The 70535-nt window shown below is 35.5% G+C and overlaps 8 protein-coding genes, 1 long non-coding RNA gene and 1 pseudogene across 10 annotated transcripts; 3 read left to right on the top strand and 7 right to left on the bottom strand.

The window, feature by feature from the left end:
* The first annotated feature begins 11797 nt into the window (after window positions 1-11797).
* On the top strand, window positions 11798-13486 carry LOC110786642 (cysteine protease XCP1-like). The gene is made up of 4 exons (XM_021991203.2): window positions 11798-12365; window positions 12464-12696; window positions 12834-12974; window positions 13109-13486. The coding sequence occupies exons 1-4, from the start codon at window positions 11906-11908 to the stop codon at window positions 13310-13312; spliced, it is 1038 nt and encodes a 345-aa protein (XP_021846895.1). The 5' UTR covers window positions 11798-11905; the 3' UTR covers window positions 13313-13486.
* LOC110786641 (damage-control phosphatase At2g17340) lies at window positions 13421-21063 on the bottom strand. Its single transcript, XM_021991202.2, has 12 exons — window positions 20643-21063; window positions 19522-19587; window positions 19080-19146; window positions 18901-18969; window positions 18605-18745; window positions 18164-18292; window positions 17971-18057; window positions 16658-16732; window positions 16483-16560; window positions 16314-16391; window positions 13949-14011; window positions 13421-13842 (listed from the first exon to the last, which is right to left on the bottom strand). Exons 1-12 carry the CDS (start codon window positions 20801-20803, stop codon window positions 13762-13764), a joined length of 1095 nt encoding a protein of 364 aa, XP_021846894.1. The 5' UTR covers window positions 20804-21063; the 3' UTR covers window positions 13421-13761.
* A 1420-nt stretch (window positions 21064-22483) lies between these two features.
* On the bottom strand, window positions 22484-25234 carry LOC110786596 (exopolygalacturonase). Of its 2 annotated transcripts, none has more exons than XM_056842887.1 (6): window positions 24773-25234; window positions 24527-24667; window positions 24265-24441; window positions 23355-23644; window positions 23034-23262; window positions 22484-22958 (listed from the first exon to the last, which is right to left on the bottom strand). In XM_056842887.1, exons 1-6 carry the CDS (start codon window positions 24902-24904, stop codon window positions 22728-22730), a joined length of 1200 nt encoding a protein of 399 aa, XP_056698865.1. In that variant the 5' UTR covers window positions 24905-25234; the 3' UTR covers window positions 22484-22727. The 2 variants fall into 2 exon arrangements, with proteins under 2 accessions (XP_056698865.1, XP_021846839.2); XM_021991147.2 differs by having other exon boundaries at window positions 22484-22955; window positions 24773-25231.
* A 1195-nt stretch (window positions 25235-26429) lies between these two features.
* Window positions 26430-30868, bottom strand: LOC110786603 (uncharacterized). The gene is made up of 2 exons (XM_021991153.2): window positions 30375-30868; window positions 26430-27050 (listed from the first exon to the last, which is right to left on the bottom strand). Exons 1-2 carry the CDS (start codon window positions 30552-30554, stop codon window positions 26877-26879), a joined length of 354 nt encoding a protein of 117 aa, XP_021846845.1. The 5' UTR covers window positions 30555-30868; the 3' UTR covers window positions 26430-26876.
* Window positions 30869-34808: 3940 nt separating this feature from the next.
* LOC110786602 (uncharacterized) lies at window positions 34809-35684 on the top strand. Its single transcript, XM_021991152.2, has one exon. It carries the CDS (start codon window positions 35021-35023, stop codon window positions 35498-35500), a length of 480 nt encoding a protein of 159 aa, XP_021846844.1. The 5' UTR covers window positions 34809-35020; the 3' UTR covers window positions 35501-35684.
* A 7160-nt stretch (window positions 35685-42844) lies between these two features.
* LOC130472292 (uncharacterized) lies at window positions 42845-45762 on the bottom strand. The gene is made up of 3 exons (XR_008932364.1): window positions 45201-45762; window positions 44912-44972; window positions 42845-44813 (listed from the first exon to the last, which is right to left on the bottom strand). It is a non-coding gene; the product is annotated as an uncharacterized lncRNA (long non-coding RNA).
* A 5661-nt stretch (window positions 45763-51423) lies between these two features.
* Window positions 51424-53907, top strand: LOC110786637 (pentatricopeptide repeat-containing protein At2g03880, mitochondrial). Its single transcript, XM_021991197.2, has one exon. It carries the CDS (start codon window positions 51658-51660, stop codon window positions 53575-53577), a length of 1920 nt encoding a protein of 639 aa, XP_021846889.1. The 5' UTR covers window positions 51424-51657; the 3' UTR covers window positions 53578-53907.
* On the bottom strand, window positions 53877-57318 carry LOC110786639 (uncharacterized). The gene is made up of 5 exons (XM_021991200.2): window positions 56640-57318; window positions 55705-56157; window positions 55448-55585; window positions 54787-55026; window positions 53877-54262 (listed from the first exon to the last, which is right to left on the bottom strand). The coding sequence occupies exons 1-5, from the start codon at window positions 57039-57041 to the stop codon at window positions 54149-54151; spliced, it is 1347 nt and encodes a 448-aa protein (XP_021846892.1). The 5' UTR covers window positions 57042-57318; the 3' UTR covers window positions 53877-54148.
* Window positions 57319-57455: 137 nt separating this feature from the next.
* LOC110786640 (uncharacterized) lies at window positions 57456-62555 on the bottom strand (annotated as a pseudogene).
* Window positions 62556-62977: 422 nt separating this feature from the next.
* LOC110786638 (uncharacterized) lies at window positions 62978-68256 on the bottom strand. Its single transcript, XM_021991199.2, has 6 exons — window positions 67663-68256; window positions 66898-67350; window positions 66647-66784; window positions 65189-65428; window positions 63496-63623; window positions 62978-63388 (listed from the first exon to the last, which is right to left on the bottom strand). Exons 1-5 carry the CDS (start codon window positions 68077-68079, stop codon window positions 63510-63512), a joined length of 1362 nt encoding a protein of 453 aa, XP_021846891.1. The 5' UTR covers window positions 68080-68256; the 3' UTR covers window positions 62978-63388; window positions 63496-63509.
* Between the last annotated feature and the right edge of the window lie 2279 nt (window positions 68257-70535).

Below are 70535 nucleotides of genomic sequence, written 5' to 3'. Positions count from 1 at the left end.
TCAAACCCTCTTCAAGAATTCACGTGAACTCTTACACCCTTTGCTTCAGCCACCACCACCACACAACTCTGCTTCAGCCACCATCGTCGACCAACCACGCCCCTGGCTGCACCGCTGCCGTCAACCAGTCGGCGCCCTCCCTTACTCTCTTCCTCTTTCAATTCGCGTGGAGTTCCCTCCTCCTCTACGTGCTTCTCTCACCACCACCGACAGCAATCCCAGCAACCACCAAGCTCTCGACTGCCGGCAACCAATCACCAGACCACCGGTCGCCCTTCGCCGTACCCTCTGTATCGCCGCCGCCGAAAGGACCAGCCACCGCCCTCCTTCATCTCTCCACTTGTTGCTTCTCTGTTTCTTGCTCAGCCACGTGCAACCACCACCGCGACCACCTGCAGCCACCTGCTGCGTCGCCTAGCTCCGCGACCGCCCAGCTCCCTCCGCCGCTCAACTCCCTCGCTGCCGCCGCCCCTGCCGCCGGCCAGCTCTCTCTCTCTTCTCTTTTTGGTTATTTCTTAAACCCTAAGTAGCTAATTATTTTAATTTTGTTTATTAAATTAATTTATGTTTCTTGAATTAAATTTATGATTTTTATGATTAAGTTATGAAATTTCATATTATATGTTGTTGAAACTAATTTAATTATTTTCAGATTTGTTAATTACGTTAAGTTAGGGTTTTAATGGAGTTTTAATAATTTAATTCATGTTTCTTGAATATAAATTATAAGCTTTTATGATTAAGTTAGATTTTCAGATTATATACTATGCTTAATTAATAATTTAATTTTCAGATTACATAATTGAATTGAAATAAGAGTTTTTAATTATTAAAGTGTGAATTTTTAAGGTTTTTAATGATTAAATCATAATAGAATGACTATATATTATTAAAGCTATTATTTTTACGATTTTAAGAACGTTGATTATGTTTTGTGGACGTTTGAAATTATTCTATATTGCTGGAAATTTTAAAAGGGATGTTTTATTGGAGTTTAGAACGTTTTGGGATCATTAGTTTAATAGTTATTATGCTTGGAGATTATTTAATTAAGTTTCGATATTGGGGAATGTTCTAAATAGGTTTAGGATGTATTTAGAATACGTTAGTGTTGCTGTAAATTATTAGGAATTGATTTGGGTACGTTTCTTGATTATTTTAGGCGGAGAATTCTTTGTGGGCGACTTTTGAATTCGTTAAAGTGGCCTATCAGTTTGTTTACACAAGGTACGTACATACCTGTGTGCTTGGAATGTGTGTGATTTGTGGAAACCATGTTGAAATGATTCATGAACTTCGTTATGTTGAAATGATTAAGGAACTTGGTTATGTTGAAATTGTTGATGAACTAGATTATGTTGAAAGTGCATGTTTAATATTGTTGGATGGACATGTTAAGCATATATATTTCGTTATGAGAATTATAGCATGTTGGTATGGATGATTGATGCGAACATGCTGGTTGGGAACATTAAATTATTATATATGTTGATTCAGATCGATTGTTCATTGTTCCCTTTTAGCTTTTCACTACTTTATAAGGGCCGAGGACCTTGTTTAGTAAGTTGAAACCTTATACCCATATAGAGGGGTTTATCAGTATTAAAGGAAAGGTTGAATTAATTGGAATAAGTCTTGTGTGACGTCTCTGTGATCACTTGTTTAATTCAAAGATAAAAGAAGTTGCGTTTACTTGTTGAATATAATATTTATGTTTGATGAGTCATAACCAAGTATTAAAAGTTAAGTCATGTAAAGTGAAAATGAGTAGCAATAGCTTTAGACTGTGCACGTCTAAAGTGTCGGACAATCAGGAGTTGGGGTCATGGGTCGCCTATGGCTTTTTCTGGGGCCGGATTGATCACCGGTTCTATTTTATTCAAAAGTCCCTCGATATCGCAGGTCATTGGGGTTTACGGAGTCGCGCCCGTACCTCGTCTTCCTTAGTGAAGAAGAAGAAGTTTTTAGTAGACAACTCAGTCCATTGACTATTTCAATTAAAATAATGTTAATGATACAAAGGTCTAGTTCAGTCAAATATAGTTTTCAAGTCAATATATCTTGATTATCCTTGCTTATGTTTTATTTAGTACCATGTTAGGATTGTTCGTTTAATAGAATCATGTTAGGATTATTATTGATTTAGTATGTAGTACTCAGCTTTGCTGATTACGTGCTTTTGCTTGTGCATGTTGATCATGGCTATGCCTTATTGATCCTGTGATGACCCAATCTTTGGTGAGCAGTCTCTAAGGATCAATAAGCATTGTCCATCTGCAGGTTTGAAGATGTTGCATCATTGGGATCGGGAATAGAGAGCTTGTATTTAGTTTTGATTTGCTAAGTTAACTTGGGTTTGTTAATTGGGACTTTAAACTTGTCGTACTAGTTATATTTCCTTATTTTCGTTGGATGATTTTTGGGGACTAAATCTGTAATAGATTATTTATAAACCTAAAGTTAGTTTTATGTTTTCCGCTGCAAAATTCTGAATAAGCCGTTACGTTTTCACACGGGCGATAATGCCTTGATAATTCTCTACGTTTTATATTAAAAGATTATTTTAGAAAAGAGAGAATTGTCGGGGTGTTACAAAGTGGTATCTAGAAGCTAAGGTTTTACTTTAATAAATTTTAGGCGACTAACTATCTGATTATTTAAAATCAATTTCTTAAAAATCGAGCTTCTACGGATTATAGTGTTCAAAAATTGGTACTTTTTTTTGGGGGGCCGATTTCCTTTTATCCTGTTTGAAAGTATATAATATTTCTTATTTAAGTTCGAAATCAAATTATTATTAAAGTTAAAGTGATACTTTCGACATTTATATTTTTCTTATTATTTATTATTCAAAAAAAAAAAAAAAAAAAAAAAAAAAAATGAGTACGTTTTTTTTAAAAGAAGTTCAATTTTTTTTTTAGTTGTTTCAAGAGTTAGAATTCGTTATTAGAAAATATAAATCTTTTTCGAATTAATAACTTTATTTTCTAATTTATTCGCTACGCATTTCCTTAATTTATTTTACTTTATTTATTTTATATTTTTATTTATGTTATTATTCTATGTTATAATTTTCTTATATTAGCGTCCTTTTACCTTGTTATTTAAATTATTCCAATGCTTTAGCTTATGAGAGATGGGTAGTATAAGAAGGGCATATAAGATAGAATTATATGTGCATTAGTGGCTAGTCAACGCTAACATTAGAAATTGATTGTTATGTACGTGCGTGTGCTAATTGTTTAAGTGTTACATTTACATGTGCATAAAGAATTGTTTGATTCCACCAAACTTATTGATCATTGAACCTTGTTTATGTTTTGGCTGGAAAATCGTTAGTGAGACCTTGAATTGTTTATTTCAGGAATAAAATGTTTCTTTCCAAGTATACCAACATAGGATCCTTCGAGAAACTTGATATAGAAACCCCAGATATTTACGTGAAGAAAATCATGTTTGGATGTGAATATTATGCTAAAGTTCAAGGGCAACCTATCTTAATGAGAAAGGATATCATAGCAGCCACTATCATTAATTGCTTACCTAACAAATTTCCATACCTAGAACTCAAGAAAAAGTTTAAAGACATGCATTCTGATAATGGAACTCCAAACTTGGCTAAGTATGGAACTTGGGATGGTAGATGGAAATATGATTCAGAAATTCTGACCACCGTTATTGAAGCGGCAGAAAGTGGGTTTAGAGACGGTAAAATCGTAGGAAGTCATGTTGGGGATTCAGCTACAGAAGAACCTATGGGAATAAGTGTAAATAATGACCTAGAGGAAAATGATGTAGCTGTGGAGAATGAGAATGTAGGTGTTGAGGCAGAGAATCCTAACCTAGTGGCCCATGAGCCAATCATTGAAATTTCTAGTGATTCAGATGCAGAGCTCGAAAGTGAACAGGAGATGGCAAGTGAGCCTAATCAAGATGAAGACATGGGTGAAGATGCAAACCCTGAGGAAGACCCCGATGAAGACCCTGAAGAAGAGTTCGATAATCTTGAGATCTAAATTTCACTCCGCAAGTTTCAAGGGCAATGGATAGGCAAGAGGCCACAAATATTTTGAAGTCATAAATAGTTAATTAGCTCCTTTATGTTTTAAAGAATAAGTAGCAAAGCTACAACTGTGTAAGGTTTAAGTTTATTGAAGTATGAAATATTCTTTATTATTTTCAAGGATGTAATAAACCTCTATGGAATTAGCAATAAAAGTTAAAGTTTTCAAGGAATTGTTCTTTATTCTATTTTGAGGATTCCATAATACCCCAACCTCTAGGTAGTACGTCGTGGATTAATCTTCCTATTGGTTGCATACTCAGTGTGAATTGTGGATCAATTCAATTGCCACAAAAATATTAAATGATTTGAGTACATAAAGGAAGTGAGGGTCAATCTAGATCCTCATGACCAATATGATTCAAAATGATATGCCTTATGTGTAGTGTGTAAATGTCTTTCGTGAATTATTGAGGATTATTATTTTCCAATGATTATTGCATCTTGTAGACGATCGTTGCACCTTCGTAAACGATTGTCGTGCCTTCGTAAATGATGTGTATTAACGTGAACATTGTTGGTTGAGGCGATCTTTATGGTCAAGTATTAAATTGTATGGGATAATGTATAAGTGGTGTCTCAAACCTAAAATAGAGTATACTAATTGCAGGTCGCGTTCTAGAATGGCCAACAACAATGATCTAGCTGCTGCGATTCGCCTCTTGGCGGAAAAGCTAACCCAGGAGAGAACTGAGCGCCCCGATTCTGCAGGGGAAATGTTTGAAAGACTTTCTAAGGTTAAGCCACCGTATTTCAAGGGACAAGCAGACCCTACCTTCCTGGAAAACTGGATTAGGGAGTTTGAGAAACTATTTGAGGCTGTGAGTTGCCCTGGGAGTATGAGAGTAAGTCAAGCTGTCCTATATCTAAAAGATGAAGCCGATTTATGGTGGAAAGAAAATGGAACTAGACTAAGTGCTGTCGAGGGATTCAATTGGGATTCATTTATTGTTGCCTTGAGGGGGAAGTTTTATCCTCCTTTTATGAGAAAACAGAAAGCGCAGGAGTTCATCAACCTTAGGATGGGGAATATGACTATTGCTGAATACTATAGCAAGTTTATAGCTTTGTCGAGGTTTGCACCTGAGGTGGTAGCTACTGAGGAGCTAAAAGCTCAAAGGTTTGAGCAGGGGCTGACTGATGAAATTCAACTGGGATTAGGTGGAGAAACTTTTACATCCTTAGACATAGTATATGGGAGAGCTGCTCATATTTATGGTCTGCAGTCTAGAAAGGACAAGAAAACCTTGGTAATTGGGGAAAAGAGAAAAGATTTTGATGCTGGGGGTAACCAGGAAAACTTTAAAAGGAATAGAAACGGAAATGGGAATGGAAATGGAAATTCCCAAGGAGGAAACAATCAGGGGCACTACAACAACTCGAACCAATCTAAGAGAGTGCATCATTGCAAAATGTGCAGTAACAATCACCCTGGTAAGAACTGCAAAGGAGAATTAGTGACCTGCAACTATTGTCAGAGAAGGGGGCATAGGGAGTATGAGTGCTTCACTAAGCACAGAAAGGAACAAAATAGTAATGGAAGTGGAAACCAAGTGAGGTTTAACCAGTCTGGAGGTCAAAATTCAAAGCCTGGAGGGGCACAAAACAATCAAGAATACTATAATAAGCCTGCAAATGATAACAACAACCCGAATAAGGCTCCAGGAAAGTTGTACATGATGAATCAGAATGAGGATGAACGATCTACCGATATAGATTCTGGTACTTTTTCTATTTACTCCGCACAAGTTAAGCATTATTTAGTTCGTGGGTGACTTGTTCTTTTGTTTCGTCATCTGTTGTGAAAAGTCTAAAGTTAGTAGTTTTAATGAAATAGGAATTTTGAGAATAGAATTCGTCGAAAGAGAATTTTGGTTAGCTATTCCCTGATGTGAGTTACGAGGGCGTAACTCGTTTTCTTTAAGGGGGGTAGAATGCGATAGAAATTCGCGCTTTTTACCTATTTTTATGGTATTTTTATGCATTTTATGCGTATTTTAGCAAATTTTACAAGTTTAGGCAAAACAAATAGACTCTCCGCATGAGAAAAGGTGTTCATGAGTAACACAAACAGCTTTGAGTTGGCAAAAGAGTGCACATAGGTGGCACGAGTACTTCTCTATTAAGAATGAGTTAAAAGCTTTTGGGGGAAAATGTGGGAAATTTCGTGTCAAGTTTCGGGACGAAACTTCTTTTAAGAGGGGTAGATTGTAATCCCCCGTAAATTTATAAATTTTATTAATATATTTTAACGTACATTATTTATATTTAAATAGAATTTATGAATTTTAAGTAATAAATATATAATTAACGTATATTTATTTTATTTTAAGTACGTTCTAAATATTTAACGATTTTAGAACTTTATTATATATTTAATGTATATTTAATTTTATTTAAGTATATTCTAAATATTTTAACGGTTTGTGCAATAAAGAATAATTTTAGAATTTTAAGTTAAAAAGAATTTAAATTACGAAAATCGATTGAATTTAGAAACCAATCTTAAGCGGTGTTGAATTCAAATACCAAACTTAATTCTAATCCTAGCCCAAGTTAGCAAAGCCCAAAATAAGTAAACCCACATCCCTTACCCATATTCCAAATTCATGTAAAACTCTCAATCCTCTCCTCTCCTTCACGTGAAAAGAAAAGCAGAAAAACCCTCAAACCCTCTTCAAGAATTCACGTGAACTCTTACACCCTTTGCTTCAGCCACCACCACCACACAACTCTGCTTCAGCCACCATCGTCGACCAACCACGCCCCTGGCTGCACCGCTGCCGTCAACCAGTCGGCGCCCTCCCTTACTCTCTTCCTCTTTCAATTCGCGTGGAGTTCCCTCCTCCTCTACGTGCTTCTCTCACCACCACCGACAGCAATCCCAGCAACCACCAAGCTCTCGACTGCCGGCAACCAATCACCAGACCACCGGTCGCCCTTCGCCGTACCCTCTGTATCGCCGCCGCCGAAAGGACCAGCCACCGCCCTCCTTCATCTCTCCACTTGTTGCTTCTCTGTTTCTTGCTCAGCCACGTGCAACCACCACCGCGACCACCTGCAGCCACCTGCTGCGTCGCCTAGCTCCGCGACCGCCCAGCTCCCTCCGCCGCTCAACTCCCTCGCTGCCGCCGCCCCTGCCGCCGGCCAGCTCTCTCTCTCTTCTCTTTTTGGTTATTTCTTAAACCCTAAGTAGCTAATTATTTTAATTTTGTTTATTAAATTAATTTATGTTTCTTGAATTAAATTTATGATTTTTATGATTAAGTTATGAAATTTCATATTATATGTTGTTGAAACTAATTTAATTATTTTCAGATTTGTTAATTACGTTAAGTTAGGGTTTTAATGGAGTTTTAATAATTTAATTCATGTTTCTTGAATATAAATTATAAGCTTTTATGATTAAGTTAGATTTTCAGATTATATACTATGCTTAATTAATAATTTAATTTTCAGATTACATAATTGAATTGAAATAAGAGTTTTTAATTATTAAAGTGTGAATTTTTAAGGTTTTTAATGATTAAATCATAATAGAATGACTATATATTATTAAAGCTATTATTTTTACGATTTTAAGAACGTTGATTATGTTTTGTGGACGTTTGAAATTATTCTATATTGCTGGAAATTTTAAAAGGGATGTTTTATTGGAGTTTAGAACGTTTTGGGATCATTAGTTTAATAGTTATTATGCTTGGAGATTATTTAATTAAGTTTCGATATTGGGGAATGTTCTAAATAGGTTTAGGATGTATTTAGAATACGTTAGTGTTGCTGTAAATTATTAGGAATTGATTTGGGTACGTTTCTTGATTATTTTAGGCGGAGAATTCTTTGTGGGCGACTTTTGAATTCGTTAAAGTGGCCTATCAGTTTGTTTACACAAGGTACGTACATACCTGTGTGCTTGGAATGTGTGTGATTTGTGGAAACCATGTTGAAATGATTCATGAACTTCGTTATGTTGAAATGATTAAGGAACTTGGTTATGTTGAAATTGTTGATGAACTAGATTATGTTGAAAGTGCATGTTTAATATTGTTGGATGGACATGTTAAGCATATATATTTCGTTATGAGAATTATAGCATGTTGGTATGGATGATTGATGCGAACATGCTGGTTGGGAACATTAAATTATTATATATGTTGATTCAGATCGATTGTTCATTGTTCCCTTTTAGCTTTTCACTACTTTATAAGGGCCGAGGACCTTGTTTAGTAAGTTGAAACCTTATACCCATATAGAGGGGTTTATCAGTATTAAAGGAAAGGTTGAATTAATTGGAATAAGTCTTGTGTGACGTCTCTGTGATCACTTGTTTAATTCAAAGATAAAAGAAGTTGCGTTTACTTGTTGAATATAATATTTATGTTTGATGAGTCATAACCAAGTATTAAAAGTTAAGTCATGTAAAGTGAAAATGAGTAGCAATAGCTTTAGACTGTGCACGTCTAAAGTGTCGGACAATCAGGAGTTGGGGTCATGGGTCGCCTATGGCTTTTTCTGGGGCCGGATTGATCACCGGTTCTATTTTATTCAAAAGTCCCTCGATATCGCAGGTCATTGGGGTTTACGGAGTCGCGCCCGTACCTCGTCTTCCTTAGTGAAGAAGAAGAAGTTTTTAGTAGACAACTCAGTCCATTGACTATTTCAATTAAAATAATGTTAATGATACAAAGGTCTAGTTCAGTCAAATATAGTTTTCAAGTCAATATATCTTGATTATCCTTGCTTATGTTTTATTTAGTACCATGTTAGGATTGTTCGTTTAATAGAATCATGTTAGGATTATTATTGATTTAGTATGTAGTACTCAGCTTTGCTGATTACGTGCTTTTGCTTGTGCATGTTGATCATGGCTATGCCTTATTGATCCTGTGATGACCCAATCTTTGGTGAGCAGTCTCTAAGGATCAATAAGCATTGTCCATCTGCAGGTTTGAAGATGTTGCATCATTGGGATCGGGAATAGAGAGCTTGTATTTAGTTTTGATTTGCTAAGTTAACTTGGGTTTGTTAATTGGGACTTTAAACTTGTCGTACTAGTTATATTTCCTTATTTTCGTTGGATGATTTTTGGGGACTAAATCTGTAATAGATTATTTATAAACCTAAAGTTAGTTTTATGTTTTCCGCTGCAAAATTCTGAATAAGCCGTTACGTTTTCACACGGGCGATAATGCCTTGATAATTCTCTACGTTTTATATTAAAAGATTATTTTAGAAAAGAGAGAATTGTCGGGGTGTTACAATAAATATGTGGTTCATGATCACAATTTATAATGTAATTCAAAAAGTATTCTAATACATTAAGTTCAAGAGAGAATTTAATATTTGCCTAACTTTATTGTGAGTTTCCCGAGTGCACATAATACCTTAGAGAATATTCTAGTTGGTTGAATCTAAGGCGGATCCGAACGTGCTGTGGACTATCTACGGAGGGGCGACATTTGGAGTCCTAAACTTGTTCTTCTTCGGTTCGGGAGCAGCTAGGGAAGGCACGCATCACATTGTATGTATCCTAATTATGCTAATTGACTATGTGGCAATTAATTTGGATTCATGGCTTTATGGTTTTTCCGCATGAAATATACTATTTATATTTGTCATAACCTAAGAGTTTTCACCTACCGTTGGCAATCTCGTCAAAAATTGACTCCATGATAGCTCGATTTTTTTGGGCTAACAAAGATAGGAAGGGCTTACATTGGGCCGTTCGTTCGATAATTCAGCTACCTAAAGGAATGGGGGGCCTAGGGATTAGGTCAATGTGGGTGGTGAATAAAGCTTTGTTCGTGAAAAGTGTGGCGTATTCACAATAATCCACAGTCCTTACTGGCTAGGGTCTACACCAACAAATTCCCCTCTCCTCTCTTAACAGGGAAGCCAACCAGAATCATTAATTGTGCTTTTTCTTGGGGGATGAGAAGGTTAGCTAAGGCTGGGAATATTCTGCTCAGAGGCTGTAATTGGAAAGTCGGGGATGGATGTTCTATTGTGGGTGGCAGGGATCGTTGGGTTAATGGTAGAATTCCTGAATTCAAATCTTCTATCACCCTAAGCGAGGCAAGGACATGGAAAGTGAGTCGCTTTATCATGCCAACAGGGAGAGAATGGGATAATGGGAAAGTTAATAGGTGTTTCGAGTTCAACGATGCTAAACAAATTGTTGGGATGGAGTTGCCGCATAATCATGCCAAGGATTACCTATACTAGAAGTATCATAAGGGAGGTAAATTAACGGTTAAGACGGCTTATGCTATGATTCTTGGGGAAGAATCGGATCACACTAATGGGATCGATTTTGAAGGTTTTTTCCCTTCGTTATGGTCTTTTCGTATGGCCCCGAAGTGGAAATTATTTATTTGGAAAATTCTTAGGAATGGAATTGCGACAAAGATTAATCTTAATAATAGGGGAATAAACATCCCATCTGATTGTGAGTTATGCTTCAACGGGGAAGAGGATGTCCAACACTTATTTCGCTTTTGCGAAATAGAAAAACAAACTTGGAGGAGTGGGACCTTAGGTATTCACTCAGAATGGCGCGGCGACATTCCATTTGCGGAATGGATGCTTTGTTATATCCGGCTTTTTCAATGCCATGATGTTCACTCGAGTACTAGAACCATATACTTCATTAGCACTTTATGGAGCATATGGGTGGCTAGGAATAACAAAATTTTCAGAGATGCGAATGCGGATCTACCAATGGTAATGGAACTAATCACAAAAGGTTTGAAGCAACATGACATTACTACAAGTACTAGCTCCGGAGCTCTTAGGTATTTGCATCCACCAGAACAACATATTCCCCCCCCCCCCCCCGGCTTCTTCAGGGCAATCCTCTGTGACAACAGGGGGACTGCCACTCATATCACCCTTCTGGTCGACGGAGCTTGGAATAAATCGTCAAAAAAATCGGGAATGGCATGGGTTGTGGAAAGTAACGGGACGGGTGCAGGCAATCCTCTGTGACAACAGGGGGACTGCCACTCATATCACCCTTCTGGTCGACGGAGCTTGGAATAAATCGTCAAAAAAATCGGGAATGGCATGGGTTGTGGAAAGTAACGGGACGGGTGCAGGAACTGCACAAGGTGGGGCCACCTATGGCTATGCGGAATCTGCAATTCAGGCTGAAGCTCAGGCGTGCCTTGCTGGAATTAGATGGGCTATTCGGTGCGACATTAAGTATATTTGAATTTTGACTGACTCTTATTGTCTTGTGGACATGCTCCGGGGAGGAGGGTGTGGTGATCTGCAGGTTAAGTGGACATTGGCTGAAATAGTGGCAACGGCTAAGGATTTGGACTACTGCTCCATCAACAAGGTCGACAGGGATAGGATTCATCCGGCTCACGTTCTTGTCACGGGAGCAGCTAGATCCCTTATTGCTTTTTCTAATGATGTTTAGTTTGTTTTCTTTAAGCTGCTGTCAAAAAAAAAAAAAAAAAATTTATATGTTACATGAAAATAAAATCTTAATTTGCATATCATCTGAGAGACTGAGACCGAGAAAGCTGTTGCAAGAAGTCAAGAATAACAAGCTCAAAGATTAGTAGAAAAAGTGAACAATTTTGATTTATGATATTATACTATGGCTGCCAACAAACAATGGAATACCTTGCAATTAAAGTATATCATAAAGATCCATCCTTAAAGTCTTAGTTATCTTAGATAGTAGTATTAATCTATACTTTACTTCAAAGCAACACACCATAATCCTATAAACCATAGCATATAAATATCCTTAATTCCAACCTCTGCTTTGCTCATCTCAAAACCAAGCCAATCTCACACATTAATACTTCTTCTTCTTCCTAATCAACAATGTCTCGTCCACTGCAGACAATCTTCTACTTGACCTTGATTGCATTTCTAGCAGCGTATCCTGCTTTCGCTCGTGACTTCTCGATTATCGGTTACTCCCCCGATGACTTGAGTTCAGAAGAGAAACTTCATGATCTATTTGTATCATGGATGTCAAAGCACCTGAAAATTTACAACAGCCTTGAAGAAAAGCTGATCAGATTCGAGGCCTTTAAAGATAACTTGAAACATATTGATGAGAGGAATAAGCGCGTAAGCAGTTATTGGCTTGGGTTGAATGAATTTGCAGATTTGACTCATAAAGAGTTCAAGAACAAATACTTAGGCTTGAAAGTTGCAGAAAACAGAAATGTGGATTCTTCAGAAGATTTCACCTACAGAGATGTGACAAATATACCAAAGTCTGTAGATTGGAGAAAGAAAGGAGCTGTTGCACCAGTCAAGAACCAGGGCGCATGCGGTAAGAAGAAAATGTGTCTCATTATCTTAAAATCAAATCATTACAGTGATAGAGCTTGAAGTTTCACATGAGCATGATTTTGGTTTTCAATACTGTAGGAAGTTGCTGGGCATTTTCAACTGTTGCTGCAGTTGAGGGCATAAATCAGATTGTCACAGGAAACCTATCTTCTTTGTCTGAGCAACAGCTAGTAGACTGTGATATCAGCAACAACGGCTGCAGCGGTGGGCTCATGGATAATGCATTCAAGTTCATAGTCACTAATGGTGGACTTCATAAAGAGGAGGACTACCCTTATCTTATGGAGGAAGGAACTTGTGAAACAAAAAAGGTAAACAAACTAGATTACAGATAACAGAGTTAACAAACCATATCTCTATTATATAAGCCAGCTCCTGAGGTCATTTTTGTAAAATGACTTTTCGTGTCCCCCATTAAATTTTCTAATATAATGTATCATGTTCACAGGAACAAATGGAAGTAGTGACCATTAATGGTCATCGAGATGTTCCACAGAATGATGAAGCAAGTCTACTGAAGGCACTCGCTCACCAGCCTATTAGTGTTGGGATTCAGGCTTCTGGAAGAGACTTCCAATTTTACAGTGGGGTAAGTCCTTCTACACAGATCTCTAGTTCAGCATCACACACTGTTTAAAGCCAAGAAAGACTAAAAGAAAACAAGACAACAGGAAGAAGGGTTACACCTAACCATGTACATGACTGGTATCAATTTTTGTGCAGGGAGTTTTTGACGGGCCTTGTGGAACTATGTTAGACCATGGAGTAGCAGCTGTAGGGTACGGATCAGATTACATCATTGTGAGAAACTCATGGGGACCAAAATGGGGAGAACAAGGATACATAAGAATGAAGAGGAACACTAGACACCGTGAGGGACTGTGTGGTATCAACAAGATGGCTTCTTATCCAATCAAAAACAAATGACGGTATTGACACAAGTTTCTATCCTCAATCACCCTCCTTCCTGCCTTTGCAATCCAAGCAACAATCAATAATAAGTGTATATGTCTATACAAAATTTATCATCAAATATGACAGAAAGCATTCTGTATATTTCTCATAAAAATTATGGAAATTCAAAGCATTTTCTTCTTGGTCCTCACATTTGCAATTATTAGTTATTAGTACAGTAAAAGGAATGGAAAAGTATTTATGTTCCCACAGCTAGAGCATTTGCATGCCGATAAACAGGGGCTTAAAAAATGACAGATGCAGTAAAATTGGCATTAGGCATGAGTGATTAAGCCTCTGGTTTAACTCAGTCATGCAGAATATTCAAGGAAATACTAATAAAATGCAACAGATGTCACCAGGACCTGATACTGTAAATCTGGATGCTTAAAAGAGAGTAAAGGGTCATTCTTTTTTGGGAATTAATTGGAAACCTCCTTGTATTTGAAGACACAATCGTAAAGCCTTCCTCCTAGAAATTGGGCAACTTCTGGATGCTTAACCTGAATAAAATCACCAGTAGGACAAGGGATGAATAAGTTCCTCTGTGCAAGTGAAACTTTCCTGAAAAGAAAACACAGAAAACAGTGACATAAACCAAATATATACCATCCCAATCTTGATGGAATCACACTTGAACTGAGCATAAAGATTTGTCTCTATTCCACGCCCCTGCAAAAGAAATGAGGAATTTAGTATCAGCATTAGCTGACATATCCACTTCGTAAGTTTTAACAAGATATGAATAACATAGGATTGGTTGCACAAATAAGAATATCAATGCTGCCCGTCTAGGAAAACAGAGGTATTTGATCACAGATGAGTTTCCCACCCCACTAGCAACATGAGAGCTAGATACATTATCCAATACCTAATCTCTAAAAGAAAATTTCTGTTGGTGAGCGGATCTATCAGCAAAACTGGCAATCTAAGTTGCAATAATAAAAAAAAGAACAAGCACTAACAAAATATCAAGAACTGTGTTCGATATCATATTATCACCCCAGTTTTTTATTCTAAGATATCAAATTTTGCAAGACATAAGTTGTATTTAAAAAACTTAAAAATAGCCATATTCACACTAGTCACATTTTTTTTTTCAAACAGACAACAGATAATTGGGAACTACCTTTTCTGGTTCAAAATTTTGTTTAAAACCAAAACTTACAATGACCAAACAAGCCCTAAGCTTCCGAGAATAAACCAAAACTTACGATGAAAAAAAAAAAAAAATTAATTTTTTTCCTTGGTTGGGTTTGTCAGGGTAGAAAACAATTGTCCCAGGGGGAGAAAATAACTTTTCAAGGGTGGAAAACATTTTCCTTTTGTAAAGAAGGCCTTGAAAAACATTTTCCTTTTGTAAAGAAGGATGCCACATTTTCTTCCCTACTCTTTACCTCTATTTTTCTCTCCTCTCATCCATCCCCTCCCTTCTACTTCCATTTTTCTTTTTCTCCGACTTTTCTTTTAAGGAACCAAACAAGGGACAACTATTTTACAATTGTTTTTCCCTTTAAAAAATATTACCACGGTGATTTACCATGAAAATTGTTTACCTTCAAACCAAACGGAGCCTTAAAGTAAACTCTTTACGAGGAAGGTGAAGAATTTCAATGATATATTAATAAGGAGATGTATGAGCTGAAATTTAAAAGCCAGAATGATGATCTCTCCACACAAGGTTAAAGCACTACAAACAAATATGTCATTCATTCACTTAATTCTCAATAAAAATTGCTTAAAAGTTAGAACTTGCTTTTAAATAGACTTACAGACCCCCTTATTGGAACTTCTGTTACTAAACATCCGACAACATTATAGTGTAATGTATCGAAGTTGGTCAAATGGGCATTCAAGGTCACATGTATAAAAAAATATATCATTAATCATAATGTACTACTCCTTCGGTCCCTTTTTATTCTTTACGTATTCCCTTTTGGGCGTCCCCTTCTTTTCTTTACGTTTGGAATATTTCCTTTCAATATTCTACAAAGATGTGCCCAAATTTAACAAAATACTCAAACATTGAATTCATCTCACCATTCCTCATTCCTCATTCCTCATTCCTTCACTCCATTCACCTCATTTAATTAATGACGAAACCAAATATTTTATTATTTTACTAGAAAAACAAAGGAAACAAAGCTCTTTTTTCTTGCGCTTAAATTCGTGTGCATGATACCAAATGTAAATAATAAAAAGGGACTGGGGGAGTAATATATAATCCTCTTAAGCAAAGATAATATGAGAAGATGGGTGGGAAATCATAGTCCATGAACTTATTGGTAGAAAATCTTATTCATGACACATGACTACACGAGTAAAGGTTTGAAACCCTAGGTCAAGGGTCCTCCATTTGAAAATTCAAACCCAACTTATGAACATGGCCCTGCAATGGATATTCAAAGTAAAAATGTGAAGGAAAAAAAAAACACAACTACCCCCTAAAACCCTGACAACTCTATGCAGAGTACTCTTACTGAATCCAATCACCAACAGCACTGATAGAGACATCTAGTATCTACAAAAATGCAGGTGTTATGAACTACTTCCTTCGATCATAAATATTCGCAACGTTTGTCATTTTCATGCATGCCAATGCATAATTTAGATCGTCAATATCTTAAATTCTCTTCAAGCAAAAATTATAAAAAGTTGATGTTTTGAAAATACGTATTGAGACGAATCTAACAAGATCCCACATGACTATGTTTTATTTGACATATAATGATATAAATCACCAACAATAATCAAAGTGGAATATGTGAATAGTGTAAAAAGACCAAACGTTGCAAGTATTTATGAACAGAGGAAGTATGAGTTATGTGATTCAGTATGACTTGATATTTGATTATTTAGTGAAAACTGAAAAATAGACCATCTGGCTCATTTTGCACATTCTGTTGCAGGATGGATGCATGCTTTAAGGTATAGAGACAGATTAAATCATCAGAAGCACGGCAAATTTACATACCATTCCTTCCAAAACAACTAGGTCTGCATCACTAGCTACATATCCAAGCTCTTGTGACACACTTGTTAGATCAATTACCTGTAAGCGAGTTAAGATGAAGGACAATCATCATATAAAAGTTTATAATTCCAGAAGAAACACTTTGACACTTTTGACACTTTTCACTGACCGGCAAATCATTGCCAGAATTGGCAATCAAGAGTTTGGAAGTATCAACACCCATAAGCTGTCCACTTTCATCCTTCAACTGATAGAGAAAACAGATGTATCAGCAAGCCCAATAAGAGGCATGATGAATGGACAAATTTTTAGACAGATAAACAAAGTGTAAAATGCAACAATACCTGTGATACAATATCAAACAATTCTGTATATGTAACATCGTTAATAGAAGGCAACTCATTGGCTGCCAAAATAACCTGCATCAAAATGTTTAAAATGTAGCATTACAACATGTTGAAATTAAGATAATGCAGTAAAATCTGTCTGTTTGACAATAATAATGGAAACCGTAATCTCAAAGCAGATCATTAGGAAAGTTACAGCTAACCAGACATCAATAGCTTCCAGCCAACCAGCCGAAAAGAAGATGAAATAGTGGAAGTACAAACAATAATGGAATTTAGGTAGCATCAGGAGGAGCCATGGTCTTTATATGAGTTACATGTAATTGATATAATTGCAAATAATTGTAAAATTCGGAAAGGGAAGAAGAACCCAAGCATGATTTCAATATAAATGTATATAATGGTCCAGGACAATGAAAGGCTAAGTAGCTGTTATTGAGTGCAGGTTCGAGTCTTGTTCTGTTGGTTTCAAAGTATAGTTTTCCTTTAGTAAAATAAGCATACCTCTTCTTACCCTTTACTTGTATCATCCTCCTTGTCATCAATTTTATGAGATTTTTAGTTTTTGAGCGTATTGTTCACACTTCTTAGCCTTCTGTTTTCCATATCTTTTTTGTTTGTGCTTAAAGCTCAAAGAGATTGTTTCTAAATCCAAGTATAAGTCAGTGCAATCCATAGCCATTATTGTTATAAAGAAAACACATTTTCACCAATTGCTACAGTTGAAGTTTTATCTAATTTTTGAATCCTATTCTTCAGAAGGTCAAAATAGGTGTCCAGAAAGCCTTAATCCCTTTTCTTTTCTAATTTCTTCTCGTCTTAGAACCATTACTTTCTTTGAGACAGCTTCTCCATTCACCCAAGCAGTATACATTAATTATTGCACTTTGTTGACTGACTAAAAAGACTGTCTTATTAAACACTAACAAGATTGATTTACAAGAATATGGTGCATTAAAAGGAATAAATGTAATAATGTATCTATGAACTCAACCACACATAGTCTGTCATGCACCATTCTCAGATTGCAAGAGGCCCAACTTTCCAAACATATTCCTTGACAAAGATAAAGCAGACAGATCTGCAAGATAACTGTAACAGGAATCTGGTGCATTCAAAAAGATAATGCCACAGTTTCTGTATGCCAAATAAATGGTCAGAGGCCCAAGTTCATCTGATTTTGTTTCGGTAAGTGATGTGGAAGGCTTCAGCTTCTGGAGGACCGCAATCCTCCAAATAAGTGTGATTGTGCAGATGTGTGTGTACCAGAATGTTAAGTAGCATTGTGTGCAAATCTTGCAAAAACAAACCTGTGTACCACGGCGCAGTAACTCCCTGGCAAATGGTAAAATTCCCAAGATGATATCTGCACCAGAGTTATCAACAAAAATCACAGCCTGTTATAAGGAAGTAAACAGAACGATAGTCAGCGCAAGAATAATGAGTTAGATAGGACAAATATGAATTCAACCTTACAATCTAATTAGCCACAAAAGAACTCGCCTTTCCCCAAGACTTCTTAATCCAGTTAACTTTGAAGGTATCAAGATCATCAACTACCCATGGTCGAGGGAGCAGGTTCTGACAACTGGCCAAAAAGGACATCCCATCCTTCGAAAATACCTCTGCAAGCTACACACGCAATATACAGAACAAAAAAGGTCAGCATGCCAGTATCATATTTTGACAACAGAGGGGAAGAAAAAAATTCATAGTAACTCGTAATCCTTTATTTAATAAACTAACATTCAGAAAGACCCAATTAGATCTATAAAGATCTAATGGTAATTTTGTAATCTACTACTTATGGATCATTTTAATTTTTAAGATGAATGGAAGAAGTAATCAAATCAATTATCCATTTCTCATATAGATAAATAAATATACTACTGCACCAAAAAGCTCTGATTTGTAACTAAAGTTCACAACACAAAGTAGGGGTACCTCTGCAGAGCCAAGGTCGAATATGTTTCCAGCAAACATTCCTTTAACCAGATTCTCCAAACGTTTTACTGGATCCTCAATAGCATCATTAAGACTCACCACATTGCAAAATAAAGATATAGCCTTTGCATTCTCGTCATCCTTCAAATATAAAAACAATAAAATCAGTAGTTTAGACCAGGTGCAACCTTGCAACGGCACAAGTATCTAATCCATCTAATAAGTTTCTACATGCAGAATTCGTGTCATCTATTTACTGAAAGAACAAAAAATATGTCAGCAACAAATACTATTACCTTAACTTTTTTAAATATATCTCTGAATCCTAATTCCCGAAGCACTTGCTCCCGAAGCCTGCAAAGCAGCTACATTGTAGAAGAAAGGGATGAGATAGTGAGAACATTGCCAGAATCACATACATAAATCACACAGTAAGCTTCACCAGGACTTCTGTAAAACTACTAATATCTCTTACAATGCAGTCAGGTGGGCCACCATGACTTTCTGGGTCTTTCTTCAAATCTTCAAGTATCTCACCAAACCTTCATAAATACGGAGAGTGTCAACTAATATTATTCAGATTAAAATTTTATACACAACCATGCACTTCAATTCTTACTCAAACACTCAACATGTAAACTTTAGAGTATTGGTTAAAACACAAAGTTAGTACTTTGCCAAACCCTAATAAGGAGTACAAGTTTTATTTCTTCACACATCTTTAAGCTAGTCTGTCCTTAGGCCAAATACTAAAATCAGAAACGAAAACAATATCAACCATATATTTGCGACAATACTACTGTGCAATCTCACAAGCAACCTGAATAAACTACCAGTCCAAGACTCTTCTTGAGATATTTGCATAAACTTCGGCAGAGAAAGCTTCTGTAACATAAAGAAACATGAACAATGCATACCTTTCTGCAAACTTTTCAGCTCTAACTTTAGCATCCGGCACTGTGTCATCACTCTCTGCCCGTTCTCTGAAATAGAACCAAGAAAAACAAGCAGCTCAGAACTTCAACGTTGCATTGAACATCATTGTATAACATACTTGGCCAAAAGACACTAGCCCCACATTACCTTCCCCCCCCCCCCCCCCCCCCCCCGACAACATCACAACAGCATCAGCAAACAACTAGTTCTTATAAGAGACAACATTGTCAACTGTCAAGCACCAATCTTTCCCTTTCAAGATCATGAGTGTAATTTAGATGAGTTCATTTACATTTAAAAGTAAGTTCTAATACATAAGAGTAAGTTCATATAAGGGTAAATGACTTCAGATACGTTCTAATACTTAATAGAACCTTAATATCTATAAATATTTTATTTTTTTCCATTTCCATTAGACTTCCATAGAGGATCATATGTTTTATCAGTCATCAGTTCTACATTAATATCTAAAAAGCTGTGTCCCAACCCTCGAGAATGAAAAACAGTCAATTATACTTAAATTTAAGCTGCATAGACATAAACTGCTCCTCTAGAAAACCACTTGGATCATATTCTTTTCAGCTTTCACCCTAAAAAATAAAACCTGAGGTCCAGCAAATTCACATCATTAATTCTGGTGACCAGTGAGTTCAAAAGACACAAAACGCAATAAGTTCAGATAAGGCCCAATAAATTCGAGTAGAAAAGAGCTAGCTTTATTCAACAATAATACCTTCACCCAGCCATTTTCCCCAGAACAACAACCAATCGACCTGCCAAAAATCAAAATCTCCACAATCTTACTCCGAACCAATCAATACTAACCAATCCCTACTCCCCCCCTCGAATAAAACACCATAAAACTATAATGATCACATTGCTTGAATTCTCCATACTTGATGAAACAATAGCAGCTAATCAGCGAAGACAATTGCACTAATAGAATCTGATAATTGAGAAAGTAGATGAAAAATTGAAAATCCAAATACAACATTTGGCAGTCAATCCAATCAAAAAGTTGGAAAAATATCAAATTCGCAACGAAAGTAAGAAAACATGAAAATGATAGAAAAATTGACGAAGAGAGAATGTAAGGAAGTACTTGAAAGAAGGAATGGAATTGGCGAAGAGGTTGATCCAAGAGATTTCAGTGGGAGTGGGTTTTTTAGGGTTATCGTTCGGAAATCGGTAAGGAATGGTGCATGCTCTGTAATTTGATTCGATTAGTAGCGGAAATGCCGCCAATTCCGATGCGCTCTCCATTGATGCTTCTCGCTCTGTAGTAGTGGTGTTGAATTTGGGTGTATGTAGGAGAGAGAATACGAGTAAAGAAGGAGACTGACGACGGAGAATATGGGGAGAGGAGAGAGAAAGGTGCTCAGATTCTTGGACAAGCAACCGTGGGTGGGTGGTGGTAATGATCCAGGGCAGTGGGAGTGGGACTCACAAGATGCAACCGTGCGCTCTTGTTTTATTCGCTCGTAATCATTTGTTCTCTCCCAAATTTGCAAAGCATTCTTCTTGTGGTAGGAAACTGGTCTAAAGAAGGTTAACCTTTTTGAATGACCATGCTCTTTTTTTTTTTTTTTTTTTTGTGGGTGTTAGCATCCGGTTCACCCTTACGGGTAATTTAGATTCGGGACGAGTTCTGGGTGGTTAGATTCCAGTCCCCTCCCAATTGTTGTTGCGGGAGATCGAACACAGGTTCTCCATACCAAGTTCACCCTCAATCACCACTAAACCAACAAACAATTGGTAATAACCATGCATTTTTAAAAGGGTCAATCTAACTCATCTTTTCTAGTGACAAGCGAGAGTGAATGATCAAATGAAGAGAAACATAACGACAAAGTAGAGCAAAGCTCCATTTGCCCGCGATGAAATTGTTTTCCCTTTGACAAAACAAACAAACAAAAAATATAAAATATTTTTCATCAAAAATAATTTTCGTCAAAATAGAAGGAGTGTTAATGATATGGAATATTTTCGGCACACTATTAAGGTACATACTATTCACCTATTTTTTACTTATTTTTCTGAAATAAGAAGAAATGAGATGAACAAAAAAAGATCTTGTTCCATATAAGGACATTATACTCTAAGGTCATAACTCATAAGGACAACTTCTTCAAGAGTTAAAGACAATACTCAAGTGTAGGGGTAATTACTTTTTCAAAGCAAACGCATCAATCTAGACGGTTGTATTTAGTTTGAGAGGGCTAGGTGTAAGAGATATTCCCATGGCCTAATTTAAGTGCAAGAATATCATACTAATATACTATAGAATAATAGGGCTGAAATGCAAAAGGCTCAATGCTCAAATCCAAAGACATAATATTCCACAACTAAAATGATAAAGCGTAACAAACGACCTTTAAACTGTGTCACAATGATGACATGCATGCTTATGTTTCATGAACATAATTGGAAACTAAAATATTTACCTTATATAACATATTATATATGTTACAAAAAAGGTAGGGAAATCTTAATATTCTGATTTATTATAAATATAATAAATATTTGTTACTTCTTTGTATCGACTACCTTATTTACATATTTTCATAGCAAAAAATTTGCATTGTTAGTAGAAATATTTTGATAACGCATGACTTACGTGGCGCCTATATGTACCATTTAGAATCCGACACGTAGGGTTATGACAACTAAATGTTGTCGCAACTTGCAACCTTTATCATCACTCGTTCCTCAAACCGCTACAAATACTCATTTATGATGCAACACAAGGTAAAAGGGAATTTCCTCTGCTCTCACTCTCTCTCTCTACTTCCTCCCTCAGTCCCTCTATATGATATATGAGACACTAATTTAATCTCGTCCCCACGCTCAAGATCCGAAGACTCGACCGCATGACAAGATTCGGATACCGGAACAGTTTTGATTGCTGTTAGGATATGAAAAATGTATATTGTCACCCCAAACTCAAAAGTCAAAAACTAAGTGATTGTTTACATAATTCCTGCACAAATCAAAGATGACATTATTCCCTTAGAACAAGAGATTATATTACTCTAACTATTCCATTACAAAATGCTAATATTAGCAAAAAAAAATGTTCCATTTAAATCCCCCTAAGTAAACTAATTGATTAACCTGATCAATTCTCATCCTAATTCCTATCTGATACTCCGTATACAGTATTGACACTACAACAACCCAAATCTGTTTAAGGGCATGGAGGAGGCATCTGAATACCAAAGTATCTTGCTTCTACATTCTCACAACTCGAAACCGGAAGCCGTTCCCCTGATATCAAATTCAAGTGAACATTCTGCAGGAATATATTCTTGCAGGGAATTCCTTTACTACAGGAAAGTGTCACTGCTACTTGAGATAGTGAAGTTCCCCTAATGTTTTTGAAGTATATGTTGCTCAATCTCACCCTTGATGGTGCCTGCTGCCACAAATTAATGTCTGTTTAATAATTTGATTACCTTAATCTTGTCAGACAAAGATAGATATGTATACATACCTGAGATGAACAAGAGTGGAAGGGGCAATATGCTTGATCAATAATGATTGGATTTCTTACATGTTTCATTACAATGTTCTCGAATTTCATGTTAGTAGCCGAGCTTCTACCAGGCGAATCAGCCCACGTTTTGATCCTAATCCCATTTGAAGTCCCGCTAATTGTACAGTTTCTTACAAGGAGTCCATTTACATCTTGTTCATGTGGGTATTTTCCCAAGCTTCCAACACTAAACAACCAAAACAAATTACACCAGTCTAAATCAGAGACCCAAAAAACTATGTCTATATATATAGATTAATGTAGGTAGGTAGGTTATACCTTATGCCATGACCTGGTCCGCAAGTGATATTTGTAATAGTGATTTGAGAGTTCCCTTGTCCAACAGAAATACAATCATCCCCGGTACCAATGTTGGACCAAGAGAAGCTAACATTAGAGCTACGTTCGAGGTGGATGCCATCCGTGTTTGGACTGTCCTCCGGTGCAGAAATCTCGAGTCTGCTGCCATTGAAGTCTCTACATTCTACAAGTGCTAGATGAAAGAATTTGCTATTTAATGAAGTAATATCATCAACAACCGTTCTGTTCATCCCCACAAACTTCAGATTCTGACATAAAAAGGTACAGACCCAACAGTTATTCATCAATTACAACAACTTCAGAAACTCATAACATAACATTCTACTATTAAAAACATTAAGATTGTTTTCTATTCACCTAATTTTCACTTATTTTTCCTGAACTTATGCTATCTGAACTTATCAAAACTTATTTTTAGTTATAAATTCCCTTATTTCTCCTGCACTTTTCTTATCTGAACTTGAGAATAAGGTGAACAGAACAGAACAGGGTCTAAAAAGGTCGTACACAAATAGTGCAAAGTGTAGGAAAAGTCCAAATGTACATAAAATCTATACGAATATATTAAAAGGCGTTTCTAAAAAAAGTTTACATGCATGTGAAGCTCTGCTTATAAGCCTTTCACTTCATGTAATCCTGATATACAACACAAAAATTCAACCAATAGTCTGTTTAAGGTTTGGTCCCCGAGCTTGAGCTTAAACAATAAATCCTTTACCACTTCCATGTTATGATTGCAAAAATAATATATGAATAATTGTGAATGTTATTAATGCAGTAACTATGGTATCGACTAAGCCTAAAAACTAGTTGGAGTATTAAAAACATTAGACTAACAAAAATCAAAATGTAAGAGATGATGACATACAGTAGGAAGAAGGTCACAATTAGAACTAGTAGGGCAATTGTTGAAAGGCCAAGCTGTAGCACCTTGCCCATCAAAAACTCCACCTCCCGTCAAGGTAAGTCCATTGATCCAAGCAAACTCGATCCACCCGGATCCAAATTCGTACTCAGACAAGTCCGTTTTCGCCTTCAAATAACCCTGTTTCATAAACATCTATCACTAATTTCTTAAACTAATCAAACATTCTAACAATTAAACACGTACTTTTTGTTAATCAGTTTACCTTGATTAAAACAGTTAAAGATGAAACATTTTCACAAGGACCTCTTAACTTAAGAGGACCAACAAGGTAAGTTCCTTTAGGTATCAGAAGAGTAACATTGCCTTGAGAGTTACACACTTTCTCCCAAGCTGCAATAAACGCCTAATTGAAAATCACACAAACGTAAACTAATTAGTCAGTTATAAATCCATCATTCAAACATCAGCTTTTGGAGGGAGTTAATGAATTATATATATATATATATACCCGAGTATCGTCGGTTTTACCGTCAGCTCGGACCCGGAAACTGGTGACATTGATGATGATTCCTTGACAAAAAGTGTTAGTAAAAATTGTACAGAGCAACAAGTACAAGTTAAAACTGGTAATTCTGCTCATAATTGTATGTTAATGGCGGTATGATATCATAGTAGAAACTCAAGAATTGAACCGTTTTTGTTTTTGTTTTTGTTAAGAGAGAATTATGCCTGGGGTTTAATTAATTCTGCTGGAAGTAGTGGACGGTTATTTTTTGCACCTCATAGGCAAAGGCAACTGCTATTGCCTAATGCCTATTGCTGACCTTGGGAGTTTTTTTGTTTTGTTTCGGTTTTCCTGAGCATATATATACTAATATACATGTTGAAGAAAAGTAGAAAACTACCCACTATCTTTTTTAACTTTCTTTTTCTTTTCTTTTTTTTTTTGTGAGTACCGAAACACGTGAGCTAAAAGAAAAAGGGTTTTTCATGCGCCCGTGCTAATGGTACAACGATTTGTGCAAAGAAAATTGTTGTAGATGTGGGCTTGAGTTTGTTAACCTATTTGAAGCAAAAAAAAAAAATGGTAGTGATGCATGTTCTTTTCGTCTTAACAAAAAAAACTCCAATATTTAGTAAAGTACTCCGTAAGTTATACTCTCTCGTATTAATTTATTTAAGAGATACACTTGTCTTTTCCAGCCGTATTTATTTAAGAGATATACTTGTCATATTTATTAACTTATCAACTTCACCCTCTAATTAAATAATATATCTAATTTATCATATGATCCACCATCCCATTAAACAAATAATTTTTGAAACTCACCCTACCTCCCACCCTTAAAATGACATGGTCCTCACTTATTTACTTATTAAAATATCTACCCAACCCCACTTGCTTTATTATTTTATTTCATTCAATTATTTTTCTTAATACCCGTGTTCGGCCAAGTGTATCTCTTAAATAAATTAATAAATTCGGAGTGAGTAATAGAAAAGAATAATTTAAGTTCAGTAAAATTCAACTTTAGAGAACAACACAAAAAGATTCAATGAAATCAGTATTAATGAGTAAAAAGTCAATTTTAATAATTAATCAGTACATTTACTTTTTCTTTAAAAAATAAGGTGAAAAGAACAAAATTTTAGTAGTTTGATATAGAGAATACACTTCGTATTATTTAATATTTAGTAAGTACTTTTTGGACAATTCATGTTTGGTTATATTTATGTTAAATATCTGTAGGAAAAAAGATATATTTATACTATATATTAAAAGGCGTTTCTAAAAAAGCTTATGTGACACCTCTGCTTATAAGTTTTTCAACTTTATGTACATAAAAAATGTCAAGTACATAAAAAATGCCAAACATAGTTTGTACTTCGTATAAGGTTTGAACCTTCAACCATGAGTTTAAAAAATAAAGGTTCTACCACTAAGACATGACATGTTTCATGTTATCATTGCAAATAAAAAAAAAGTATAATTAATAGTGAACGTTATTAATGCAGCAACCCGAGACATCGCCTGGGCCCAAAAACTAGTTAGGTCTCTAATAGGAAAATATCCCAAATCAAAATTGCAACAGTTTTATACACGTCATTCATTTTTGGAGGATCAAATACGAAGTATTTTACCAAAAATCTAAGTATGACATGTGTGACAATTTAGAAGATTTTCATTTCATAAGAATTAATGAACACTACTTGTAAGGTTAAAAAGGGTTACAGAACTTGTAGGACTGAGTGTGCAAGACCACTAGCTTGTGCAGGCGCTCCAGAATCGCAATTTCAGTCCAAACTATTCAGCATCCTGGAAGAGAAAGTGATAGCATATCTACAACAAGGAATCACTAAATAAGAACTGAAGAACTAACAAGAATTCATTTGCTATTTTGCTTCTGCTAACTGCAGGCCATCTCTTCAATTGCTGAATAACCATATGTCATAGAGACGTATATGTAGAGTTCCTATTGCAAAAATATGCTACCATATATGTACACAAATGATGAACTGAAAAGAATATAAACTTCTGCAGAGAGATGCAAAATCAAATCAATCAGTCAGAAACCAAAATTCGTCGAGATTGCAATTGCAACCACTTGGGATCATTTCTTAGCCTTCGAGAACCTCAGGCATCGGTATTTCTCTCCACTGACAGTGATTTCAAGTGCTCCATCTTGGTTATCTTGATTTGATGCAGTTCCCATCAGAACACTTTTCTCCTTTTCTAGATTCTCTCTCTCCATCTTTAGCCTTGCTTCTTGACGAGCAATCTCAGCCTGCAGGAATAGAAGAACATGATCAATTCCAAGGAAAGTCTTTAACGAGAAAGAGAAGTTTAGCTCATACAGCAGAATGAAGAATCAACAATCACGAGTACTACATCACAAACTTATCTTATATGCGTACAAAAAAAAATCACAATTTTTATCTTATTGTCCACGTAAAAGAATAAAAGAAATCACCAATTTGTCAAAGGGAATCCAGATCCTGAAGAAAACTGATATAGCCACTAATTTGAAGCTCAATCAAATCGATCCTGATCATCAACCATTGTACCTCACTTCCCTCGTGTAGTAATGTAATCATGTGTGATATCAACTCCTACAGCGTTCCTGATTGCTAATACCAATACCTTTTCAGTTCTACCATGCTAAGCTCCGCATGATTTGGGTGTGAAATTTTGGTGTGAAAGGTTAAGGTTGAGAATTTGTGATCAGGCATGTACACAAGCAATATTAAAAAAACCCTTAAAATGAGCCAAAGAGGGTGCAACCACACAAACTAAAATAGAAATGATCAGAAGAAACAGCACTATCTTCATCTCATAAAGCTATAATAAAATATATTACTTCATGATTACAGAACTATCCTGAAAAAAACCTGATCCCAAAAGGGCATCAATTTAGACCAGAGACTGTGCCCCTGTAAAACAGGATTGTACAAGACATGACTATTCGAGGAAGCTATTCGTTAACATGGATACTCTTTTAGTCGAACCTCCAACACTAACCTAATACGAAATACTTCCTAACTTCTTGTGAATCACGATAACAAAGGCAAAGAACCTCGAAACTTGGTTAACCCTCCCTCAGATGAGATGAGAGATGATAAGTTCATCTTGAAATCGCATACCTTGTTGTCATTAGTCACTACAAAGTTATACTCCGTAGAAACAGATACCAAATTCAGCTCGTAGCAATCGTTATACCCCATTGTTATTAGTCACTGCAAAGTTATACTCCGTATAAACAGATACCAAATTTAGCTCGTAACATTCGTTATACCTCATTGTCAATTGTCATTAGTCACTGCAAAGTTATACTCACTACGTCCCTTAATACTCGCACCGCTTTCCTTTTCAAATCGTCCCTTAATACTTGCACCGCTTCTATAAATGGAAACTTATACCAATATTATATTATTTCTCACACTTAGTTACTAACTCCACCTACACCCCTATTCACTACAAAAAATCATTTAAAAATTCACACCCCCACTCACCACTTCTCATATCTTACACATTTTCCACTAACTATATTAAAAAATACCCCACTATCAACTAACACCCATTAAATTAATAAGTCAATTCAAATGTGTTAAACTCCGCACCGGTCAAACCGGTGCGAGTATTAACAGATACCATACCAAGTTCAGGCGTAACAATAGTTGTAGCACGCCCAATAGCGGCTTAGTTAATGATCCTAATCAATAACTAGCCCCTAGAATCACTCATTACTCCAATTGCCAATTATCAATACCTAGTATTTAAAAAGCGAAACCAATTACCATTCTTTGCCATGTGCCAGTCTACTTTTGGTTGCCATGTGTCAGTCTACTTTTGGTTGCCATGTGTCACTCTACTATTTTGTTTGCCACGTGTTTTTCAACTCTCTTTTAAGTGGTTAGTCATTCAATGCACTTCTTGCTCTTCATATTCTCTATTTGATATTTTAATTACAGTGCCTCTTAGGCTTCATATTCTCCATGTAACATACTTCATCCACAAATTCCTTTAAAGTCTATCACTTAAATAATTGGATATTTTAGTTCTCAATTACAATTCTTAATTTTGATTTTACCTTTCCAATTTATATTTAACTGGCTTTGGCAAATTCAGTTAGAATCATTTCTACCCCAAAGCCAAAAGTTCAAGATTTATTCATGCATGTTATTAAAAAAAGTTTCGTATTAATTTTCTTTTATCAACTTTTCGTATTATTGATAAACCATATAATTTTTTCTCTTTTAAGGAGAAGATATTGTAGAGAAATTGAAGAGTAATAGGACAAAGGGCGTGGATGATTTTGGAGCATTTCCATATTGTAGCTATGCACATCATCCACTAGGTATAAATTATTTTTTATTTGTTAGTCATGTAAATGAAAGAATTTTTTCCCTATTTCATTAGATTTTTACTTCTTTTTTTTAATCATACTCCAATATCTAGAACAAAGGATTAGCAATCTTGTGATAAAATTCCTCTTCTAATTTCCTAAATATCAATGTCAATTGTTAAAATTTTGTACTTCTCATTTTGATTTTTTTGCTTATTTGATTATTTGAGTTCGTTGCTTTAGTTTTTGAGGGAAGATTTCAATGTTTTAATTTTAATGTAATACCGTTAATTATAGGAAAACTTTGGCTTTGTTTACATAATAAAGGATTTTGCCAAATTGACAATACATGAATTGGACTCAATTGAGAAGTCTTAGCAAAGAATTGTATGTTGCTGTAGAAATTGCAAGATTTGGGAATATGCGAGAAAGCATATTAATATGCTGTTAAGGATCTCCTAATTTCCTATTTTTCCGTGATTCGGTTCACTATCTAGATGCATGGTTTTAAATATGACAAGTTACGACATTGTTGCGTTAACATGCAAAACATGTGAGTTGTGAAATTTAATAAATTTGGAATGCAGTACTTGCAGCGACTACACACGACTAAAACGGGCGATATTACTTTTGGATTTAAGCAAAACATAATTTGATAATTTTGTACTCTGAACTTCAACGCGAAAATCGGTTAATCCCTTAACAAACCACGTGACCTATATTCATAATTTAATGTATTGTACGTAACGTGTTACTTATAATGTGTAGCAATGTCTTTTGGTACAATACTATTTGGCGGATAGAAAAGTTAGAAAATAAAAAGGTTGCCAATGTATGTACGTATTGTATACCATTGCTACCGCTAATATATACGAAGTATAAAATAAATTATCAAAAATTACATTTTAATCATTCATTGGTGCCTTACGTTACCTTATGTTATGCATAGCCCGTACATCGTACGGGCCAATAAACTAGTTTCTTCAAACAAGCATAACCAACCTATCATTAATCATCCCTCAAAAAAAAAACCTACCATTAATCAATGTATGACAAAAACGTAACAAAAAACATCATGATTTCTTAAAATAGATAACACAATCCCTAATAAACTCAACTAACAAAAATTAACAAAGTAATATCATGCAAATCCCATTTCAGCAACAGAAAACACCAAATTAACAAAATTACCCAAAATTAATTGAGAAATCTAAGAACAGCTTCATCAAATAACAAGAATTTTATCAGAAAGAAGCTAAAATATACCTCTCGGCGGGATAATTCAGCTTTCCAAGCAGCTTCACGTTCAGCGACCTCGCGCTCACGCTCTTCGATATAACTCTGCATTTCTCTCTCCTTCATAATTCGATCTTGAATATCAGCTTCCAAAGCTTCTTTCAGCTCCTGCACGAACTTATCAACAACTGATTTAATCCGCAGCGACATTTTCTCTCTCCTGACAAAATTGAACCCAGAAATCGCAGGGTGTTTGTTTTGAAATTAGGGATTTGTGTCGATTTCATGAAATCTCATTGAACACTTGATGAAATTCGATTGCGAAATGATGATTTGGAAGTGACGAAATTGAAATTTGATTTGAGAAATTAGTGGACTAGGTTGTAGTCGGGAGAAGAGGGGGAAGAGTGTAATTGAACGGAAGCAAAAGAAGGACGAAACGAATAATGGCCTGTTGTTGTCTTGTGTGGAAGGGTATTCTCTCGGCCCGTCTTTGGTGCTTTTTCCAATGAGAAAGTGAGTGATAAGGAATTAAGGAATCATGGGATTAGTTACATCAAAATTTTAGATGCCCTTTTTTAGAATAAATAAATAAAACATTACAAAATTAAGTAAAAAAAATTGGTGCGAAATGAGCCATAATGGGCGGAGATGAAAATCGATCTCATGATTACCTAGAAGCAGGATGAAAACTCTAACCAACTGAGCGATCTCTCACTCTCATAAAATCAAGTAAATATGGATTATCTGAATGTTAATCACAATGAATACTCATTAAGGTGCATTTGGTTCATGGAGGGGAGAGGGAATGACATAAAGAAAGGGATAGAAGGAGAATGAGAAGCAAAACCCTTTCTAGTCATGAGTTGTTTGTTTTGTAAAAATCAAAAGGAAATCGTACAACTCTCACACCCTTTCCTTCTATCAACCACCACCACCACCTCCCATCTTCTGCCGCCTCCCTCCTCTTCAAGTACTCCTTCCGCGCTTCGTTGTCCTCCACCGTCTCCATCTACTCTCCAGCTTGACCTTCTGCGCGGCGGAGTTACCCTCCCCAAGCCCTTCTGTGCAGCGTTGCCTCCCATCCTCTTCGCCGCCTCTACTTCCCCAGCCCTTCTACCACCGCTCTTCGTTCCTCCTCTCTCTTCTCCTTTAATTTCAACTCCCTTAAATCTATTTTTTTTAGAACTTTTTATGATTGAGGTTGTAGTTTGGGTAGTTATGTGATTCATGAGGTTAGAATTACATTAAGAGTGATTGGGATGGTTTTCGACAAGTTTAAGGTTTATTTTTAGGTGGTTAGGGTGAATTTCGGGGGTAGAAATGTTGGTTTAGGTGGAGGGCAAGTGATTCCGATGGTGGTTTGTGGTTCCAGTGGGGATTGGGTGGGTTAGGTGGTGGTCGGTGGTCAGGTGGGGTGGCGGCGGTGGTTGGTGGTCTGGTGGGGCATGTCGCTGGTTAGAGCGGTGGGTCAGGTGGTGTTTTGGAGGAGGTTTTGTGGTCAACGTGGTAGTTAAGTTGGTTGGATGAAGAAGAGTTGGTAATTAAATCCATTGGGTCATTTAATCTCTCATGCTTTTCTATTGGGACATTAAATTTTTTCATTTTTCCAATATCAGAATTTTGATAAGAGTGAAACATTCTAAATAAACGTAATTTTTCTTGTTTAAATTTAAAAAAAAATAGAGAAATTTCAATGCATATTAATTAGTCGTTAAATAAACGTGCAAAATGCCAAACGTAAAGAACAAAAAGAAACGGAGAGAATATAAAATATTGATATTTGAAAAAAATATATTAAGACGAATCTCACAAGATCCTACATTATTATGTATTTACTTAAGTATGAATTATCAATATTAAACAAAATAGAGTATATGAATAGTGCAAAAAGTAGAGTGTTGTTAATAAAAAGAAACGGGGTAAGTATTTTTCAATGGGACGGGTTTAGGAATTATTCTTGCGTGGATCTTAATTTATTGTTCACATAGCAACTATAACCAATTAAACACCAATTTTCTTAGATATAGTAACCATTGTGAAAAAATCTAAGTAACCCTAGTTTTTAAAAGTGAATATTGACTTAAAGTCACGTTATTTGTACTAACATCAGTATTTTTATTTTTATTTTTATTTTTTATAATAACCCTAATAAATATAGATATAGATATAGATATAAATATAGATATAAAATAAATATGGCACTATAAATTAGAAACAAGCGGTTAGAATTTCTGAATTGGCGAGGGTTTAATATTTTTTTGTATGGGAGTGTGAAAGGCTACAAAAAAACCCAAAAGCATAATTATGGGCAATATTGGATGTGTTTTTCTTCAAATATTAAATAGGACAGAACTGTAATTTGCCATGAATTAGGACAAAACCAAGGCCATGTTTAGTTCACCTTATTTCAGGACCCTATTACTTATTTCAGATTTAATCAGATCAGATCAGAAAAAATAAGTTCAGATCAGATCAGACCAGACCAGACCAAATTATTATTATTATTATTATTATTATTATTATTATTATTATTATTATTATTATTATTATTATTAATAATTAAATGCTAACTAAGTCAAATATTTTACAAATAATTAGTGGGAAGTCGAGATACAATCTGGCCCCTAGTCCTCTGGCTATAGCAAAGCCTATCCTAGTGAAAATATGAGCAACAACACGAACCCAAATGTCCTGAGTCCTAAAAAATTTCTGAACCCGCTTCAGCAACGCAACAACATCCTTATCTAGCTCCCCCAAAGAAGAGAAAGAGAACGGAAGATTGCCATAACCAATTGCCCTGCAACGTGCTTCGTACTTGACCTGCTTCCGAATAGCCGCATCAAACACAACCCGGCCCGGGAAAAAGTCAGACAACCCAGATTGTGTCAAAGGAGAAGATTCCGTCAAGTCAACACACACATCACAACCCCGATCCCAAGAGTAGAGCAACACGTCTGCTGGTCGGAGAGCTCCATCGTTCTCCCGATAGACCAATATCAACATCTTTCCGGCCGAAATCCCAGACCGATAACAAACATCAACAAGGGTATCCCGAACCACATTATGCCGATGTTTAATACCCACGATGCCAGCACATGACACCGCATGATCACCAAAGGTGTCTCCCGCAAAGACCCTGGAGCAAGCAGAACATGGCGCCGTAACAAAGAACAAATTAAAGGAACCCCCAACCGGTAACACAACACGCATCGGTATTTTATTTTATTTTTAATTTTATTATTATTATTATTATTATTATTATTATTGTTATTATTATTAGTAGTAGTATTATTTATATCATTGTTATTATTACTATAATTTTATTACTATTATTGATTTAGTAGTAAAGAATGTTGTTTTCGATACAATTAAAATCTATTATTTAAGGCATAAAAAAACATTAACAAAACATTCAAATTCATCATGTCCAAATTAAAACCATTAAGTCCAGATCAGAAACGATATGATCAGATCATGTCCATATCAGAACTGATTTTTATAGATCAGAACCATTATATATCTAGACCAGAACCGGTATGATCACATAATATCCAGATCTGTACAGATCATATCCAAATCATGTTTAGATCTGCAAAGATCTTGTCTAGATCAGAACCGATCCTTACAAATCATGTCGTTCAGATCAGAACCAATTTGTACAAATCATGTCTAGTTCAGAATCGATATGTCCTGATTAGAACTAGTCTAGATATCGACTCTGTACAAATTATGTTTGGATTAGAATTGATCTGCATAGATAATGTCCAGATCATGTCTAAATTTGAATCGATCTATTTCGATCAAAACCGATCTGTCCAAATCATGTCCAAATTAGAAATGTCTTTACAAATCATGTCCAAATCAAAACTTCTCTATATAGATCATGTCTAGATCTGTACTGATCATGTCCATATTAGAACCGATATTTCCAGATCATATCCAGTTCATAACCAAATTTGTACATATCATCCCCAAACCAGAACCGATTTGTACAGATCATATCCAGATCAGAACTGGTATGTCCAGAACCCCTCTATCTAGATCATGTCTATGTCTATCTAATATAAGGAATAGTTAAATCATGAGCAAAGTCAAATAAATAATAACAATATTATAAATTTGTGTAACATTTATTTTACACGTAAGTCGTTTAATATTAATAAATATAGATTTTTGTTTAAACTCAATTTTAAAAAATCAGATCAGACCAGATCAGATCAAATCAGAAAAAATAAGTTCAGATCAGATCATATCAGAAAAAATAAATTCAGATCAGATTAGACCAGATCTGATCAGATCAAACCAGATCAGGAGAAATAAGGTGAACCAAACGGGGCCTATAAAGTCAAAAAGTAATAAGGACAAAGGAATGAAGAAGAACAAGAGTTACCGCGAATTCTCAAAAATTTGACCGCCATCACCGGAGAATAAAAAAATGACAAAAAATACAGCGGCGAGATCATGTCTTTTTCTTTCTCTTCAGTCTACCAAATACCAATGCTAGTTCATTCTATCAGGCCCCGCTCTTTTTATTTTTACCCGACACAAAATCACGCGACGCCAAAGCTAAATAAATTAAACTCAACATTTTAATTCCATTTTTGTCTCTCATTTCACACTATCCCTCTTCTCTCTCCTTCACCGACCTTCAAAACTGTTTTGCATCAGGTTTAATGGAGAGATTATTTTCGATTACAATCATTACATTGCTAATTTTGCTGGTAATTGTTGTCGGAGAATCGCGGGAGCTTCGGCCATCGGAGCATGGATTGCCATTCCAGAACCTCCCTGAGAAGTCGCCGGATATGGTGGTATTTTTCGGTGACCAAGACTCACCGCCGGAGAAAAAACCTCCGGCTATTGTAGGCAGTATGAACGAAACGGCGTCGTCGGACACGTGGTGGAGAGAGTCGCCGGGGAAGAGAAAAGAGATAAAACTGAGTAAGGCGTTGATGATTGCGACGGTGGTTTGTGGATGTATAGGTGTCGTGTTACTATTGGCTGCGGCATTTTTGTTTGCGCTTAATTTTTATAGGCGTATATCGGAAGCATCGTCGGCGTCAGCGGTTGCTAGTGATAATGTCAATCACTCTGCCTCTGTTTCTGCCGTTACTGTTGATAATGCCACTGTTCCCAATAAACAGGAAATTTAATTTTACATTTGTTTTATAATACCAAGTAATTAATTTTATTATTGTAATCCGTATTTGTTTGTTAGAGTCTTAGAGATGTTGGTGTTTTTTGTGGAATGAAATGCTCAAAAGAGTTGTTAATTTGAGTCACTCGATTGAGTAGTTTGGTGGCCATCATGAGCGGTGAGCCACTGGTATACTGGTATATCTTTTCATTTGAATTATTGTACTTCTTCATATCACATTGTTGAATTATTCATCTACAAATATATCCCAATCCAATCTGAAAATTTACGAATTTTGAATAAAATTTGGATTACTCTTACGTGGACTTGTTCCATAATAATATTAGTGTAGACCCAAAATTAATACGGAGTAATTTTATTTAGCACATTTTTACATACATAAGGATCTTTATTTTCATATAGTGACTGTAATAAGTTAATTACCAAAATTCTTAGATAGAGTAACTATTTTTTGTATCATTAAAAGTGAATTCTTAACTGAAATAACATTATTCCGTCACAACATGAACCAACGACACGAATTTGATATTTTTTTCATAGTAATCCTAATACACATGTCAAAATAAAATAGAAATAAGTTGCTGACATTCTTTTATGCATAGTCCACAATAAATTTAGTGTGGACCAAATCCATTTAAGAATTGGTGATAAAGTTTTATTGACATTTGGAATTGAAATAAATAGTATGGAGTACTCTTTCCGTCTCTTTTTTTTTTTACTTTTTCTTTTGGTGTCCCAAAATGTTATTTACATTTCCTTTTATATTATCACATGAATGCCTTAATATTCTATCAAAATGTGTGTCCAATTACTATTTTAACCAATTAAATTCATTGGGTCATTTAATCTCTCACAATTTTCCATTGGGACATTAAATTTTTCTCATTTTCGCAATATCAGAATTTTGATAAAGGTGAAAACATTATAAAATAAACATAATTTGTCTTGTTTAAATAAAAACAGAGGAATCTCAATGCACATTAATTAGTCATTAAAACGCGTGTAAAATACCAAACGTAAAGAACAAAAAGAGACGGAGAGTATAAGTTAAAGTCATACGGAGTAATTACCTTAAGGTTATATTTTGTTCGACTTATTTTGATTTCACAATTCTTATTTACAAGTTGTGTGCAATAAATATTGTACATCGAAATAAAATAGTTAATCAAAAATGCTTAAAAGTTACACTTTTATAGATAAAAGTTATCTACTTTTTAGTGATAACTTTTTCATTTTAATAAAAATTATTATTTCAAAATCACTAAAATAAATTTCAGATTAAATATGTTTTTATAGATAAAACAAATTCAAACAAAATAAGACGAATAGAATGGAGCTTAACTAACCTGATCAACCATTTTTCACAATTCATAATAACACAAACTGGGATGAACCATTTTTTTTAAACTTATCTAAATTTATTAAAAATTATCAAACTTTATTTAATTTAAAATAATATTTGGGTAGCTCCCAATTTCTTTATTTTTCCTCATCCAAAATTGTTTAAACTTATTTTTATTTTTTCTAATCTTAAAATAAGTGGAACTAAGGTAAACATAATAGGATCTAATTCGAAAAAGTTTACCAACATAAATTATCGTTTAAAAAACATCTTGAATATTTCAAACTTGAGAATAACGAGTAGAGTACTCCTCTACAAAAATCAACCAAAGTAGCATCTCTCAAAATGATTATAAAGCTCTTTATTCAAGAATGATACTACCAAAAAGATCAAAAGAAGAATAGAATTGCCTTCTAATAAAAGGAAGAACAAGCAATTTACTTGAATTAAAATGAGGTTTTTTTTTTTTTTTTTTTTTTAATCGAATAGGGCCCCAAAATGCCAATCTTATGCTTTAGGTAAGAATTTGCTTTACTAATTACCCTTTGCGGATAAAATCCAAAATTATATGGCCCCATCCTCACATGTTGCTAGTAGTTCCTTTTTCCACTTATATTAATTGTACTTATTCCAACCATCATTATGTTAACAACTCCGCACTCATTACTCTATTAATCACATAATCCTCTTTTTCTGCGCATAATTAAAACCTCACATGGTGATCTTATTTGCATATCTTATCCTTTATACGAGTATATAAATGGTTGCATCATTGAAAAAATAAACCATATGTCCATATAGCAAACTTTGGCGATTAATAACATCTAACATTAGGCATAATAAAACTTTTTCGAAAATAATACTGAAGTACTACGTAGGATTTATTTAGGTCTCGTCGAAAATCTATACGAGTTAATGCAAATCTATTTGAGTCAATGAAACCCAACTTTTAATAGGCAAAGCCTTTTGGAAGTTCTGCGATGGTAATATTGTTCAGTGTATGTGTGAGATTTTTTTACCTCACTCAAATCGGTTAGCTACTATGGAGAATTGGGGATAGATCTACTGACTTTTGCAGAAGGTTGTGAGCTGGCTCGAGTTCCGGGCCCGTTCAGACCCACGACCCATGGTCTGAACGTGCCCAACCCTTGTCAATCAAAGACACTCTACACGGGCTAGTCCATGTCGAACTGGAAATTTTAAAATATGGCCCAAGTCACTGGCCCTCATGTCGGGACGAATCGGGCCGTCGTGCATAATCCTTGATAGGCTAATACTTGCTTGTATTCAAAGGAAGCCTTGATAGGCTAATACTAGCTCTACATAAAGTTATAAGTGTTGATTGTTATCAAAGTAACACCAACAATTTAAATGCTCTACATATACTGAAAAGTCAAGTAAAGTATCAAACATTTTTTTTTGAATTGGTTCAATTGGGTTCAATCTCATTTGAAATGTGCAAGGAGTTTTAAACAGATTTGTCGATTCTAACTGATAATTACCTCTCTCTTTTTTGACACAAAAATAGTATCATCGAGAGACGCTAAATGTGTATAACGACCTTAACTTGACGGTGAAAAACTACACGTGTATCGTATACAGAGTATAGTATTAAAAAATGATCTGAACCATTCTTAGAAGATTAGACATCTTAGCAACCAAAAATATTAAATGAGGGACAACCTAACAAATGCACCATGCAACATTGTTTTGGTAGGCCACTGCACCAATGCATATCAATGTCATTTTTCAATTTTTTGATTTTATAAAAGTCATATGATTTATATTGAATTATAAATTAAAAAATAGTTATATCTACAGTAATGATATTGATTTGGAAACCGACAATAAAAATCTGGAAACTATTTTTTACGATTTTCATATTTTGGTTTTATGTAAACACAGAAAATAGGAAACAAAAAACGATACCAAACAGGTCCCTAATTTCAAGATTGTACATTTATACAAGTAATGTTATCAAAAACTGATCTGATTAAACCGATAATCCGACAAAAGCGTAGGTGAATCGAAATTGTGCATTCAATCGTATGAACTATGAAAATAGATATGAACTCGCACAAAACATTATTCCAAATTGACAATCCTGTTAGCACAAAGGCCCAGTGTAAGTCTGTAAGACCACTCTCATCAATGAGGGAAAAAAAAAATTCACCACTATCTCTCTACCACTTTCTTACCCCTTCACATCACATTCCTCACAAACATATTTTTCTACCAAAAATTCATCCCACCAATGAACTAAAAAAAAACTCCTCACTATTCTTACTTTTACTATTTACCACACTTTTTATCTCCCACATACTCCATCATTTTGTATATTATTCTATAATATTAATAACTTAAATGAATTCTAACAATTAATTAAGAAAAATTATTTTATTTACGTTAAATTGTTTATTTACGTTATTTTTATATATATTTCGATATTTATATATTTTAATACTCTAAATTTAATTGAACCCCTTTGAGAAAAATAATTTTTAAAATTGTGTCAAAATATGGCAAAATGGGTCTCTATTTATAAATCTTGAAATTTTATCACCGTTGGTATAATTTATTTATTTTTTTTATTAAGTTTTTTGTGCTAAAATTAGCCGTTAAATAAAAGAGGCGTTACAATTTGCACCTTATTTTGTGATTGGTGGATAAATCTGACACGTGGCTCAATCAGATTTGTTGAGAGCATTTTCTTTTTTGGAACTAGTATGTGCCCGTGCATTAGCACGGGACATTGATAATGTTGAAAACTAAAAAGATAGAAAATTTAAGGGATTAAACTACATGCAATAGTTTTATCAATACCCTATAAAATACCAAGTATAGCGGGTAAAAACAAATATGGTGCTAAAAAGTAGTAACCTATGATTACTAAAATTTAAAGGATTAAACTAGTGTGTCGCTATTCGACATCCTCGTACGCTAATAACGCCCGCGTATTTTACTTGAAAGGACATTTGTGTCCTTATAAACTTTCACCCTCCCTCCTTCCCCGGTTTATCAAAATATTTTCCGGGAAATAAAATCCGGCAGCCCCGTTTAAATTTGTATTAGTTTTTTTTTTATTATGGATTGAATTTCATTTTAGATTTATTTTTTAATTATTAGAGTGTTTGATTTCGGATGAACTTGTATATGCGTAATATTAGTAACTAATTTATAAAAAAATATACGTGGCACCTAATTATTTATCTACGTGGCACTCGACTTTTTTTATTCAAAAATTATTTTGAAATTTTATTTTTCAATTGCCGAAATCATTAGATTTTATACGTGGTGCTCTAATATTGGATTAGTGTTTGATTTTAGATTGAATTTGTTTTAGATTAGTATTTAACCATTAAAGCCCGTGCGATGCACGGATTTGTCAATTTTCGTACATTTTTGCCTTATTATATCATCGTACACCGAGTTATGAAATGGTTAGTTCAATAACGGCAAAGATCGAGTTAAGTATTATTTGGAATTTAGTTTAGTAGGACTTTTATTTACTGAATTACTGCTACGTAATATAATATTTCAGATACGATTTTATTATCTGGTTATTTAGTTTAAGTAGGACTTACCAGATTTGAAACCTATTATGCGTATTCTATAAACTTTTGGAAGAGTTTCAAGGTCACCGTTTCGCTACAAGATCGATAAACGTCAATTAGACCTGGTTATTTTTTACTTTGTTAGACAATTAGGCATGTATTTTGTTTGAAACAAAGAGAGTTCAATAATGAACATAGATTTCACACAAAAAATCAAAATTAAAGCCAAAGAAAGACAAATATGTTATTCTTGTAATTCCATTGAAAAATCAACAAAATACGTAAAGATTATCCTCCGACTATTCTATCTATTTTTTCTATTCTATCCAATTTCCACGTGAAAATTATTACTAACAATTTTTTTCTTTTTTAAAATAAAAACTTTAAGATAACTCCTATCGTTATCTTATTCAACCCTACTGTAGTGTTTTTTTAAAATAAAATACTTTAAGAAAGACCTACTCCTCGTATAATTCTTTTTGTTTACAATTCTATCTTAATCTTTTGAAAGGGAATAATTGTATATTGTTTCTTTTATTATCTTTTAATTAGTATTTATTTATCTTTCTTATTCCTAGCAAAATTGATCTCTTTATTATCTTTTATCGAGTGCTTATTTATCTATTTTTATTTTTAAAATCTGAATAATATTAATTACATATTTATTTGTAGTAATAAGGAAATTTAAGCGATTGTTGGCTTTGTGTTCAAGCCTATGACTTCAACTATTTGAGGTTAATCTAAAGTTTTATAGCTTAGTAAAAATTATGGAAATTGACAACTTTTAATTAAATTTCCATTCACCCATTTAAAGATAACTCAATGTTTTGGGATTTCAGTTAATTAACGGTATATACCATTGATAATGAAGCTATAACATTTTAATACAATTATACATAGTAGTATGTTGTTGTTGATGCTATGTAAGTAGTAACTTCGTATGTTTTTTTTTGTTTGATTCATTCTCTACAAATTCTTTCTTACTTTATAGGAAGTATATATATATACACCTTATGATACGGAGTACCTGAAATAAATTAGTACGAAGTACTACGAAATCATGAATTTTTGGATTAACGTACATCGAAATGTACCATTGAGCAAACTTATAATAAAAGTTAAGGACCATTAAATTTGAAACGTAACCAAATTACAAAAAACCCAATTTTAATTAAATTTGCAATACCTTGATGTATTTGGAGATTATTGTTAATCCATGTATTCTTGCTTTCAAAACATAGATTGTTGAAATTGAAAACAGAACGAAACCTTGATTACGTGTAGAATATACCTGCACAAATTTTTTTCATTAATGACCAACAAATAAACTGTTAGGGAAAAAATCATGAAATCATACCTGATTATTAATTCGCTACATGATACACAGGAATTATTAATAATTCGTACAACTTATTACTCGGTGCTAGGTAGTAATAAAAAAGTCAAAACAACAAAACTTAGTTAATAATAAGAACAAATAATTAATAAAGCAAAAAAAAGAGCATTATCTTCATGGCATGTTTTTTTTCGTAAACTTCATGGCATTATCTTTTTTAAGGGGCAGGGGCAGGGGGATTGTATTTAAGGGGCAGGGGGATTGGAGATTGGTATGTTTTTTTTTTCTAAACTTCATGGCATTATCTTTTACCTTGTGATAATCCACGCACGGAATGCAAAATTAGATTAAAATATTTTATCTTTCATCAAGAAATTTAATTTCGATTTTTATTTTAAAGATTAATGTGAATCATAACTGTCGGATATTTTTTTTAACATTATTTTAGATTTATTTTTTAATTATTAGAGTGTTTGATTTTTATGGAGTTGTTTATATTAATGATTAATTAATTAAAATATCTACGTGGCACCTAATTAATTATCTACATGGCACTCAATTTTTTTAATTCAAAAATAAATTAGAAATCTTATTTTTCATTGGCCGAAATCAATAGTAATCCTAGGTGGCGCTCTAATATTTCAGCAAATATGCCTCCTTTATATTAGATTATATTAGATTTGCATTTTATTTAATTATGTAATTGTTAAAAAATTATGAAATTTTAAAATTCGTTTAAAAAATCATTTCAAAAATCTGTTTAAAAAAATTGTAAAAAATCAGGTAATTTTTATTTAAAACAATCTGTTAAAAATATCTTAGAAAAAATAATTATGTAAATATATATTTAGAAATAAAAGGTTTAAAATAATTTTTTAAAATGTAAATATAAAATTTAAACAAATGTTTAGAAATAAAATGTTTAATTTTTTTTTTTAAAACACTGACTGCCGCTCAAAACTGGCGGTTGGGGCCATGGTTGTGCCGCCTTGGAAAAGCGGCGGCGGCCATAGTTCAACCACCCAAGATCTGTGGATGAACCATGGTCGCCTCCGCTTTTCTTGGGCGGCACAACCACGGTCCCGGAAGCCATTTCTGGGCGGCAGCGTCAAGTTCAAAAAACAAAAAAAAATTAAAACCGTTACCACTCTAAGCCGCGGTGCAGGCGGAGGTAGGGACGACGGCGACAGGACTCTTTGGCGGAATTGGCGGAAGTTACCATGGTGGTGCCGCCCTGGAATAGCGGTGCCGGCCATGGTTCAACCGCCCTAGATCTGCGGTTGAACCATGGTCGCCAACGCTTTTTCAAGGCGGCACCACCATGGCCACCATCGCCAATTCCGGGCGGCACATGGGTTTTAATTTTTATATTAAAAAAATCGAAATCATACCAAGCCCAGCCCAGCCGCGACGCAGGCGGAGGTTGGTCGGCGGGTCGATTGTCCCCCTCTGGCGGCATCTCAGCCTTTGCATCTCCTGTAACCCAGCAACGACAGCGTGCGGTGGTGTTCTCCTGGGATCCAGCAGCGGCAGCGGCGCGGTGGTGTTCTCGTGGGACCCATCAACGGCAGCGGCGTGGAGGTGTTCTCTTGGGACCCATCAACGGCTGGTGCAGTGTGTGCAGTGGTGGTGGTTAAGGTGTGGTGCGGTTTGTGGTTGTGGTGGTGATTGACGGCAGGGAAGGAAGGGCTGAGGTGAGAGGGGAAGGGGAGGAGGGAAATGTGTATAGGGGTAGTAGTGTAATTTCACCATTAAAATGAGAACGTTTTTAGCGGAATAGGACGTCGAATAAAAACCCCCTTAAACTACGTACAATTAATAGTACCCCGTAAGACTTTTTAAAGTATAGAATACGAATATTGTGCTAGAAACCTATGATTACTAAAATCCAGCTTGCATTCTCTTCGGTCAATTGAAAGTTTGAAACCGTTCACACCACCAACCATCGAATTATCAAATGTATACCATGTGATTTTTTTAAGTATACATGGAATTTAGTTTTGATGTGATTTTTTCGCTTTCAAATTTATATCATCTTGTGATCTTTTAATGTATATTGTGCATGAAAATTAGCTCTACTAAGCGAAGAATAGTTGCTAAAATTAATAAGTCAATTATAGTTCAACACCTAGAAAGAGAAGAAATAGAAAGAAGAGATGGTTAAGTTTTTTAAAAATGGATTTATATACGAAGTATATGTATAACCGATGCAGCCTAAAATACGTTTCTCAAACAACCTAGTAACTTCTTCGTCAATTGCTCCGACACGCAACATTAAGACACTAAATTTCAATATCATTACTCAAATACCATAGATAAAATGATGGTTTGATAAGTTGTAGTCTCCCTAAGATAGCTTTTTGCTGTACAATTAGTCTTTTTTTGGTTGTTTTGCGGCTTCCATTGGTTTGTTTTGTGCCTCCTGGTTGTAGTTTGGGTGGGATCTTGAGAGGAAGTTTGCTTCTTGTTTGATCCTTAGACTGTAATCATTTGGTATGAATAATACTTCTCTCTTACTTACCAAAAATAAAAATAAAAATAAAATATAAAGAACAAAATGATGCTATGTTGTACCTATACTCCCCCAATGTCCTTCAACCTTCATATTTCTCTTCAAATAGATCAAATGTATTCCGAATTAACTGAATTTCATAAATTAAATTATTCAAAAGTTTAAAACTGATGTAATCGTAATCGAGCCAAAAACATCGAAAAGACTATTTGATTCAGTAAGAAACCAAACAAAATTCTAATTTATTTATTTTTGATGCAAAGCTAGGACTAACAAATTAAAAGAGTTAGAGTTTACACAACCACCAACTTTACGGAGGTTTGTCCTTCTTTACAGCAACTGCTACTGCATCAAAAGGGCTAAAAACCAAAGAAACCAAATTCTAAATTTAAGGACTCAAAAGGTTGCTAACTAAGATTATAATCAAGTCCAACTTTTTTTTAAAAATCACTCACAACTTGGATGATGAGAATGCTGATTACCGACTGATGATCGGAAAGAAATGACGAACTGAACCCATGACAACTGTAAATATTTGTAATCTGTCCATTAATCCAAATTTATCTGCTCACATTAAAAAATTTAAATAAGGAAGTTTTGTGTTAATAACAAAAATAAGTATGAAGAGCAGAGCATTATACTGAATTGGAAGCCGAGTATACCTTTGGAAATTATGAGAACGATATAATAAAGCAACGCCCACCATAGAATTGCCACTGAATCCTGAAAAAAAAATTGTCTTATCTACATGCACCTATTTTCAAATTGCAGTCAACACCCACCATGATTTTATATGAAAGCACCTCAATTTACCTTGTATGTTTAATAAATCTATATTCCTAACATAAAAAAAACACCAAAAGATAAGTATCCAAAATCAAATTTTTACAAAATAACCGGTATTAATTAAAAACAAACAAACTAAAGTACTCCCTAGCTAAGAATACTTACTCCATGGGTATTGGAATCAAGATCGGACATCTCTGCAGTCATAATCATGGCCTTAGTTGCTTCTCAAAAAAAATTAAAATGTTAATCGATTAGACGTAACTGGATTCGATTCCATTCGGAAAATTATGAGAGTTATAATTGGACGAATATAACTGGAGAGTAAACTAAAACTTTTAAATTATACTACGTAAGACGGTAAGAGTAATAAGTAGACAAATATGCGCAAAGTTAAGAAAATATTTTCAGGCTTGCAGCAAAAGAAGGTACAATGTAAATAATTGAATCGACTAATACCATAATTACCTGTAAAATTATACTGATTGGAACTGAATTCATGATAGATATTTATTCTAATGGATTAATTTTTGGTGGAAGTTAGTAGTGGGAAGGAGACGCTGGATTGCTGGAATAATTTTTTGTTCTAAGGAGCGGTTTCTAGCCGGTTATTAAATTTCTTAGGATCATGATTATTAAACTTTTTTTACATAATTAAGGGAAGTTACTAATAGAATTCTAAGGAATTCTTTGAGAGAGAAAATTATTGAAAGAACAAGAGAGGAAAACAATCTGTTATTGCTTAGCTTCATCTTACAACTGATTCTCAGCTTATATACAACAGTGGTGACTTGTCTCAACCAACCAGAATACACCTAACAAACTAACAACCAATCACAATGATCCTACTGTACATGTCAGCATCTAATACTAATCATGACAAGATGATTACAGCTTTGGACAAATAACAGAATCCCTAAAAACTAGGAAGTCAGTTACACCATGAAATCTTCTAGAAGAAGTAAGTTGTAGCAGTTAGCTTGCTGAGTTGATATGTTGCTGATGCTGGCATATAGATGAGCTGGTAGGAGAGCATATACCAACACCTCCCCTCAAACTTGGGATAGGTTGAATGTTAACCATGCCAAGTTTGGAAGATAAAATCCTATGTTGAGCACTAGGAAGGATCTTAGTGAAGATGTCAGCCAGTTGGTTGTGTGTAGGAAGATAACTTAGTTGCAACATGCCCTCAATGACCTTGTCCCTTGTAAAATGACAATCCACTTCTATATGTTTAGTTCTTTCATGAAAGATAGGATTCTTTGCAATATGTAAAGCAGTTTGGTTATCACAGTGAAGAAGAACAAGTTTGAGATTATTAACACCTAATTCACTGAGCAAACGAACCATCCAAGTAACCTCACCAGCAGCATGAGACATAGCCCTATACTCTGCTTCAGAGGAGCTTTTAGAAACAGTTGATTGTTTCTTTGACTTCCAACTAATAGGAGAATTACCTAGTAAAAGAACATAACCAGTGACTGATCTCCTTGTAGATGGACAAGCTGCCCAATCAGAGTCTGAGAAAGCTTGCAAAGTTAACTGATCAGTGGCTTTAAGAAGAATCCCTTGTCCAGCAGTATGATTGACATACCTAAGTGTGCGAGTGAGAGCTTCAATGTGAGGCAATATGGGAGTATGCATGAACTGACTCAAAGATTGAACAGCAAAAGCCAGATCAGGCCTAGTGTGAGTGAGAAAGTTGAGCTTGCCTACATAACATCTGTAGAGTTCAGGGTTAGAATAAATTTCTCCATCAGGAGAGAGTTTAAGATTGAGTGGAAAAGGAGTGACTGCAGGCTTTGAAATATCAAGTTCACAGGCATGCAACAATTCCTTGGTGTATTTCTTCTGTGTGAGAATATATCCATCATCTGACTTGCTGACCTCAATCCCTAGAAAGAAGTTGAGAAGACCCATGTCCTTAATACTGAAAGTGTGGTGAAGATGAGTTTTGATATCAGCAATAAGAGCTTCATTGGAACTAGTGATGATGATATCATCCACATAAACAGCCATAATGGTGATATCAGAAGAGTCCTTCTTAATGAAAAGAGAGTAATCACTTTTGGATTGTTTGAAACCCTTTAGCTGAAGTTTAGTAACAAGTCTTGCAAACCACTGCCTTGATGCTTGCTTAAGACCATAGAGAGACTTTGTCAGCTTGAAAACATAACCTTTAGGAGCAGAAACACCTTCTGGAACTTTCATGTAGACTTCTTCATCAAGATTGCCATGAAGAAAGACATTGTTGATGTCTAACTGAAATAAATTCCAGTTTCTGCTTGCAGCAAGGGATATTAAACATCTGACAGTGCTCATTTTAACCACAGGAGAGAATGTTTCATGATAGTCAATACCATATTTTTGTGTAAAACCTTTAGCAACAAGTCTGGCCTTGTATCTGTCCATAGAACCATCTGCATTTTTCTTTATTCTATACACCCATTTACAACCTATGGGTTTCTTGCCTTTAGGTAACAAAACAAGATCCCAAGTGTGATTCTTTTGTAGAGCATTGAGTTCTTTATCCATAGCTTCTAGCCATCTGTCATCTGCAGAAGCTTCTGTGTAACTAGTGGGTTCAACATACTCCATATGTGCAGCAATTAGAACTTTGTGATGATCAGGCAGACTATCATAAGCAACTAAATTGCACCAGTGTTTTGTGGATTTGGGGCAAACATAATCCTTCAAATGAGAAGGAGGTTTAATTGTTCTGGTGGATTTTCTAGATGGAACAAAAGGTGGAGAAACAGGTAAAGAAGAAGAAAGAGAAATATCAGGTGGTGGAGAATGTGGTGAGACAGACAATGTAGGTGTTTGAGTGGGAGAAGAAGGAGGAGTAATGTGTGAAGTAAGTGGGGAGATAGTTTCTGTGGAAGTATCTGATATTAAATCAGGAGTTTGAGTGAAAGGAGAAAGAGGAGAGGAAGAAGAAATATCTGAAAAGGGAGTAGCTAGTGGCAGAAAAAACTGAGTGGAATATGCATCTTTAGGATTAGATGAAAAATGAAAGGGAAAGTGTTTTTCATGGAACAAAACATCCCTAGAAATTATATGTTTGTGAGTATCAAGATTGAAAAGTTTGTAAGCTTTGTGATGTACTGGATAACCAACAAAAACACAAGGATCTGATCTAGGATCAAACTTTGATCTGTGATTTTTAATAGTTCCAGTGTAGCATAAACAACCAAATACCCTAAGAGAAGAAAGATCAGGTGGTTGATTGAATAGTTTTTCATAAGGAGTGGAAAAACCTATGCTCTTGAGTGGCATTCTGTTGATTAGGAAAGTAGCAGTAAGAACACAATCACTCCAAAACTTGTCAGGCAATTTGGATTGAAAAGAGAGAGCTCTAGCAGTGTCAAGGAGATGTCTGTGTTTCCTTTCAACCACTCCATTCTGCTGTGGAGTATGACTGCAACTCTTCTGTTGGAGAATACCTTTGCTTTGAAACAACTCCTTCATTGCACCCTCAGTTAAATCAGGAGCATTATTTGACCTTATTTGTTTAACAGATAATCCAAACTGATTCTCAATATAAAGCAGAAAATTAGTCATAATCTGAAATGAGTCTGTTTTATTTCTCATAAGATGAGTCCAAGTCATCCTTGTAAAGTCATCTACAATAGTGAGAAATTGATTGCACCTAGAGTGATCATACACTGAGTAAGGTCCCCACACATCAATGTGCAACAATTCAAATGGCTTAGAACTCTTAATACTGCTAGAAGGGAAAGGGAATCTGGTCTGTTTGGCTAGAGGACATATCTGACAAAAACACTCAGCCAAACAACCTTGAACATCTACATTTTTGATGTTCTTTATTCTACCAAATGATATGTGTCCTAGTCTAAGATGCCACAATTTTGCTTCATCTACAGCACTGTGACTAAGACTTGTAAGAGCACATTTATTGTCAGTGGAACTGATCCCAGAGGTGAGCAAATCATCATGAAGACTGTATAATCCCTTTTCCAGCTTACCAAGAAAAGTAGGCTTGCTCCTGGAAGGGTCCTGAACAAAACAATCACCATTTGTGAATGAAACTTGACATCCATCATCAGAACACAACTTAGAAATAGAAATCAAGTTGAACTTGAATCCTGGAACATACAAAACATTGTTTAATGTAATGTTGCTACCAAGATTAACTTGTCCTTTATGTGTAACCTGTAATTCTTTGCCATCAGGTATTGTGATTGTGTGTTGTCTATGTTGAATAGGAGTAAGAGTAGTAAACATAGACATATCAGAACACATGTGATCACTGGCACCACTGTCCAAGATCCATTTTCTGTTAAAGTGAGACAATAGACAGAATGTACCTTTGATTTGAGAGCTAGTTGCTAAACCAAGTGAGCTAGAACCAGAATGCTCAGCTTGGCTAGCAACCTGTTGAGTGCTAAAACACTTCATTAGTTGGTTGTACTGCTCTTCAGTAAAAGTGGCATGAACAACACCAGTTTCACCTTCACACTGCTTCTCTTTTTCTGTATAATCTTCCAGTTGTGCTGCTGCTGCTACTCTTTTTCCTCTACTCTTGAAATCCTTTGGATATCCATGCAGTTTCCAGCACTTGTCAACTGTATGATTCTTCATCTTACAATGCTCACAGAACAGATTATTTCTACTGTAAGTGAAGTTTCTTGATGGAGCAGCTGTGTTCTGTAGACTGTTACTATTGCTTGTTGTGTGCTGATTTCTATACTGATTTGTGTATGACTTGTTTTCATTAAATCTTCTTGCTGCAAATGCTGCAGATTCTGAGTTAGACTGTACTCTATTGGTGTAGACTTCCTTATGCTTCTCTTCTTGGATCAATAAACCATAAGCTCTTGATATTGTAGGAAGAGGATTCATCATGAGTATTGTGCTTTTAGAATGATCAAATTTCTGGTTGAGCTTCATTAAAAACTGTATCAGCCTTTGATTTTGCTGAATCTTGAGTAATTTTTGTGTGATAGTGCAGCTGCAACCAGTACATACACAAGCAGGTATAGGATCCAAACCATCGAGTTGATCCCACAGAAGTTTGATCTTAGTGAAAAAACTTGACATCTCTTCATTTTGTTCCTAATTAAGATCACTAAGTTGTTGCTGAATAGTGTATAACTGAGGACTAGAAGATTGGCAAAATCTTTCTTCTAGATCAAGCCAGATTTCTCTTGTTGTTCTGAGATACAAAACACTTCTTCCAACTGAAGGTTCTAAAGAAGCTAATATCCATGAAATGACTAAGTCATTACATCTTTCCAAATCCTATAATTTGGTGAATTTGAAGCTGGTTGGTTCAAAGTTCCATCAACAAATTAAACACAGCTTATTTCTTGCTGATAAAGCAATCACCATTGAACGCTTCCAATCATTGAAACATTTACCTTCAAACACAATACTCACCAATTTTGAGGCATTCAGATCATTGTTACTCAAGTAATAAGCTGAATTAGGATTCGTGGTGGAATCATTCTGCTGATCTGCAGACATTTTTGATGATCAAACAACTGAAATTCTACTGAATTGGATCAAAAATTTTGAGAATCTTGATTGTTAATCAAGAATTTTGCTGTGAATGCTTGATAGTAAACGAATTGACTGAAGAAAGAAATAAAAAAAAAAAACGAGAAGGATCAATTCTGCTCTGATACCATAATAGAATTCTAAGGAATTCTTTGAGAGAGAAAATTATTGAAAGAACAAGAGAGGAAAACAATCTGTTATTGCTTAGCTTCATCTTACAACTGATTCTCAGCTTATATACAACAGTGGTGACTTGTCTCAACCAATCATAATACACCTAACAAACTAACAACCAATCACAATGATCCTACTGTACATGTCAGCATCTAATACTAATCATGACAAGATGATTACAGCTTTGGACAAATAACAGAATCCCTAAAAACTAGGAAGTCAGTTACACCATGGAATCTTCTAGAAGAAGTAAGTTGTAGCAGTTAGCTTGCTGAGTTGATATGTTGCTGATGCTGGCATATAGATGAGCTGGTAGGAGAGCATATACCAACAGTTACACACTATTTAATATTTTTAAAAATGTTTTTTTTTGGAGGGAATTGATTGTTGTTTGAATTATTTATTAAGTTTTGGCGGGATTGCATAGAATTGTTCCATTGGGGATTTGGAGACCTCACATAGGCTAATGACATTTTTATTATTATATAGGATAGGATTTTGTGGCTCAACAGTAACTTTTGGGGGAATACCTATCATTCTCAACTGCTTGGTGGGGCCCAATTTTTGGTGAGCAAGTTCGTGAGGTAGAACGCCGCGCGAGCAATTTTCTATATGCTCGTGAGAAATTATTAGTCTCCCCATTGACGTGATTCGTGTTCTTTTTTTTCCTCACGTATTTTTGCTCGTGAGCTTATTTTATCCTCACTGCTGGGAGTGCTCTAAGACGAGGTTGCCCAATCGGAGCCAAATTCCAGAGTCAACTGTGGCCCAACCAAGTAGCCCTTCTGATTTTGAACATTTCATATTTTCATCCCAAAAAAATTGCGTCAATTTACCAAATTTAAAATTTGATAGATTTTGCTATTTTATCTTAATCCCAGAAACAATGTAATTCTAAACTTTAACGCTAACCAATTAATTAACTATGAACTTACTATTTCCAAAGTTAAAATCCATTGAAAGATTTCCTCTGTTCTTGTTACGTTCATACTTAGTACCAGCAAATTTACCACAAAATGCAACAAGTTATTCAAATTTAATCGAAGAATTCACCAAATTCTGCTACGAAAGAGATTTACCCAGATCAATAAATGCTATGAAATGCTTGGAAAACCATGGTTTAATGGCGGATAGTGTTGCTTACTCTGAGCTCATCAAATCTTGCATTTCTAAAAAGGCAATTGAGGAAGGAAAACTTGTTCATAAGCATTTGCTCTCAAATGGGAACCAACCCAAATCATTTTTACTTAGCATGTTGGTGAATATGTATGTGAAGTTTAACCTTTTGGGCGAAGCAGAGAAGCTGTTTGATAAAATGCCTGAAAGAAATGTTGTTACTTGGACTACAATGATTTCTGCTTATTCTAACGCTAAGATTGGGCGTAAGGCTCTGGAGTTCTTGATTTTGATGCTTCGAGACGGGGTTATCCCGAATATGTATACATTCTCCTCAGTTTTGAGAGCTTGTGATGGGATGTTGAGCCTTAGGCAGATACATTGTGGTTTGTTCAAATATGGTTTAGAGTCTGATGTCTTTGTGAGGAGTGCTTTGATTGATGTTTATGCAAAGTGGGGAGAATTAGATAATGCACTAGCTGTTTTTGAGGAGTTTGTGACAGGGGATTTGGTTGTTTGGAATTCGATAATTGGAGCTTTTGCACAGAATAGTGACAGTGATGAAGCTTTGAATCTTTTCAAGAGGATGAAGAGGGCTGGTTTTGCAGCCGAGCAAGCAACATTGACTAGCACTCTAAGAGCAGTTACTGGGTTATCACTATTAGAATTAGGGAGACAAGTGCATGTTCATGTGGTGAAGTATGATCAAGATTTGATCCTCAACAATGCCCTTCTAGATATGTATTGCAAGTGTGGTGGGTTAGATGATGCGCGCTTGTTTTTCACCCAGATGAAGGAAAGAGATGTTATCACTTGGAGCACTATGATTATTGGATTAGCTCAAAATGGATTCAGTAAAGAAGCCCTAAGCTTGTTTGAGAAGATGAAACAAACCGGGACAAAACCAAACTATATCACCATTGTCGGTGTCTTATTTGCTTGTAGCCATGCTGGTCTTTTAGAGGAAGGGTGGTATTATTTTCAATCCATGAAGAAGCTTTTCGGGGTTGATCCTGGTAGAGAGCATTACGGATGCATGATTGATCTTCTAGGAAGGGCAGGTAAGCTTGATGATGCTGTTAAATTACTGCACGAAATGAACTGTGAACCTGATGTAGTAACTTGGAGAACCTTACTTGGTGCTTGTAAGATCCACAAAAATGCAGAAATTGCTATTTATTCTGCAAAGAAAATCTTGAAGCTAGAACCAGATGATGTCGGGACATATATACTATTATCAAATATCTATGAGAATTCTCAGAGATGGGAAGATGCCATGAATGTAAGAAAGACAATGAAAGAAAGAGGACTTAGAAAGGAACCAGGATGCAGCTGGATTGAAGTAGATAAAAGAATCCATGCTTTTATCTTCAGAGATACGTCACATCCTCAAATAGACGACATTATCAGGGAGCTGAATCGGTTGGTTCTGAAACTGAGAGGGATAGGTTATATTCCTGAAACAAACTTCATATTGCAAGATGTTGAAGGGGAGCAAAAGGAAGATTCGCTTCAGTACCATAGTGAGAAACTTGCTATTGTTTTTGGGTTGATGAGTTTGCCAAGAGAAAGTGTTATTAGGATTAGGAAGAATCTTAGGATTTGTGGGGATTGCCATCTGTTTGCAAAGCTTGTTGCTAAAACAGAGAAGAGAATTATTGTGATAAGAGACCAAGTAAGGTACCATCATTTTCAAGATGGTAAGTGTTCATGTGGGGATTATTGGTAGATGAATTCAAGTGTAGTAAGAGAGATGAACAGTTGCAGAACTGTACTATATCAGCTTTCTGTGTGTCTCTCAGTATACGGCAAGAAGAACTGTACCATAGATCTGGATACTGTTATAGTGACAACCATTTGTTGTGATACTATATGTGTAATAAACTTCGGCTGCAAATCTTAATTCGCAGGCCAATTTGAAATTATTTTAGGAACGGAAAGCTTCATCCGTCACCATTTGTTTCCCATCAGTCTTTCTGAATGTGTGTGTATGAAGAAGCTTAGCAGTACGGTATTTTTTATCTGAAATGATGAAGTCGTGAACTAGTTGGTTTTGGTCTTTGATTGAGTCCATGTAAAAGCTACTGTTGAAAGTACAATGATCAGAGAATTTCACAAGCTTATTCCCACATTTTAGAACTTACCCAGCAAAAACTGATACATTTACAAACCCCATAACTTTTGCTAAACTGATATCTCTGAAGGATTCGAGTTGCTGCAGGGCGATTATAACTTGTTAGAACAGTGATGCCGAATCCCCTTCCCTAAAGGTGGTGAAAGTGAAAGTACTGACAACTCTCTTACAACTCGTATTTAGAAGCTTTAGATTCTGTCTGTTCAGCATAAGAAGCAAAAGCTTTGATGATAGCAGCATATATTTCTATTCCTTTGAGATATTCCTGCTGGTTTAGAAACTGTCACAAGTGAATACATGACAGTTAGAAACGCAATAGTGCAGGAACTTAAATTCAAAGTTGATACTATACTGCAGAAAACAAACAGACATTCTGAACAAGTTTGGCTAGCTTGCAGTAGGTAGATCAACCACCACTGATTTAAGGTGCGTTCTATTCACCTGATTTTCACTTATTTTTCATGAACTTATCTTATCTGAATTTGTCTGAACTTATCTGAACTTATTAGAACCTATCAAAACTTATTTTAGTTATAAATTATACTTGGTCAACCCTTATTTTTCATGAATATATCTTATCTGAGCTTATTTTTCCTGAAATAAGTGGAAATAAGGTGAACACAACAGAGCCTAAAATGAAGTTCAGAAGTTACAACGATAGCAGAATGAGTTATATTGAGAAAATGATTTCAGGATTGCAAGAGAATGAGTATCAAGAAATGCAATACAATAAATTGACTAGTTACAGACTCTGATTTTCTGTTTGACATTCAGAAACAGATAAAACTACAATGTAGTACACACCTCATTATGGTCGTGTGCTAGGCCTGGAGTGTTTGCAATGGGAGAGAAACCTACTGCTGGAAAACCTCGTTGTCTAAAGAAACTAGCATCTGTTGCACCACGGAAGATATCCGGCTTTTCAAGTTTCCCACCAGCATTCAGAACAGCTTCTTCTAAGAGAACCCACCATGGGTTCGAACTATCAGCAATTGTTACAGCTGGCTTACCAAATATGTCAAGTGTAGAGAACTTCTCCTTAAACTGTCCACATAATACTTTTAGTCAAATAGAAGAAAGAAGAGAAGAAAAACTCTAAGGCTCCGTTTGGTAGGGTGTAAAACGTTTTCATGGAAAACGATTTTCCCCTTTTCAATCATTTTACGTTGTTAGTTTGGCAAGGGATGAAAAACAAATTTCCATAACTCCCTCAAAGGTGGAAAAACATTTTCCATTTGAAAGGGAGGGAAACCCACATTTCCTCCCTTTTTCCTTACCTGCCTCTCCCTTTTTCCCCTCAATTTTCACCATCTTCTCCCATTTTCATTTAAGGACCCAAACAAAATAAAACTAGTTTGGAATTGTGTTTTCCGTGGAAAATTATTTTGCACTGAAAACGTTTTACACCAAACCAAACAGAGCCTAAACCAAACAAATTTTTTTCTTATGGACGAACATCTCCTACCTCATATGTCATGTTGCGCGAAGCAGGGGCCCATTCCTCAGCAATGCGTCTCTCAAATGCATCTTGATCAACTGTTGGTGGAACCCGAATATCAATTCCTGCCTCAGCTTCAGAAGGTTGTAAATTCATGACAAAACCCTGATAAACAAGAAATGAATTCCATGGAAATAATGAATGTCTACACTCCCTACAAAGTAAAATGTTTGTCTAAATATGACATAGTTAATGAAATAAGTTCTGAACAAATGCAAGCTTACAGCAGGAGTTTGTGTGCCAGATTTCAGAAACACCAAATTTACCGAAATCACCTCTCCCGTAGTTTTCAAGCCAGCCTTTAGCATGTCAAATTCTGAAGCTCGAAATCTCCTAATGCTTTCAATACTCTTCAACAAGTTCTCCATTGCAGTATTGTCATACAACCTCGCCCCATGTCCAGGTGCTCCTGTAGCCTTAATCACAAGCCACATCGGTGATCTGTCTGCATAATATGCCCGATACTTGTCATCTGCTGAAGGCATTCCTTCATCCAGTACAAAAGCCACATTCATTTTTTGAAATACATCAGATTCTACCAACTTCTCAGCCCCATCTCGTCCTCCAATCTCCTCATCCGGTACATATGACAAGTAAATTGTTCGAGTTGGCTCAAACCCAGAATCCTTTAGCTTCCGAATAGCTTCTAAGTACTGCATACCCACACTTTTCATGTCCTGCATATACATCAAAGTTACATAAACATAGACAAAATAACGCATTAATCTGTCATATACCCATATGAGCATATGAAATTTTCCATGTTTATAAACAGCCTCATCCTAAGAATTATTTTCAATTTCAAAAGAAAATCATAGTTTACAACCATAATATTACCCATAATTGACTTTAAGACAACACATAATTAAAGCTTTGTTTTACAGGTGTAGAACAAATAATCTTGAATTCAGTGGTGGTAGAAGATTATTCCCTGAATGCAGATTTAATTGTTTCATTACTTGATCAATGTGACTATTAGTTCCGGACAGATGGAGTAAGATATACATACTAGTATATTTCAATTATTCAACATAGTTTGTGCCCATATGACCCACAATTTCAAGTTGGCAAAACATAGACAACCAAATTTCTATTTATAGTTCTGATATTCATCAATAAATAAAAATTGCCCATTAATAAAAATGATTGAAATGCTTGCCTGGGAACCTCTGGCATAAATATTGCCGTCAGAATCAATATGAGCAGCAAAAGGAGGGTGAGTCCACTTGTGTGATTCCACCGGAACGACGTCGGTGTGAGAGCTGAGGAGGACTGCGGGCAGTTTGGGGTCTTTCCCAGGCCATTTCAGCAAGACTAACGGCTTATTTTCAACAAATTCAATGGTCTGGGATTCAAGTGACAATGATTCTGCTTGAGATAGGATGAAATCAGCAGCTTCATAGTATCTGGGATTTGGATGAGCAGTGTTGATTTGAAGATATTCTTGAAATCTGGAGATAATTGATGAAGATGATGATTGGTTTTGGGATGCTTTGCAAGTGAAGAATAGGAAAGAGAGAAAGCAGAGATGGAAAAAGTGCTTCGAGTTGACTATTTTCATTGCAGTTGGAGAAGTTGGGTTTTACTTTACTTGGACTACTCCTGATAGTGCCTGCAGAAAGGGGTAATTGTTGAAGATAGAGAACGGCAATTAAGGATGAACAGAACTGACTACTGAGAGCAAAAAGTTCTAAGTTCCGAGTTCAAAACCGGGGTCACAAGTTCGATGTTCATGACCAGCACATATATTTCCTTCTCTTTTTCCTCTTCCTGATTTGCTTTACATCTTCTAAAAGGACCAAACTCTTTTCTTTTTTCTTTTTCTTTGCAAATTGCAAGTAGCCGTATGCGCCCACTGACGAGTGAGCTGCAATGTTGTGGCCGTACGCAGCTGCCGGGTGCACCATATAAGAATGCGGGGTGGGGTGTAGGTGAGTAAGTGAGTTTTAGATATGTATCACAAATGAAGAGTCAGTTGTGCAAATTAGTTGGTGCAATTGCTGTTAAAAATGAGTATTAATTTTAAAATACTATACAGGCTTTTTTCCAAGTACTAAAAAGTTAAAACCTCAATGAAATTAAGGTTCCTCTAGTTGGATTGAGTAGCAGTGAGAAATTTACATGGACTTCAAAACATTTAACTCTTTCCCAGAAAACTAGTTTCTGATCCATTTTTCCAAGTTGCTGCAGGACGTGGACGACTACAGCATGGTAGAAGAGTGGCTAAATCCAGTTATCCGAGTAAGGCGTGTGTTCTGTTATCCTACAGCTCGTGTTTAGCTTCTGCATTCCCAGCATAAGATGCATAAGCTTTGATGATGGACGCGTATATATCAACTCCTTTCAGATATTCTTCTTGGTTTAGGAACTGCATATGCAGCAAGCAAAATATGTGGCAGTTAGAAAAAGAAGTTCCAGTTCAAGCTCAATACTGCTTGGACTTTAAGACTCTAGTGGTAACAACTGCAGAGAGCATCCGGCACCAGCTCTCACTGCTTGCTTATCAGCAACATACAAACTGCTGTTTCTTAATTTTGAGCTTAAATTTGCAAATTACACTAGCAAATAGGGCGAGAGAATCAAATTTGAGGCTATCTTATCTCTTTGGTATACATCATGAAATGTCTTTTAAGCTTGTCAATATTTTAAAGTACAGATAGAATGGTAGAAAATAATCTATACTCTTTAAGATTGAACCTCGGCAAAGCATCCCAAATATAAGAAAAAGAATAGGTAAACCTCAAATTTAATCAGGTCTTAGTAAGAAAACTTTGAAACCACAGTTTTGTGATTGCAGGATTTCCAAAGAAAAAGCACCCAAAGAAATGCTAAGATTACATCTATACACGAATTTCTCATAGAAATTTACAAAATATGCTGAAAGAAATACGCTGAAAGAAATACACGGACAATCATAAGAAAATCATAAATAGATAACAAACAGGAATTTGAATGAATTCCCCCATGTAAACACCCAAGGTCGCATCATTAGCAAACATTTGAAGTTATTTTTTAAAATTCATTGCTACTTCTACAGTTCTACTGACACCCACTTCTCTAAATGGTTTAAAGGACTGCAGTTCTGCAGCAATGGGAAAATAAATGTTCACTAAAGGATGTGTATTAGCTTAGAGCCGCGTCAATTATGTAATACCAAATAATCTGTAAGGCTTCGTTTGGTAGGGTGTAAAACGGTTTTCATGGAAAACCATTTTCCCATTTTCAATCATTTTACGTTGTTTGGTTTGACAAGGAATGGAAAACAATTTTCCACAACTCCCTCAAAGGTGGAAAAACATTTTCCACTTGAAAGGGAGGGATACCCCTTTTCCACCCTTCCTCCTTACCTCCCTCTCTCTTCTTCCCCTCAATCTTCACCATCTTCTCCAATTTTCTTTTAAGGAACCAAACAAAAGAAAAACTAGTTTGGAATTATGTTTTCCCTTGGAAAATGACCAAAATGTTTTCCATGGAAAATCATTTTGCACTGAAAATGTTTTACACCAAACCAAACGGAGCCTAAAAGAAAACAAATTTCCATGTACCTCATTGTGATCGTGTACTCGGTCTGGAGTATTTGCTATGGCAGAAAATCCTATAGCTGGTAGGCCTCGTTGCCTAAAGAAACTAGCATCTGTTGCACCAAGAAGAATTTCTGGCTTCTCAAGTATCCCACCCACATTCTGAATGGCTTCTTCAAAGAGGAACCACCAAGGATTTGAACTGTCAGCAACTGTGAGGATCGGCTTACCAAATTTGTCAACCAAGGGATCCTTCTGAATAAACTAATGCAACAATCATAAAAGTCAGAGAAAATGCAAAACATGAATCTTAACAGCTGCACAATAAAGCAAACAAAGAGGGGGAAAGACATCAAGAATCCATCCATGTGGTTGACAATATTAACAGTTAGCGTTACGCAAGGCAGTAAAAAGGTGCAGTGACAAGTTACCATACATGACTATTTTTTTCTTATGTACTATAGTGCAGAAAAGAAGACTACAGGAGAAACAAGAACGGAAAAGGTGCAGGGAAAGTAAAGAACATCAAGGACCAAGAGTAGATGGCACACTGGAATAAAGAGAGACGAAGCTAAGAACATTCTAACAAAGTAAAGCTACAAACAGGTTTGCTATTTCCTTTTGAAGTAAAAAGTTCCTTTTGCAATTTCCAAATTTCACAAATATTTTGTAGTAGTATTTGACATTGTCAGTCAAAAGGGATAGATGTGGAACAGTTGACAGTTTCCCATCTATATCACTTCTCAGATCTAACATTCATACAGATTACATATGGATCATAAAAAAGATTCAAGCACCTGCAATTTGAGATCTATGTGGACTCCGGATCACTCTGGATCTTGCCAACTCCGTTTCCTTTTCTCCTTTCTCAATTCTTTCATTACTACATTCTTCTTTCAGGCAATTGTACAAGAAAAACAAAAATCAAAGACTGCACAGAGTGTGCAAATTGATAATGAATAGGCCGACCGCCTTTTTGTTCTTTTAATTTGTATATTCAATATACTCTGTAACTTGAAATATCTTGGGAGGGTACAACAAAAACTCATAATGCGATTCAATACCAATATCTTAAACACAATAAAGGAGAAATGGCTGCTACCAAATACACATGATATTCATCAAAATTTACGACAAACGGACCTGTGGGAATGACCAATTGTATCATGGAAATTAACAAAAAAACATCCCTTTGAGAGATGAGACAAGAAATTCCCACCTCAAATGTCATGTTGCGTGAAGCAGGGGCCCACTCCTCCGCAATACGTTTTTCAAGTGATTCTAGGTCAGCTGTTGGTGGAACCCGAATGTCAAAACCTGCTTCAGCTTCAGAAGGTTGCAGATTCATCACAAAACCCTGATAAACATAAACGTCCTTATTACTAGACAATAAATAATTGACGTAATAATTATCAATATCATACAGCTGTGCAATCAGGCTGGTTAAGGCAGATATACTTTCAATCCGGGTACTAGGGCCGGATGTGTGTCAGTTTCAGATTGAGAAATGCTGAATTACTGGTTAGAAATGCCCACTTTTATGGCTGCTAAAGCTTTGTTTGAGAATTTAGTAGCTTAAGAAAATCTCCTTCCATTTCATCACCGAAAAGGGGTAAGTAATCTTAGAATCTAGAGGTCTCATTGTCATTTGTTAATCAAAATAATTTGACAGGACACATTTTTCTTGCTGTGTAAAATTAAGACCTATTATTACTAACAACCCATTTGTTTTTTAACTAAACCCATCAAATGTTCAATGACTTTAAACCTTAAACTTTTATGTAGCAACTAGCAAGTCTAAGGAATGATGCAACTGAAGTCACATACTTACAGTAGGCGTTTGTGTGCCAGCTTTCAGAAACACCATATTTACTGAAATCACCTCTCCCTCCTCTTTCAAACCAGCCTTTACCATATCAAACTGTGATGCTCGAAAACTCCGTACACTCTCCATACTCTTCAACGAATTCTCCATTGCAGTATTGTCATACAACTTTGCCCCGTGTCCTGGTTCCCCAGTGGCCTTAATTACCAGCCACATCAGCGACCTCTCCGCATAATAAGCCAGATACTTTTCATTTGGTGATGGCATCCCCTCATCAAGCACGAAGGCCACATTCATTTTTTCAAACACATCAGACTCAGACAACTTCTCAGCCCCATCAAGTCCTCCATTCTCTTCATCCGGCACATATGACAAATAAATGGTACGAGTAGGCTCAAACCCAGAATCCTTCAGCTTCCGTATTGCTTCTAAGTACTGAGTACCCACACATTTCATATCCTGCATGTATAGTGTACAATGGTAATCACTTATCAGCAACTATCATATTCACTCGAACGTAGACAAATGAATTCATCAATAACAGGATGATACAGGCCGGGGATATGAATTTTTTTTATAAAATAGAAAAGAATGATCAGAAAACAGAAATTTGGATATTGTAGCTTTCCTATCCTCTAATTCAGAGAACAGCCTCATAGTAACTTACAGATATGAACAGAAAAACCAGACAGCAAGTTGATTTTATCTAAGCCAAAAGTTCAATAAAATTAAAGAACTTTTTGCAATACCCTTCAAAATATTCACCCTTCTTAAATTCTTCATCATTTCAAAAAATAAAGTTTTTTTTATTTTGATACATCTGGACCTGCAAGCTCTCACATAGCCTAACCCAAATGATCCACAATTAATCACAGCAGAAGTACAAAATTTCATATCCACAATTCTGAATATAATTGCAGTAGATAACCAACATATAATCAATAAAAAACAATCGCCGATCATCCAGTCTCAAACACAAAAATTAATACTCATTTGTTGCTCTATCTAGAAAGAGAATTCCTAACACTACTTTGGAGTGTCGGAAAAAGATTGTCACTTTTCCAAAAATAGTTACATTTTTTGTGAATAGAATTCTCAACATTCCCTTATATAGATTGATGAAAGAGTACGGAAAATTCTATTGAAATCAGAATATGTAGCAATTTACTCAATTGATCAAATGCCTAAGAACTGATTTACCCAGAAAAGCCAACTACTCCATTTTTACAGATGTATTTATCATATCAATGGAACTTGATTAAAAAAAATACTCAAAAATTAAAATTTTAATTTTAAAAAATGAAGCTTGATTGGGGTGCTTGCCTGAGAACCTCTGGCATAAATATTGCCATCGGAATCAATGTGAGCACTGAAGGGGTGGTGCATCCACTTCTGGGGTTCAGCCGGAACGACGTCGGTATGAGAGTTGAGCAGGACTGAGGGCAATTTGGGGTTTTTCCCAGGCCATTTGAGCAAGACTAACGGATTATCTTTGACAAATTCAAAAGTCTGGGATTCAAGGGACAACGATTTAGCTTGAGATAGGATGAAATCAACAGCTTCATAGTAGTTGGGCTTTGGATAAGCAGTGTTTATTTGAAGATATTCTTGAAATCTGGAGATAATTGATGATGATGATGATGATGATGATGATGATGATGATGATGATGATGATGATGTGAAGAAGAGGAGAGAGAAAAAGTAGAGATGGAAGAGGAGGTGTTTCCAGTTTAATGTTTGCATTTTTGTGGAGGGAAGATGGGGGTTTCAATTTTTAGTCTCTTGTTCGCTTCAGTCAGTGAACCACACCTAAATTTTGATCAAACCGATAATTATCCGATCTGACTCGAACCTGAAATAACCTGCGACGAAATCGACGTAAACCCGACTAGATAAGATCCGAACCCGAAATTGAACCAGACCTAAACATGACACGACCCGAACCCGACATGTACACGAAATGGAAAATAAACCGTCATGACCCTACCGAAAACCAACCCGACCTGAACCCGGGTGACAATGTGACCCGACACGACCTGAGACACAAGGTGGCCCGACACGACTTGAGACACGAGGTGACCGATTTGACAACTCTAGTTTGAGCACCATGGTGGTTCACCTTATAATTTGTCAATATAATATCACCTGTGGTGAATGAAACAGATGGATGCCCAGTTGCCCACTTATTACAATATGGCAAAACCACAAAAGCATCAGAGTCGACATAATTCACCACAAATTTACAGTAAAGAGAACGGTCACTAGAGATCTGAACCAGATTTTCCCCATTTATAAAATTATTTGAGCCTAAACAAAGTTACAAGTGAAGTTTCAAGAAGTTGGAGCAGTAATTTTTTTCCTGTTGCTAAACACTAGGCACTGAAATCACTTGAAATCTTCACATAGTAACAACAAATATCTCCGCGCCAAAACAATCAGTTTCTGGCAGAAGAGTCAAGTGAAAGATGGAGCCATAAACTTCGAACAGTATAAGATGCATTAGCTTTGATGACTAAAGCATATTTATCTGGTCCTTTTAAGATTTTCTGCTCGGTTTAGGAGCTGCAGCAAGTTAAACAATAATGATAGTGAGTAATCAGTTTAGTTGCGTGGGAAGTAACTAGTAAGGATGAAATTTTCAGTTTCTGATGATTAGCAAAGATACTAACCGTTCTACGAAGTATTACAACTCATCTTTGGCAGCTTGAGTTTCTGTCTCCTCTGCATAAGAAGCATAAGCTTTGATTATCGAAACATATGTGTCAACTCCTTTGAGATATTCCCGTTGATTTAGGAGCTGCAGCAAAAAAAAAAAAAAAAAAAAAAAACATGCATGTGTTAAAAAGCAAGTCTGAATCAGTGATTTCACCGTCCCTATGAAGAGGGAAGAGCAAGAATTGGCAACATTAAGGGATGTATTTCAGCTGTGAACTTGAATATAAATATATGATATTGTGGCAAAGTGCCAGTTTGATGAATTTTTCTAGTGCATCCTATCTTTTACACAAGAATAGAAGTAATTCTCAAGATTAATCAAACAACATTTCATAGAACACAGCATAACATCAGACGTCCACAACAAGTAAACAAGAATGACGACTTACAAAAAAAAGCTGGGGGTCTGGGAGTCAAGATACTCTACTTTGGAACCAGGCTGTTATTAATAAATTGTCTGGGATATTTTCAAGAAACAAGACACTCTATGGGTGCAGTAGATACATAGAGCAACAAAACTGGTGGGAGTATACAGTATACTGCGCCGGCCAGTGCAGGGTGGTCTTGGAAACATATACGTAAGGTGAAGCAGACTTTGGTGAATAATGCAGGGATTCAGAACTGGAAGCGAAACCGAAAGTACAAAATTCAGAATGTCTATCAGAGTTGTGGGAATCACCAAACTCAAGCTTATTCCTATAGTGTTTGGAACAGATTTTTACTACCAAAACACAATTTTATTGCTTGGTAGTTATTTCAGCTTAGTCACTGTGTTATTAACAGGGGGGGAGTCTTTGTCAAATGTGGCTCGTGCCCCCAAAATCGCCCGATATAGCTTTCTTTGGTCCAAAATAGTACCACATTAGAGCATCTTTAATGGTAAGCAAATTGGTAAGTTGCTCTCATTTGCCATGTCAGATTTTCAAGCTACTATTTTTTCAAGTGTATTTTGCTCCAATGGTTAGCAAGTTGCTTGAATTTTTTAACAATATTTATTTTTATTATTCAATTCACATGTTTATCAAATAACCAATTTCTTTTCCGTTCTTTTTTTCCCAAGCTAATTAGCTATGTAGAGCTAATTTGCTTAACTTGGCTAATTGCTCATATGTACTCCAATGGTTGGCTAGTAGCTCGAAATTTTATGAAAATTGCAAGCTAATCCCTATATGTAACCATTGGAGATGCTCTTAGGTACCAGTATGCTTATTATTTGTACCAATAAGAATTATGAGTGTATTGATACCTAATAGGTACTACTTCGTACTAAAGTAGCCTATATTGGTGACTTGTGTCCAATTGGGACACCGGACACAAGCCACAAACGAATAGTCTGAATGGAATTTATGACTTTTACTTACCAAAAATAAAGTGACGAGTTACCTAAAGTATAGTTTCAAGTCAACAGAAAATTATAACCAAATCAGCACTTTGGAAATCGATAATTCCACAACTGTGAAGAACCAGATTCAAAGTATTCTAATATAAAAGGCAACCTCAGTGACATGCATGTAAATATGTGATTTATAACATTGAAACTTCTATATCCATATTCACAATCAATCATAGAGTACATCAAAAATTGAACTCTGTCCACACAAAAAGATACTCCGTATTTAACTAATAAGAACAGAAGCAATTATGTACCTCATTGTGGTCATGTAGTAGGAGAGGAGTATTTGCAATAGGAGAGAATCCTATAGCTGGCAGGCCTCGTTGCCTAAAGTAACGAGCATCTGTTGTTCCAATATTTACCTCTGGCTTTCCAAGTTTTCCACCAGCACTGTAGACGGCTTTTTCTAAGAGGACCCACCAGGGGTTTGAATTGTCAGCAACTGTTAGAGCAGGCTTACCGTATCTGTCAACCACAGGAACCTTCAGCTTGAACTGCACAAGCCACAATTACATCAGTCAAACAGCAAAGCGGGATAAAAAAAGAAAAGAAAACTTAAAGTAGGCTACGGAAAAGTGTTCATCCACGCATCATGCCAAAAGTTCATGATACAGTTTGCACTATAGATTATACACCAGTTAATTTGTGCACAATTTACGATATTTTGGTACAAAGCTGGATTTATGCCTGCTAGTGTCAAGTCAAGTTCAAATTCCCTGCAGATTAGAGCTCATGCTTAAACTATCCATGAAAATTTTATGATTATGTCTCCAGAATGAAAGAAAAACCTAGTCAATTGTAGCAGCAGGTAAGCCTGTATAAGGCGCATTTCATTCAAGTTCTAAAGGAAACATGAAAGACATACAATGCTTCACCCACGGAGTAAAGCATTTAAAAACTTGTACGCATGTGCAGGAAACTACATAGCAGGTTTAGACAACAAGAGAGAAGATCGAGGCTCTTGCTTGCTTTCCTTGTGCTCTGATTCTTATCAATTGCAATATGCTTATTGTGCATTTGACATCCATGGCATAACAGTCTATTCAACTGATAAACTTTCTGAGGTAAGTTCTACATAGCCACACAGGACCATCACAATTGAAACAGCTACGTCGCAATAATCATTGCATCCAACAATAGCATAGGCGCGCATAGATAACTGGCAACAGTGAACAAACTACTACGTAATTATAAGCAAGGAAAAAATATGCGTGAGCAAAGGGAATAACAATCAGGAAGGAACAAGATCAAGTGTCGGTAAGCAAGATGAAGCTACGATTGCTGGAAAGCCTGGAAGAATCAAAGTAGCACAAAAGTTCATCACTGATAATTCAAGAAAACTGCCACCCTACGAAGCCAAATGAAAGTAAACCCTTTGCCTATTCTGAATTTCAGACATCTTTTGTAGCCTTTACATCAGTCAAATGGGATTGTCATGGGAATTTCAGACATCTCTTGTAGCATTTACAAACACTCTGCTCACCAAGAATGACTCAGTTTCTCTCATCAAATACAAGTATTTCACTATTTTTCTCATCGGATACAAGAACAGACTGCGGAGTAAATAAAACAGTGACTAACCCTTTGTTATCAAATTCGTAATATGAAATACAGCATAAAGTAGGAAAACAACACTGCAGGTGCAATTAAATTCATTAATATATTGCATAAATCAACAAGAAAATAAATTCCATGAATTAAGCAACTCCTACCTCAAATGTCATATTGCGTGAAGCAGGAGCCCACTCCTCAGCAATACGCTTTTCAAGAGATTTCTGATCAGCTGTAGGTGGAACTCGAATGTCTATACCTGCTTCAGCTTCAGAAGGTTGCAAATTCATGACAAATCCCTGAGAGGCAATAACAAAATTACTGCATATTAATATCAAGCAATTGATCTTTTTCTCTTTTTTTTTTATGACTCTCATCATTGATCAAATGATCACAATAAAGACAGACTTACATTCGGAGTTTGCGTGCCAGCTCTCAAATATACCAAGTTTACTGAAATCACCTCTCCCTCGGATTTCAACCCAGCTTTTAGCATATCAACCTGTGATGCTCGAAAACCCCTAATACTCTCAATACTCTTCAACAAATTCTCCATTGCAGTATTGTCATACAACTTTGCCCCATGTCCAGGTGCCCCAGTTGCCTTGATAACCAGCCACATTGGCGACCTCTCCCCGTTATATGCCCGATACTTTTCATTTGGTGATGGCATTCCCTCATCAAGCACAAAGGCCACATTCATATTCTCAAACACATCAGACTCAGCCAACTTCTCAGCACCGTCTCGTCCTCCAATCTCTTCGTCTGGCACAAAAGATAAATAAATGGTACGAGTCGGCTCAAACCCAGAATCCTTCAACTTCCTAATAGCTTCTAAGTATTGCATTCCCACACTTTTCATATCCTACATAATCAGCATTTACCAAAATCACAAATAAATTCTTCATACTGATATTTTTAATTCAGCATCTATCAAATTGAAAATCAGAACATTCTTAATCCTTCAATTAACTGACTTAAACAAAGAGATAACGGATTCAAACGACCCACGATTTCTCATCATAATCTATTATCTTATGACCAAAATTTCAAGCTATCAACAAAACAAAAAGGGTATAATATCAGAATTTGATACTTTAATAAGCATAAACGGCAACAAATTCATACCCCTAATCCATTTAATTGAAAAAGTAACTTTTAAAATAGAATTACTTGCCTGAGTACCCCTGGCATGAATATTGCCATCCGAATCAATGTGGGCGCCAAAAGGGTGATGGACCCATTTCTGGGATTCCACCGGAACGACGTCGGTGTGTGAATTCAGGAGAACAGAGGGTAATTTGGGGTTTTTCCCAGGCCATTTGAGCAAAATCAAGGGTTTACTTTTTACAAATTCAATGGTCTGGAATTCAAGGGATAAAGATTTAGCTTGAGAAAGGATGAAATCAGTAGCTTCATAGTAATTGGGGTTTGGTTGAGCAGTATTAATCCGAAGGTATTCTTGGAATCTGGAGATGATTGACGAAGAAGATGATGATGGGTGTTGGGTTGATTTGACAGTGGTGATGAGGAGAAAAGAGAAAAAACATAAAAGAGAGATGAGTTTGGAGCTTTTTACTGTTTGATATTGCATTTGTGTTGGAGTTCGTTTACAGAGTTGAATTGTTGAATTGAGTCCTTGTTCGCTTGTTTGATAAGCAATTGAGCATTAAGAGCACATACATTGTTGACTTGTGTTTGTTGTCAAGTGGTGTTTAACCTCTCAAAATACCCACAATGTTAACTTAAGCTTGTTGTCAAGTTGAACAATAACTTGACAGAGGTCACATATTTGACCCCTTGGTCATTTGGCTTCCTTGAGGTAATGATTAGTGGGGGAATGTGCAAAGATAAATTAGATGATTTTAATTATTTTTTGATGGGAAAATCGAATACAAAATCTGTTATTGCGGTTAGTCATAGTGTTAATTATTTTGCAAAAAATTTCTGATTAATTAATTGCTACTTCATTTATGCTCATTATTTGATAATAGTATTTAAAGTAAATGCTAATCGCCTCATTTTACTTCCTCGTCTCATTTTTCTTGTTTCATTTAACTAATTTTGTGAGAGTTTCTTAGTTAACATAGGGGAAAAACGAGACAAATGGAGTTACGATAATGTCAATTAATAATATAAAAGATGAACAATTTGTTATCATTATCGATATTGTGTGTTAATGATAAATTCTAGGGATGGTTAAAATTATTAATTGTGTAGGTGAGAGAATTTGATGTAGGATTTATGTAAAAAGTAGGTGAGAGAGTATGGTGACCTTGAGTCAAGGTTGTGGAAGAAAATTAAGGGTTTAAAGCAAGAGGTGAGTCAAGTTAGTGGAAAGTGAGGTGGAAGAAGATGAAAGATGAGAGAGAAATTGTTTTACATTTGACCGTAGGTCAAGGATGCACATGGTCTTAGACAGTGCGCAAATACGATGAGTGTGTATGGTGCTCTTGGTGCACTGATGTCCAAACGACACACGTCAAATATAACAATTCCACTTCCATGGACCCGGTCCACGCTAATTAGCAGTGATGCATTAAGACATCGAAACCCTCGTCATCTCCCTAACCAAATCCATCCTCGGTGGAAACGACTTCTCCTTCAGACTTTCAGAGTCTCCTCTCGCGCGTCCTCTAACCACCTCTACATCCCCGAGCTCTACCGCATTGTTCTCAAAGACAAGTATTCCTCCCGCCTCTTTGCCGCCGTTGGATTTGTCAGTAAAGCCACCATCGCCGTCGTAGGATTTGTCCTTAAAGCAACCATCGCTGCCGCAAGATCTATCCATAAAGCCACCATCACCATCGCAGGATCTGGTTGAGAAGGATGCGGAGTTTATGAGGTTGGCTGAATATCGATTTTACAATCGGATGTTGCGACAAGGTGTTTCTAAGGAAGTTGAAGTTTGAGTTGGAGCTTGAGAGACATTTTAATTTATTAACTGCTGAATAAAGAAGAAGGCACGAAGAAGGTGAATAGGCCCAATAATTGTTTCACCGTTTGACTATTGGCTTGTGTTAGCTTTGGTGGAGTAACTATAATAGTGATCCTTAATTATGGGCTGAAAATCTTATTAGTTTACGAGTGTGGCTCAAGAATATGTCATATGATGTGGACAAGTATAGGATACTATATAGTAATTATTTCTATTACATAGTTACTATTATATATCATATAGTTAATGTTATTAAAAAAGAGTAACTATATAAAGAATAAGAGTAATTATATATTCATTCTTGCAGACAAAAAGAGTAAATTATAGAAACTATATGTTTTGTAAAGTAACTATATCTTCAGAATAGTAATTATGAAAAGAATATATATATATATAGTCATTTCGATAAGAATAATTATTCTATCCAACGAGTAACTTTATCATATAGAAAAGTAATTTTAATTGTAAAACAATTACTATACAAATAAGAATAATTATATATACATTCTTGCAGGCAAAAATAATATATTATAGAAACTATAGGTTCTGTAAAGTAACTATATCTTCATAATAGTAACTATATAAAAAAAACTATAGTCATTTCGATAAGAATAATTATTCTATCCAACGAGTTACTATATCATATAGAAAAATAATTTTAATTGTAAAACCGTTACTATAAAAATAAAAATAATTATATATTCATTCTTGCAGGTAAAAATAATATATTATAGAAACTATATGTTCTGTAAAGTAACTATATCTTCATAATAGTAACTATATACAAAAAATATAGTCATTTCGATAAGAATAATTATTCTATCCAACGAGTTACTATATCATATAGAAAAGTAATCTATTACTATATACTAAAAGAGACACCAGGAATGACACGTGTCAATTCCTGGTGCGATTTTTTCCCGCCAAAATCACTTTCCCAAAAAAAGTGTATCTGTTTTATTTTATTTTTATTCTCTACCTTTTTTTATAAACTATTTATGTATGGAAATAAAATTTAGTTTATAAATTATGGCAATAATAGATACGACGTAATAATAATTATTCTAAATTGGTAACATTTTAGTCAAATCACTATATTAATAATGGAAAAT

This window comes from Spinacia oleracea, chromosome 4 (genome assembly GCF_020520425.1).
Source record: "Spinacia oleracea cultivar Varoflay chromosome 4, BTI_SOV_V1, whole genome shotgun sequence".
Lineage (NCBI taxonomy): Eukaryota > Viridiplantae > Streptophyta > Magnoliopsida > Caryophyllales > Amaranthaceae > Spinacia > Spinacia oleracea.
The sequence above is the reverse complement of the archived record's forward strand: the minus strand, read 5'-3'. Positions and strand labels throughout refer to the sequence as shown.

Bases quoted from the DNA above. Each gene is read 5' to 3' on its own strand.
- LOC110786642 (XM_021991203.2), top strand. From the start codon at position 11,906: ATGTCTCGTCCACTGCAGACAATCTTCTACTTGACCTTGATTGCATTT. The intron at 12,366-12,463 runs GTAAGAAGAAAA...TCAATACTGTAG, and splicing joins CAAGAACCAGGGCGCATGCG to GAAGTTGCTGGGCATTTTCA. The intron at 12,697-12,833 runs GTAAACAAACTA...TCATGTTCACAG, and splicing joins GAACTTGTGAAACAAAAAAG to GAACAAATGGAAGTAGTGAC.
- LOC110786641 (XM_021991202.2), bottom strand. From the start codon at position 20,803: ATGGAGAGCGCATCGGAATTGGCGGCATTTCCGCTACTAATCGAATCA. The intron at 18,058-18,163 runs GCGAGTTCTTTT...TCCTTATAACAG, and splicing joins TTAAGAAGTCTTGGGGAAAG to GCTGTGATTTTTGTTGATAA. The intron at 13,843-13,948 runs GTATATATTTGG...GATTTTATTCAG, and splicing joins ATTCCATCAAGATTGGGATG to GTTAAGCATCCAGAAGTTGC.
- LOC110786596 (XM_056842887.1), bottom strand. From the start codon at position 24,904: ATGAGCAGAATTACCAGTTTTAACTTGTACTTGTTGCTCTGTACAATT. The intron at 24,442-24,526 runs GTAAACTGATTA...TTTATGAAACAG, and splicing joins CTTTAACTGTTTTAATCAAG to GGTTATTTGAAGGCGAAAAC. The intron at 23,263-23,354 runs GTATAACCTACC...TTGGTTGTTTAG, and splicing joins GGACCAGGTCATGGCATAAG to TGTTGGAAGCTTGGGAAAAT.
- LOC110786603 (XM_021991153.2), bottom strand. From the start codon at position 30,554: ATGTCGCTGCGGATTAAATCAGTTGTTGATAAGTTCGTGCAGGAGCTG. The intron at 27,051-30,374 runs GTATATTTTAGC...CTATTCCTGCAG, and splicing joins CTGAATTATCCCGCCGAGAG to GCTGAGATTGCTCGTCAAGA.
- LOC110786602 (XM_021991152.2), top strand. From the start codon at position 35,021: ATGGAGAGATTATTTTCGATTACAATCATTACATTGCTAATTTTGCTG.
- LOC110786637 (XM_021991197.2), top strand. From the start codon at position 51,658: ATGAACTTACTATTTCCAAAGTTAAAATCCATTGAAAGATTTCCTCTG.
- LOC110786639 (XM_021991200.2), bottom strand. From the start codon at position 57,041: ATGAAAATAGTCAACTCGAAGCACTTTTTCCATCTCTGCTTTCTCTCT. The intron at 56,158-56,639 runs GCAAGCATTTCA...ATGTATATGCAG, and splicing joins TTTATGCCAGAGGTTCCCAG to GACATGAAAAGTGTGGGTAT. The intron at 54,263-54,786 runs GTGTGTACTACA...CACTTGTGACAG, and splicing joins TAGCACACGACCATAATGAG to TTTCTAAACCAGCAGGAATA.
- LOC110786638 (XM_021991199.2), bottom strand. From the start codon at position 68,079: ATGCAATATCAAACAGTAAAAAGCTCCAAACTCATCTCTCTTTTATGT. The intron at 67,351-67,662 runs GCAAGTAATTCT...CTGATTATGTAG, and splicing joins TTCATGCCAGGGGTACTCAG to GATATGAAAAGTGTGGGAAT. The intron at 65,429-66,646 runs GTAGGAGTTGCT...TGGCTTGTGCAG, and splicing joins CACGCAATATGACATTTGAG to TTCAAGCTGAAGGTTCCTGT.